The 72089-nt window shown below is 44.4% G+C and overlaps 4 protein-coding genes and 1 long non-coding RNA gene across 5 annotated transcripts in view; 2 read left to right on the top strand and 3 right to left on the bottom strand.

The window, feature by feature from the left end:
• Window positions 1-5066: 5066 nt before the first annotated feature.
• On the bottom strand, window positions 5067-21613 carry b4galt1l (DP-Gal:betaGlcNAc beta 1,4- galactosyltransferase, polypeptide 1, like). Its single transcript, XM_034130702.1, has 6 exons — window positions 20997-21613; window positions 15372-15607; window positions 12667-12854; window positions 8669-8791; window positions 6121-6225; window positions 5067-5684 (listed from the first exon to the last, which is right to left on the bottom strand). The coding sequence occupies exons 1-6, from the start codon at window positions 21301-21303 to the stop codon at window positions 5555-5557; spliced, it is 1089 nt and encodes a 362-aa protein (XP_033986593.1). The 5' UTR covers window positions 21304-21613; the 3' UTR covers window positions 5067-5554.
• A 2782-nt stretch (window positions 21614-24395) lies between these two features.
• On the bottom strand, window positions 24396-41945 carry LOC117482566 (beta-1,4-galactosyltransferase 1-like). Its single transcript, XM_034130701.1, is given in 7 exon segments — window positions 24396-24976; window positions 26877-26981; window positions 27125-27153; window positions 27155-27248; window positions 27622-27809; window positions 32448-32683; window positions 41375-41945. Coding segments are annotated over 7 exon segments (1131 nt in total). The 5' UTR covers window positions 41724-41945; the 3' UTR covers window positions 24396-24846.
• On the top strand, window positions 34932-38703 carry LOC117482568. Its single transcript, XR_004555897.1, has 5 exons — window positions 34932-35211; window positions 36674-36721; window positions 37044-37199; window positions 37393-37485; window positions 38354-38703. It is a non-coding gene; the product is annotated as an uncharacterized LOC117482568 (long non-coding RNA).
• An 11599-nt stretch (window positions 41946-53544) lies between the features above and the next one.
• Window positions 53545-65330, top strand: rest (RE1-silencing transcription factor). The gene is given in 8 exon segments (XM_034130703.1): window positions 53545-53671; window positions 57055-57316; window positions 58990-59207; window positions 59210-59525; window positions 60465-60625; window positions 60961-61044; window positions 63045-64407; window positions 64438-65330. Coding segments are annotated over 7 exon segments (3105 nt in total). The 5' UTR covers window positions 53545-53671; window positions 57055-57200; the 3' UTR covers window positions 65285-65330.
• Window positions 65331-70500: 5170 nt separating this feature from the next.
• noa1 (nitric oxide associated 1) overlaps window positions 70501-72089 on the bottom strand; it is a 10884-nt gene continuing 9295 nt past the window's right edge. The window contains 2 exon segments of the mRNA XM_034130704.1: window positions 70501-70865; window positions 70867-70952. Of these exon segments, the coding sequence (XP_033986595.1) occupies window positions 70752-70865; window positions 70867-70952 (200 nt within the window). The 3' untranslated portion in view covers window positions 70501-70751.

Consider the following 72089-nt stretch of genomic DNA (forward strand, 5'->3'; position numbering starts at 1 on the left):
TTTCACAAATTACAGACCTTCAAATTGCCATTTTAAGTCAACATTTCTCTGCACACTTACTCAAGAACATTAAAAAAAAACGATATGAGTACAGAGACATTACCCTATCTGAACTGATTGAGGAATGAAAGTCCACATCAATATAAGCAGTTCAACAACATTACTGTATGTACGACCAGCTACTTCATCAAATCCCAGATGGGCTGATAGGGGGAAGCCTGTGTAGTCGTGCATCTTTGTCTACAGGCTAAATGGTCTGCAGACCTTCTGGTAGCCACCCACTTCCTCACATATTTCGTGGGGTCCCAAGAGGTAAGAGGAGGTCCAACCATTTGAATGAACATTAGAGCAGAGACATTTTGAGTTTTCAGTTGTGAGCGCATTGATGTTACAACTGCATTCATTTCTGAGAAACCCCTCTCACACTCTGCACTGCTCACAGCAATGGTTTCCACTGCATTCTTAAGCTTTAGAAGGGACATGTGCATCGGCACACTGGCATTCTCCTTAAAGTCCCTATAACTTTGCTTAACACCATAGAATCCGATTTTCAAAAGAGTGCATAGCTCTCTTATTTCACACTCACCATACATTAATGGTAGAGGGCTTGGCCATGTCTTTGTATCAAGAACATTGACCTTTTGAAAGAGGGATTCCTCTTCACTTGTGACCATCCTTGTTTCCATGCTTTTGCATAGTGCTGCATAAAACTTTGTGGGATCTATTATCTTCTGCCTTGGGTCATTGCGTAGTGTTATGCCATTAAAAACACCTTGCTGCTCTGCCTCACATGCGGTTTTGTAGAACAGACCACTGTCTGGGTTCCTGCTCATGGTTTTAAAAACCTCTAGCTGTCTTTTGATCAGATTTACTGATTGAGACAGTCTAATGTGTCTCGACTGTAGAGCCTCAGACAGGTCTTTCAGCTCCTCAAGTGCATCCATCATCAGTCCCAGGTTTTTAACAAAAGCAACTGACGTCAGCTTTGCTGCTAGCCCCTCATACATGCATCTATCATTTGAGGAACGGTTCACATCTACACTTGCAGATGTGAGGTGATGATAGAGTGCAGCATACATGGTCCAAACAGCATTTACTGTCCTAAAAGATGAAGCCACCCACCTTATCCCGAGGACGCGACCAATCTTCCTCAAGCATACACCTACTTCAGAGACTGCAGCATCAAGCTCTCTTAAGTTCTTTGGTGACTGATGATAGAGACAGTATAGCTTGTCAAGAAAAGCTGTGAAGTGGTTGGTTTCGGTGCAGTGCTTGACTGCATCTGACACAGACAACTCCAACCTATGGTTTAGACAATGCCAGCCTATGAGGCCTGGGTACTTACTTCTCAGTTTTGTGTAGACACCATTCTTTCTGCCTACCATTACGGAGGCTCCATCTGAGCAGAATCCCACCAGACATTCTTTCAGAAAAGCATCATCAAGACCATATTTCTGTAGACAGTTCAGTAGTTGACTAATGATTCCATCTGCAGTTGTACTCTCTAGCTCGAGAAGATCTAGGAAGAAGGTCACTGGCTCTGAGCTATCAACTGACGTTCTTAGGTACACAATAAGACAAGACTTCTTGCTTAATGATGTGCTTTCATCCACAAGAACAGTTAGCTTTGGTCGGGTCACTTTGATACTTGCCAATAGGGCTTCCCTCATTTCTTTTGAGATAAAATGTACAATGTCTGTACATGTAACATTTGAGTGGAGTACGCGGCCAACATTTACACCATTTATCATTTGTAGTTCTATTAGTCCAGGATGATCAGAGTATGGCCGGTTATTTTTTGCAATGTAGTATGCCGTTCTAAAGACATTATGGGTGGAAGCCAAAATGTATTTTTGAGTTTTTAGAAAGCTTGATTTTAAAGCTTCTTCATTTTGTCTTTTTACTATGTCCTGTGCTAATTTGTGACTCTGTGAGACACTATGTTCATTTATTTTCTTTCTCAAAGATTTCATTTGCTTCTCATTGCTGTTGCCATATGGGCCTACCCTACAGTTCTGCCATTCAGTAGAGAATGAGTACCTCTGTTTCCCTGTTCTCATTGCCCCAAGGGATCCCGCTTCCCTGCATGATTTGCATCCTATTTTTTTTATTTCCAATTATTAGAAATGGATATCTCTGTGTGAAATATTCAAATTGACTTTGATTCCAGCAGTCAGGCAAGTTGTCAGCCTTTCCTACACTGCTTCCCTGCTCTGCTCCTCTGTCCTCCTCAAACTGCCCTGCTCTGCTCTCTTCAGGCTGCCCTGCCCCTCTGTCCTCCTCAGGCTGCTCTGCTCTGCTCTCCTCAGGCTGCCCTGCTCCTCTGTCCTCCTCAAACTGCCCTGCTCCTCTGTCCTCCTCAGGCTGCTCTGCTCTCCTCTCCTCAGCCTGCTCTACTCCTCTCCTCTCCTCTCGTTCCTCCACTCCCTTCCCTTCTTTACGCTGCTCTGATCCTCTCTCTTTTCCAAGCTTCCCTGCTCGCCCATCACCTGCCTTGTTCTGCTCAACTCTGCATTTAAATGTAGGATAATTAACAAAGGAACTTATGGTGAATAAATAAAAGATACAAATGGCTTTGACACGCTAAGCAGCAGTGATGTCTTGCATACCTTTTAAAGAAGTCTGTAAGTTTCCTCTTTTTTGCTTCACTCATTTCTCATTTCTGCATCATGCCTCACTTTAACCTCTGAAACTTTCAAAGAGAAAGGAAATAAATATATGCATATCTCAGCTTTATGCACACACATACATAGCATCAGGCTGGGGCCAGTTATTTCATGAGAGGGGCACAATAAAAGCAGGTTAAATTGACAAAGACAGTATAAAGTAATTTTGTAAAATAAACATATAATACAGTAATTGGTATTTGTTTTGGTCAATTTAAGTTACAGTCCTGTGTTTCAGTAGTTTTTTTCATTTTTAGTATTTGTTTTAGTAACTTTAAGTGACAATTTAATTAAAAAACATAAACAGTATTTGCTTTTATAAGGTAATGAACAGTTTAATCTCCACTGTACATCCGGGTCTCTGATTTGATTTAGTTCCAATAAATCGTAATATTGTAATTTATTTTTGGAGGGGTCAGTGTTACGGGGGCACTGGCCCCTGTTTGCCCCCCCCCTAGAACCGCCCCTGCATAGCATGGTTTAGGAAACGGGCGCTCTGCACGGAGGAACCGCAGCAGAGTCCCGCGGGAGGTGCTGCAGTGTAGCTCACGATCGGAGCAGAGACACACGTTCACTGACACTAAGCCGACAAACTATAGCTGGTCGCAGAGATCTGCTATTCTAAAATAAAGTCCACAATATCGACCACTGGCTGGTGTCTTTCTCTTAGTTTAAGAAACGCTTGATTTGATCAAAAGTTAGTCAAACAAAAAAACGTTATTTAACTTAATGGTAGTCGAACGTAAAAGTAGAATATCAGAGCAATTCATGTTAAGAAACCTGTCAGCGTATTACCTATTTTTCTCCACACCTTTCCCGGATTCATAACATAAACATATAGAAAGAAAAGTTTTAACATGTATATCTTTTTTGTGTAAACATATGATATAGGCATGCTGCATACATTGTTAAAAATATGCGAGGGTGATGACGTCAGAGCTTTTCCTATGTGCCGGGGCTTAGCCGGAAAGCCCCGGCCCAATTTAACCCCTGGTTATAACAAAATAAGAGAATAAAGTAAACAGGTATAAAATACTATATGACAGTACAAAAAAGTTGTTATTAATAAACAAGAATACAGTTTGAAAGGGGAGTGATTTGTAAAATATCCATAAAGAAAAAGAAATCTGCTTACAGTTCTGTTTCATAGGGTGTTGAGAGATGTATCCATAGATCTCCTGATGTTGCTCTCAGAGTGCACCAGATTGATGCTTTTAACTTCAACAAGGAGCATGCCCCCCGGACCCCCCTAGAGGAGGTGAGGTCCACCCCTAGAGGAGGTGAGGACCCCCCTAGAGGAGGTGAGGACCCCCCTAGAGGAGGTTAGGTCCCCCCCTAGAGGAGGTTAGGTCCCCCCTCCACTTAAATCATGTCCACATGGATAGGAAACTAAATACATTTGCACACATCTTGTGTCCATATCTTTCTGTTTTGGTGGTCATGCCACACCGTGCACGTGCATGCGCGAGTCATGGTGAGATATCTGGATTCAGAGGTTGCTTTTTCTTTGCACACATGAAAGAAAGGCGAAAAGAATGGGCTGTGATTTTAGTATTTTTAAGCAGAGGTCAATCATTTGTACGGCCCTCGGAGGATGTTGAAAAAATTGAAATGGCCCTTGACAGGAGACTAAACCCCTGCACTATACGATCATTTTCTGATAACGATGAAATAGCTCCGCCTCCCTCTCCCCCACCCCACGTTCCTGTGTAAATGGGGTCTCAGTGTGAGTGTGTGTGTGTGTGTGTGTGTGTGTTTGTCTCTGTGTGTGTTTGTCAGCGAATGCCTGAAATCTAACAATGGAAACAAATATTTAAAAAATGAACAAAGTAAAAATATTAAATGAAAGAAAATATAAACAATATATAATAAGTAGAAACGAAGGAGACGGACGAGTTTCTGACGGGTTTTATTTCCCTCTCTTTAAGGCACAATAAAGGGTTATCATTTATAAACAACATCAATATTTTTGGTCTGAAGATAAACAAACCTGTCCACCCACACACACACACACACACACACACACACACACACACACACACACACACACACACACACACACACACACACACACACACACACACACACACACACACACACACACACACACACACACACAACACACACAACACACACACACACACACACACACCACACACACACACACACACACACACACTACACACACACACACACACACACACACACACACACACACACACACACACACACAACACACACAACCACACACACACACACACACATCTTATGTGCTCCAGAATGAGATGCAGCCTTCAGGGACCGTGGGATATTGCTGTTATTGTATAAATAAAGAAATGACTGTAATCTGTTGTGCATTTTTACTGCTTTCATTTCAGAACATATTTTAACTTTTATAACCCCCCCCCCCCCCAGGTTCTGGTCTGCAGCTCAGACTCAGGTTCGGTTCAATTTGGCTCAAATATTCACAGAATCACCTGATTTATAAACACACCTTAATTATTCACCTGATTATCACACTCACACACTCACACACTCATACACTCACACACTCACACACTCACACAGTCTCTAAGGGTTAAAGCTCTGCTCTTTTTGTCTCTGATGTGTTTAATGTCCACAGAGACTTTAATATAAACAGGAAGTGATGTCACACATATTTAGGAACCGGAATCAGACCCAGCATCCGGATCTAAACCCGCCCTTTTAATTACCCATAACCCACCAGTAAAGCCCACACCCCCCTCCTGATTGTCTCCGATAGATTGAAAAAATTAAAGTCTGGTTCAGGACGCAGTGTCCAATCAGAGCCCGGCTCTCAGGGCCGCCCCACGTCCAATCAGAGCCCGGCTCTCAGGGCTTCCCCACGTCCAATCAGAGCCCGGCTCTCAGGGCTTCCCCACGTCCACGCTGATCCAGGTGTAGAGGTCCCGCTTCTCCGTCTTCAGCAGCGAATAGGAGAGGGACGAGATCCCGTCTGAGGACATGGTGTCTCTGGTGTGGGCGATCCGGTTGAACCTGGAACACATTATATAAAGAAGGTCTTAAAGATAACTCAACACGTTACAACTGAAGGCCCACGAGTCCTGATGATGCTACCCTGAACCACAGGAAGGACCCCCGAAGGACCCTTGAACCCCAGAAGGACCCCTGAATCCCAGGAAGACCCCTGAACCACAGGAAGACCCCTGAACCACAGGAAGGACCCCTGAATCACAGGAAGACCCCTGAACCACAGGAGGACCCCTGAACCACAGGAAGGACCCCTGAACCACAGGAAGACCCCTGAACCACAGGAAGACCCCTGAACCACAGGAAGGACCCCTGAACCCCAGAAGGACCCCTGAACCCCAGAAGGACACCTGAACCCCAGGAAGACCCCTGAAACACAGGAAGGACCCCTGAATCACAGGAAGACCCCTGAACCACAGGAAGGACCCCCCCCCCCCCTTACCTCTGAGGGTTGGGCTCATTCTTCTTGTCTCTCTGGTGCCGGATCATTCGACACTTCCCAACGTCTCCACTGGGTCTGGAGATGGACATCCCTCTGGAGGACAGCCTGCAGACAGGAGCACATTACAGACCTGAGACCAGGGTCCAGCAGACCTGAGACCAGCACCACTGAGACCAGGGTCCAGCAGACCTGAGACCAGAGATCATCAGACCTGAGACCAGAGTCTAGTTGCAGACCAGAGTCTAGTTGCACTGAGACCAGAGTCTAGTTGCAGACCAGAGTCTAGTTGCACTGAGACCAGAGTCTAGTTGCACTGAGACCAGAGTCTAGTTGCAGACCAGAGTCTAGTTGCAGACCAGAGTCTAGTTGCACTGAGACCAGAGTTGCAGACCAGAGTCTAGTTGCAGACCAGAGTCTAGTTGCACTGACACCAGAGTCTAGTTGCAGACCAGAGTCTAGTTGCAGTGAGACCAGAGTCTAGTTGCACTGAGACCAGAGTCTAGTTGCAGACCAGAGTCTAGTTGCAGACCAGAGTATAGTTGCAGACCAGAGTCTAGTTGCACTGAGACCAGAGTCTAGTTGCACTGAGACCAGAGTCTAGTTGCAGACCAGTGTCTAGTTGCACTGAGACCAGAGTCTAGTTGCACTGAGACCAGAGTCTAGTTGCAGACCAGTGTCTAGTTGCACTGAGACCAGAGTCTAGTTGCACTGAGACCAGAGTCTAGTTGCAGACCAGAGTCTAGTTGCACCGAGACCAAAGTCTAGTTGCAGACCAGAGTCTAGTTGCAGACCAGAGTATAGTTGCAGACCAGAGTCTAGTTGCACTGAGACCAGAGTCTAGTCACACTGAGACCAGAGTCTAGTTGCACTGAGACCAGAGTCTAGTTGCAGACCAGAGTCTAGTTGCACTGAGACCAGAGTCTAGTTGCAGACCAGAGTCTAGTTGCACCGAGACCAAAGTCTAGTTGCAGACCAGAGTCTAGTTGCAGACCAGAGTATAGTTGCAGACCAGAGTCTAGTTGCACTGAGACCAGAGTCTAGTCACACTGAGACCAGAGTCTAGTTGCACTGAGACCAGAGTCTAGTTGCAGACCAGTGTCTAGTTGCACTGAGACCAGAGTCTAGTCACACTGAGACCAGAGTATAGTTGCACTGAGACCAGAGTCTAGTTGCAGACCAGAGTCTAGTTGCACTGAGACCAGAGTCTAGTTGCACTGAGACCAGAGTCTAGTTGCAGACCAGAGTCTAGTTGCAGACCAGAGCCTAGTTGCAGACCAGAGTCTAGTCACACTGAGACCAGAGTATAGTTGCACTGAGACCAGAGTCTAGTTGCAGACCAGAGTCTAGTTGCACTGAGACCAGAGTCTAGTTGCACTGAGACCAGAGTCTAGTTGCAGACCAGAGTCTAGTTGCAGACCAGAGTCTAGTCACACTGAGACCAGAGTATAGTTGCACTGAGACCAGAGTCTAGTTGCAGACCAGAGTCTAGTCACACTGAGACCAGAGTATAGTTGCACTGAGACCAGAGTCTAGTTGCAGACCAGAGTCTAGTTGCAGACCAGAGTCTAGTTGCAGACCAGAGTCTAGTCACACTGAGACCAGAGTATAGTTGCACTGAGACCAGAGTATAGTTGCAGACCAGAGTCTAGTTGCACTGAGACCAGAGTCTAGTTGCACTGAGACCAGAGTCTAGTTGCAGACCAGTGTCTAGTTGCACTGAGACCAGAGTCTAGTTGCACTGAGACCAGAGTCTAGTTGCAGACCAGAGTCTAGTTGTAGACCAGAGCCTAGTTGCATTGAGACCAGAGTCTAGTTGCAGACCAGTGTCTAGTTGCACTGAGACCAGAGTCTAGTTGCAGACCAGAGTATAGTTGCAGACCAGAGTCTAGTTGCACTGAGACCAGAGTCTAGTTGCACTGAGACCAGAGTCTAGTTGCAGACCAGAGTATAGTTGCAGACCAGAGTCTAGTTGCACTGAGACCAGAGTCTAGTTGCACTGAGACCAGAGTCTAGTTGCAGACCAGAGTCTAGTTGCAGACCAGAGCCTAGTTGCACTGAGACCAGAGTCTAGTTGCAGACCAGTGTCTAGTTGCACTGAGACCAGAGTCTAGTTGCACTGAGACCAGAGTCTAGTTGCAGACCAGGGTCTAGTGGGGGGGTTATTGAGGATGCAACTAGACTCTGGTCTATTTCTGACATTTTAGGATCATAAATATCAGTTTTGAGTCCTAACACGTTAAAATCACCCAAAATCCTTCACACTCACTGGGCGTACACAAGACCACTTTCCGGTTAAACTGACATTTATGACCCTGAAAATGTAAGAACTGGAACAATAAAAAGTTATTGTTCCAATTACCCAAAACACGCAGGTTAGCATCCAGAAGTCTCTATGTGCTGGAGACCCTACTCTACATTGATATCATTAAACTCTGGGGTCTCAACATACAGGTGAGCTGCAGACAGACTCGTGTGTGTGTGTGTGTGTGTGTGTGTGTGTGTGTGTGTGTGTGTGTGTGTGTGTGTGCGTGTGTGTGTGTGTGTTGACCTGTTAAAGATGTCGTCGTCCTCCCCCCCCCAGCCCCAGTAGTTGTTGGGGAAGCCGTTGATCTTCAGGAACTGCTCTTTGCTCATCGAGGACACGCCTCCAAAGTACTGGTTGTAGGGTAACCTGCGGACACACAGGTAATGCCTGTTAATAGCTTGCCACAGGCATAGCTCAGTTCAAATAAAGCACAGCTATTGTGCAATACATTTGTATTGCATGTATATTTTTTATTTGTAAAAATGTCAGTTAAAGCTTAAAAGAATAAAGATATTTTTGTTATCTAAACGTTTGACCTCTTTCTTTTACAATTTTGGAATCGAAACGGGGAATCGATCAGAACCGGAATCGATAAGCAGAACCGGAATCGGAATCAATACATTTCAAACGATACCCATCCCTACCCCTGAGGTAGGTAAACAGGTCTCCCGTTAACTCACGGCAGAGTTTAGTCTCCCGTTAACTCACGGCAGAGTTCAGTCTCCTGTTAACTCACGCCAGAGTTCAGTCTCCCGTTAACTCACGGCAGAGTTTAGTCTCCCGTTAACTCACGCCAGAGTTCAGTCTCCCGTTAACTCACGGCAGAGTTTAGTCTCCCGTTAACTCACGCCAGAGTTTAGTCTCCCGTTAACTCACGCCAGAGTTCAGTCTCCCGTTAACTCACGCCAGAGTTCAGTCTCCCGTTAACTCACGCCAGAGTTCAGTCTCCCGTTAACTCACGCCAGAGTTCAGTCTCCCGTTAACTCACGGCAGAGTTCAGTCTCCCGTTAACTCACGCCAGAGTTTAGTCTCCCGTTAACTCACGGCAGAGTTCAGTCTCCTGTTAACTCACGCCAGAGTTTAGTCTCCTGTTAACTCACGCCAGAGTTTAGTCTCCTGTTAACTCACGCCAGAGTTCAGTCTCCCGTTAACTCACGGCAGAGTTCAGTCTCCTGTTAACTCACGCCAGAGTTTAGTCTCCCGTTAACTCACGGCAGAGTTCAGTCTCCCGTTAACTCACGCCAGAGTTTAGTCTCCCGTTAACTCACGGCAGAGTTCAGTCTCCTGTTAACTCACGCCAGAGTTTAGTCTCCCGTTAACTCACGGCAGAGTTTAGTCTCCCGTTAACTCACGCCAGAGTTTAGTCTCCCGTTAACTCACGCCAGAGTTTAGTCTCCCGTTAACTCACGGCAGAGTTCAGTCTCCTGTTAACTCACGCCAGAGTTCAGTCTCCTGTTAACTCACGCCAGAGTTTAGTCTCCCGTTAACTCACGGCAGAGTTCAGTCTCCCGTTAACTCACGCCAGAGTTCAGTCTCCCGTTAACTCACGCCAGAGTTTAGTCTCCCGTTAACTCACGCCAGAGTTTAGTCTCCCGTTAACTCACGGCAGAGTTCAGTCTCCCGTTAACTCACGGCAGAGTTCAGTCTCCTGTTAACTCACGCCAGAGTTTAGTCTCCTGTTAACTCACGCCAGAGTTCAGTCTCCCGTTAACTCACGCCAGAGTTCAGTCTCCCGTTAACTCACGGCAGAGTTCAGTCTCCCGTTAACTCACGCCAGAGTTTAGTCTCCCGTTAACTCACGGCAGAGTTCAGTCTCCTGTTAACTCACGCCAGAGTTTAGTCTCCTGTTAACTCACGCCAGAGTTTAGTCTCCTGTTAACTCACGCCAGAGTTCAGTCTCCCGTTAACTCACGGCAGAGTTCAGTCTCCTGTTAACTCACGCCAGAGTTTAGTCTCCCGTTAACTCACGGCAGAGTTCAGTCTCCCGTTAACTCACGCCAGAGTTTAGTCTCCCGTTAACTCACGGCAGAGTTCAGTCTCCTGTTAACTCACGCCAGAGTTTAGTCTCCTGTTAACTCACGCCAGAGTTCAGTCTCCTGTTAACTCACGCCAGAGTTTAGTCTCCTGTTAACGTATTTTTCTTGTGATAGTCGGACATGAGTCATGACAACCTGTGCAGCCCATGTATTGATTCCACCTGATAGCTGCTATAATACAAAACAAAACGTCTGCCTGCTCTCCACAATGATAGCGAACGGATGGTCAAAGTAAGGTACAAATAAACAGAATCACACGAAGCCTGGTTAGTGTTGCCTGACAATATATCAGTGTGTTCCAGTCCCTTTGCTCAGCAAGAGGATTCTAAACTGTATGTGTGTGTGTGTGTGTGTGTGTGTGTGTGTGTGTGTGTGTGTACAGGAAACAGGACGTGAGGAGCAGGCAGATGCTGGTGTTTCACTGTCAGCACATTCTCTCTGAAAGGAAGTGAACTTTTTCTTCTTCTCTGTAGCAACAACTAGGACCTCAGCTCGTTGCAAGAACACGCACGCACGCACGCACGCACAGTGTATTGTACATGGAGAACAAAACTCAGTTAAAAGGTATAGTTAATTTAAAAGTTAATAAAAAGATGTTTCCTGTGTGTCTCAGTGTGTCTCAGTGTGTCTCAGTGTGTCTCAGGTGTTTCCAGTGTGTCTCAGGTGTTTCCAGTGTGTCTCAGTGTGTCTCAGTGTGTCTCAGTGTGTCTCAGGTGTTTCCAGTGTGTCTCAGTGTGTCTCAGTGTGTCTCAGGTGTTTCCAGTGTGTCTCAGATGTGTCTCAGTGTGTCTCAGGTGTTTCCAGTGTGTCTCAGATGTGTCTCAGTGTGTCTCAGGTGTTTCCTGTGTGTCTCAGGTGTTTCCAGTGTGTCTCAGTGTGTCTCAGTGTGTCTCAGATGTTTCCTGTGTGTCTCAGTGTGTCTCAGTGTGTCTCAGGTGTTTCCAGTGTGTCTCAGATGTGTCTCAGTGTGTCTCAGGTGTTTCCTGTGTGTCTCAGGTGTTTCCAGTGTGTCTCAGTGTGTCTCAGTGTGTCTCAGATGTTTCCTGTGTGTCTCAGTGTGTCTCAGTGTGTCTCAGGTGTTTCCTGTGTGTCTCAGGTGTTTCCAGTGTGTCTCAGTGTGTCTCAGGTGTCTCAGATGTGTCTCAGGTGTTTCCTGTGTGTCTCAGGTGTTTCCTGTGTGTCTCAGGTGTTTCCAGTGTGTCTCAGTGTGTCTCAGGTGTTTCCTGTGTGTCTCAGGTGTTTCCTGTGTGTCTCAGATGTGTCTCAGGTGTTTCCTGTGTGTCTCAGGTGTTTCCTGTGTGTCTCAGATGTGTCTCAGGTGTTTCCTGTGTGTCTCAGATGTGTCTCAGTGTGTCTCAGGTGTTTCCTGTGTGTCTCAGCTGTGTCTCAGTGTGTCTCAGGTGTTTCCTGTGTGTCTCAGGTGTTTCCAGTGTGTCTCAGGTGTTTCCTGTGTGTCTCAGCTGTGTCTCAGTGTGTCTCAGGTGTTTCCTGTGTGTCTCAGGTGTTTCCTGTGTGTCTCAGATGTGTCTCAGGTGTTTCCTAGGTGTTTCCTGTGTGTCTCAGATGTGTCTCAGGTGTTTCCTGTGTGTCTCAGATGTGTCTCAGGTGTTTCCTGTGTGTCTCAGATGTGTCTCAGGTGTTTCCTAGGTGTTTCCTGTGTGTCTGAGATGTGTCTCAGATGTGTCTCAGTGTGTCTCAGGTGTTTCCTGTGTGTCTCAGATGTGTCTCAGATGTGTCTCAGTGTGTCTCAGGTGTTTCCTGTCTGTCTCAGATGTGTCTCAGGTGTTTCCTGTGTGTCTCAGATGTGTCTCAAATGTGTCTCAGTGTGTCTCAGGTGTTTCCTGTGTGTCTCAGATGTGTCTCAGGTGTTTCCAGTGTGTCTCAGATGTGTCTCAGTGTGTCTCAGGTGTTTCCTGTGTGTCTCAGATGTGTCTCAGTGTGTCTCAGGTGTTTCCTGTGTGTCTCAGCTGTGTCTCAGTGTGTCTCAGGTGTTTCCTGTGTGTCTCAGTGTATCTCAGGTGTTTCCAGTTTGTCTCAGGTGTTTCCTGTGTGTCTCAGTTTGTCTCAGGTGTTTCCTGTGTGTCTCAGATGTGTCTCAGTGTGTATCAGTGTGTCTCAGCTGTGTCTCAGTGTGTCTCAGGTATTTCCTGTGTGTCTCAGCTGTGTCTCAGTGTGTCTCAGTGTGTCTCAGGCGTGTGTTCTCACCTGAATCCAAACTTGTCCATGGAGACGGACAGGTGTCTGGGCTGGCTGAAGCACCTGTAGGTGTTTCTGTCGTCCATGGGGATCAGGTCCACGTCGCTGAACACGAAGCAGTCGTAGTCGTAGTCCTTCAGAGCCTCGGCGTAGCCCACGTTCAGAAGCTTCGCTCGATTAAAGGTGGCGTCTCCGTCCTGACGGGAGAAGACACGCTGTTTCAGGTGTGTTTCAGGTGCATCATGTGACCTCCCTCCATCAGCCCTGCATCATGTGACCTCCCTCCATCAGCCCTGCATCATGTGACCTCCCTCCATCAGCCCTGCATCATGTGACCTCCCTCAGCTGTGTTCCCACTGATTCCTTTAAGAAGAGCCTAAAAACCTTTCTTTAAAAAAAAGCCTTTGATTAAACTTGTGTTTCTTTTATATCTTAAGCCCCTTGTAGCACTGAAAGGTGCTTTACAAATAACATGTATTATTATTATTATTATTATTATTATTATTATTAAAGGCTTCAGCAACCTGTCTGACAGGTGAAGCCCCTCAGGTCACCTGATCCTCTCGATGGTGCTTAGCAACCAGCTCTCAGGTGTGCAGGTGTGTTTACCTGCTGCAGGCGACAGGCCACGCCCCCTTATCCTGCTCTTCTTCTCTGGTTTCTGCATCAGTTACTGACCCTCCCCATAGATCTACATGTTGGTCACGCTCGCTGCCCAGGAGCCAACAGCAAGAGCTGGATTACATTTCAATATAATGTCTAACCCTTAAAAATAAACATTTCTATTGAAACTATTAGCTTATAAATATTATTTACAACCTTTTACTATGGTTTATGTTTGCACAAACAATGCGTTTGAAGTAATTCAATATATATGTTTTGAATGGAATTAGTTTTCAACATTTTTATCATCAATAAATATTCTAGTGGCCCAGAGCTTAGTGTCTTAAGTGTTCTCAAAGCTGGTAAAGGTGCAGCTAGTTTGAATGACTTTGTATACTGCAGGGTAGCTTGTGAATTTACTCCAGGTGGAACTAAAGTCTGATTTAACACTTGGTTATATTTCACATCATTCATCCACATCTGTGAAGTAACTAAAGGTATTAAATACATGTAGTAGAGTAAAAGTACAAGGTAGGAAATAATGGAAATAGTCAAGTAAAGTACAAGTACCTCTAACTTGTACTTAAGTACAGTACTTGAAAACAGGAAACAGTGTGTGACGGACACAGAGAGGTTACACACACACACAGTTGTGTAGAGACTTCAGCACTAATGAAGCTGAAGGGTTTTCTGCAGCTGAAACACAGGAGGAAGCAGAAGAGAGGTTTTACCAGAGGAAACCACAGCAGACCAAGCAGAGCCGACCTCCAGATCCTGACATGCAGGGGGCGAGGAAGAGGAGAGGAAGAAGAAGAACAGAGTCACAAACAAGAGAAGAAGAAATGCAGTTAAAGAGACCTCTGTTAGCTCCATGCAGTACACACACACACACACACACACACACACACACACACACACACACACACACACACACACACACACACACACACACACACACACACACACACACACACACACACACACACACACACACACACACACACACACACACACACACACACACACACACCACACACACACACACACACACACACACACACACACACACACACACACACACACACACACACACACCACACACACACACACACACACACACACACACACACACACACACACACCTCAAAGGTTAGGTTAATCACTGATTAACGTGTCCTGCAGGGAGACGCGCGGCAGCTATCAGCCTTTATACTGGGTGATGAAACATGGCTGCCTGAAGAGCTCCAGTTTGAACAGTCAAGATAAAAACACGGCTCAACACACTCGCTGTGTGCTCAACCTGAATTCCCTGGCACTCACCAGAGTGTGACGACACACCGTGAGCTCACATCTGCATTAAAGATTAGTCTGGGATTATCATGAACATGGCTTCAGGCAGGTCACGCTGTAGTTCCTTTGTTTATGTTGCAGGTCACGTTGAAGGTCACATTGTAGGTCACGTTGTAGGTCACGTTGTAGGTCACGTTGTAGGTCACGTTGAAGGTCACGTTGAAGGTCACGTTGTAGGTCACGTTGTAGGCCACGTTGTAGGTCACGTTGTAGGTCACGTTGCAGGTCACGTTGCAGGTCACGTTGTAGGTCACGTTGCAGGTCACGTTGCAGGTCACGTTGAAGGTCACGTTGTAGGTCACGTTGCAGGTCACATTGTAGAGCCGATTACATTGTAGGTCACGTTGTAGGTCACGTTGCAGGTCACGTTGTAGAGCCGATTACATTGTAGGTCACGTTGCAGGTCACGTTGCAGGTCACGTTGCAGGTCACGTTGCAGGTCACGTTGTAGGTCGCATTGTAGGTCACGTTGTAGGTCCCTTGTAGGTCACGTTGTAGGTATATCAGCAGTATATCAGCAGTATATGAGCAGTATATGAGCAGTATATGAGCAGTATATCAGCAGTATATGAGCAGTATATCAGCAGTATATCAGCAGTATATCAGCAGTATCTGAGCAGTATCTGAGCAGTATCTGAGCAGTATATCAGCAGTATCTGAGCAGTATCTGAGCAGTATATCAGCAGTATCTGAGCAGTATATCAGCAGTATCTGAGCAGTATCTGAGCAGTATCTGAGCAGTATCTGAGCAGTATTAGTACCTGGTTGACGACGTACACCCCGTAGTCCAGCTGCTGTCTCTGCAGGATGGGGTGCAGGTAGTACAGCCAGAACTTCAGGTGTTCCTCTCGGTTGCGGAAAGGGATGATGATGGCCACCTTCTGCTGCGCCACACAGTCTCTGGGTCTGAAGCGCCCCCCCGGCTGCAGGGCGGGGTTCTCCTTCTTTATCAGCTCCTCTTTCACCGGAGAGCTGAACTCCACCCGGAGGGGACCCACTGAGACACAAACAAGATGCTTCCTGTTACTGTGACATCACATAAACCTGATCCTCCATCACCTCCTGATACTGTGACATCACCTCCTGATACTGTGACATCACTTACTGTGACATCACCTCCTGATACTGTGACATCACCTCCTGATACTGTGACATCACTTACTGTGACATCACCTCCTGATACTGTGACATCACCTCCTGATACTGTGACATCACTTACTGTGACATCACCTCCTGATACTGTGACATCACCTCCTGATACTGTGACATCACTTACTGTGACATCACCTCCTGTTACTGTGACATCACTTACTGTGACATCACCTCCTGTTACTGTGACATCACTTACTGTGACATCACCTCCTGTTACTGTGACATCACTTACTGTGACATCACCTCCTGTTACTGTGACATCACTTCCTGTTACTTATGGGATGTGTTCAGGTAGTAAAGTGTTCAGGTAGTAATGTGTTCAGGTGTTAATGTGTTCAGGTAGTAAAGTGCTCAGGTAGTAATGTGTTCAGGTAGTAAAGTGTTCAGGTAGTAATGTGTTCAGGTAGTAATGTGTTCAGGTAGTAAAGTGCTCAGGTAGTAATGTGTTCAGGTAGTAAAGTGCTCAGGTAGTAATGTGTTCAGGTAGTAAAGTGCTCAGGTAGTAATGTGTTCAGGTAGTAAAGTGCTCAGGTAGTAATGTGTTCAGGTAGTTAAAGTGCTCAGGTAAGTAGATGTGTTAGTAAGTGCAGGTAAGGCTAGTATAATGTGTTCAGGTAGTAAAGTGTTTCAGGTGTTAAAGTGTGCAGGTAGTAATGTGTTCAGGTAGTAAAGTGTTCAGGTGTTAATGTGTTCAGGTAGTAAAGTGTTCAGGTAGTAATGTGTTCAGGTAGTAAAGTGTTCAGGTAGTAAAGTGTTCAGGTAGTAAAGTGTTCAGGTAGTAAAGTGTTCAGGGGCCTCATTTATAACGCCTTGCGTAGGATTGACGTAGGAAGGTTGCTTACGTAGTACAAAGCACAAAAATAGGTACATAAATGTTCCGCCATTTTCCGATTCACAAAACATTGCGTACCGGCGAGGGAAGTGCGTACGGCACTCCCTACGCCTGTTTCCCTTTATAAATCACAATGGACTCGTAACGCCCATATTTGCCTATAAATAGTCAAAGAAACGCCCATTCATTCATTCATTTTGACTGACTGCATGAAGAAGATCGCAGGAAATAACGATAGAACAGCTAAAAAAGACATCTCGCACCGTGTCAGATTTTGGTTATTTTGGGGAGGTGGAGATAAATCATATTGTTTGGTGGATGCAGTTTGAACCAGAGTAGCAGCATGGAGGTCGGATCGTCACCAAAATAAATAAAGTGGTCCGAAAAAAGTTAATGACAAAAAAAATACACATAACCTTCCTCAGGCAGTGTGTTTGTACCGGGGACAGGAGACCCCCCCCTTGATGAGAAACTGTAAGAAATGATCGGGGAATCCCTCCGGAGTGGAGTCATGACGACTGGATCTGAATTATTTTTGTTGTATTTGGTGGTTTGTGTTCCAGCTGTCGATCAGCAACTATATATCCATAATCCACCAGTTAAAGGAAATACAATGGGTTGTGTTATATTAGCTGTACAATTTACCACATATGGTGTTCTTAGTTTCCATACCTCCTGTGTTTTACGAGCGACTTATCAAGTCTTGGCAAACGGCATAAAACACGATTAAACGTGATAGTATATAAAACCACGCTCGTATCTACAACCTATAGAAATGCAAAACGGCGTCAGTTTAGACGTAATTCTGTCCCCCTGCTTACCGCATCATTTATGAGAAAACATTTCATAACATTAACACAACATATTCGAGGTGGTTTTAAATAGCATATCCGTATTTATTTATTTCTCCAAGTTATGTTTTTGTGTGCACTGAGGAGTCTCAAACAGGCGTTTGTTTAATCATTTAAAGATTGGCTTTAATCAATGTTTGAAAAGGAATTCTTCATATTTGATAAATGAGAGGTAACATTTTATTTATGGTATTATTTCCACATATTTCTCTCCATTCTTTCTTCTGCCAACGGTGTCGCAGTTTCTCGTCTCTCCCGTTTGTGTGCTTAGTGCGTACGCATGGGTTAGAGTTTGCGTGGAGGACCGCACATTTTCCCGTCAAGTTAGTATTTTATAAATCGCAAACATTGCGTAGAAACTGGCGTACGCCATTTTTTGAGCGTATATCCCTTTATAAATGAGGCCCCTGGTGTTAATGTGTTCAGGTAGTAAAGTGTTCAGGTAGTAAAGTGTTCAGGTAGTAATGTGTTCAGGTGTTAATGTGTTCAGGTAGTAATGTGTTCGGGTAGTAATGTGTTCAGTGTTTATGTGTGCATACCACAACACGTGGTTCACAATGAAAAGCAAACATGACTCCCTGTAGTTCAACAGCTCTGAGGTTAAACTGGTTCTACGGTCTGAAGCTCAGTCAGCAGCTGCAGCTGGAGGGGGGAGGGAGGAGGGGGGAGGGGGGGGGGGGGGGGAGGAGGGCTGACAGGATGATGCAATAACAAACAAGCTCCTTAAGAAAAACAAACATAAACTGAGTCAGTGTGAAAACATCTGCACAGCTGACTGCACCCCCACACACCCCCCCCCCCTGAATATCTGCACGTCTTGTTTTCAAAGGTGCAGCTGCTCTCTGAACATCATCAGTATAACAAACCCTGAAGACCCTCCTCACATTTCTACCTGTGGGAATAACATCTCTTATAACCCGTTCACCTTCACTACCTTTAGATCCTAATATCGCTGGAGGTCTGAACACACCTGGTCCTAACGAGCCACAATGACGAGGGAACCACAATGTCAACAAGGGAACCACAGGTGAATGTCAACAAGGGAACCACAGGTGAATGTCAACAAGGGAACCACAGGTGAATGTCAACAAGGGAACCACAGGTGAATGTCAACAAGGGAACCACAGGTGAATGTCAACAAGGGAACAACAGGTGAATGTCAACAAGGGAACAACAGGTGAATGTCAACAAGGGAACAACAGGTGAATGTCAACAAGGGAACCACAGGTGAATGTCAACAAGGGAACCACAGGTGAATGTCAACAAGGGAACCACAGGTGAATGTCAACAAGGGAACAACAGGTGAATGTCAACAAGGGAACAACAGAGGCCTGTACTACGAAGCCGGATTTTCGCTTAACCGGCTAACTTCAGGGAAAACTCTGGCTTTCCGGTCCTACGACGCTGGTTCTCTTTTTAGCGGGCTAGATCTCCATGGTAACTGATGCTGAACGGCTAGCCTGGTCCGGAGCAGGTTAGGTTCCAGGATAAGAGATCAACTCAGTGAAAGCACCGCCTGCTGACCAATCAGAGCTCAGTGTGCGGAGTTTAAAGCTATCAAGTCATATTACAGGATAAAGGAAATACAGAAAAACTGCCGTTGCAGGAAAGACGACCGGCCAAAATCAACTGACTGTGTGAACGTGAACATTAATAGAATATCCCCTCCCATCTTCAGAGCAATCTGACTATTATAACATTAGCGTTAAGAAAGCTTACTTAAATATCTGCCACAACATAAGTAACCGGATCAGAGTAACATTACGTACAGTCCGCGGCACTGTGAGTGCAGACGTTGATGTGTCCCATTATCATTCATATCATATCACATCATAATGTATCATATATTTCCTTATTTGAGTCAGCTTCTTGAGCCGTATCTGGCTGTGCAACACTCACAGTGTCACATACTGTATGCAGAAGTATTATTTTAAGCAACACATTAAGTTGACGAAACACTCGAGTCAAATGTAATTAAAGTCAGATCGTGTCTTGGACAGGGCAGTGATATCATAAACCTGTTAATGTACGCATTCAAACGCTTTTTCTTTTACCAGCTGTATTCACCTTGCAGGTGCAGCTATGTGGCTTTTATCCTGGATAAAGTGTTTAAGTCATGGATGTTTAAAGTTTAACTTCTTCATATTTGACTAATATTAAAGTTCACTTTTCATTCAGGAAGTATGACGCTGCGCTGTCAGTACGCTTGTCCATGTTTGTGATTGGTCGAATGCTCCAAATACCACCCCTTTCATGTGAACGCGCACCTAACTAGATAGGACACGACTGGCTTGAGAGATCCACTTGATAACCAGCGTCGTAGGACCGCTTAGCGAGAGCGCGTATGTTTTGGATTGGGCCAACCGGCTAACTCAAACATATCCAGGTTATGTTGAACCGGCTTCGTAATACAGGCCTCAGGTGAATGTCAACAAGGGAACAACAGGTGAATGTCAACAAGGGAACAACAGGTGAATGTCAACAAGGGAACAACAGGTGAATGTCAACAAGGGAACCACAGGTGAATGTCAACAAGGGAACAACAGGTGAATGTCAACAAGGGAACAACAGGTGAATGTCAACAAGGGAACCACAGGTGAATGTCAACAAGGGAACAATTAAAAACAACAGGTGAATAATGATAAGGTAATATGAGGTCATTAGTGAGTTATTTTATTCTGAAGCGTCTCTCTGAAGGCAGTAAAATGAATTCCTGTGAAGCCTCACCTGGAGCTCTGTACCTGTGAGAACATGTCTCACACACACACACACACACACACACACACACACACACACACACACACACACACACACACACACACCACACAACACACACACAAACTACACACCACACACACACACACACACACACACACACACACACACACACACACAACACCACACACACACACACACACACACACACACACACACACACACACACACACACCACACACACACACACACACTTTACGGGTTTATCTGCATCTCATGTAAATATTGGAGCTCTCCACTTTAATATAGTATGTGTTATATAGCATCATATGTAACTCGTCTCACTTCCTCACATAATGATATGTTGTGTACATGTTGTCTTGTTGATCCCTGTAGAACAACATGTTCTCTCTGTTTCTACTCATGTTGTGAATGGTAAAGTGTCCTCTGAATAAAACCTGTTATTAATATTAATCTCTGTTTACATCAGCAAAGCTCTTAAAGTATTTGTAATATTTTATAAAATGTAACTGGACTCACTTCCTGACATAATTATATTTTGTGTACATTTTGTATTGTTTTGCATTAGTTTCAACTGTCTTAAAGCTTTTATAACAGTACTATTTGTATTAGTTTTTCTTCGTATTCTTCCTTCTGTATCTCTGTAGGCTCCACATAAACCTGGTTCTGATTCTGGTTCTGGTTCTAAAGAAAGTTATAATGTCAGTACTATTTGTATTAGTTACATTAGTGTTAAAGCTTTTATAAGCTAATAATAATGACTTAACAGTACTATTTGTATGATCCTGTTGTGGTTCTATAGCCGCAGGTCTCACCCAGCAGAGGCGATGTTTCCGGGCACTTCTCCAGCTCCTTCTCCCTGGGATCCAGCTCCTTCTCCCTGGGATCCAGCTCCTTCTCCCCGGGATCCAGCTCCTTCTCCCCGGCCACGGAGGGCAGCTCGGAGCTCCGGATCAGGTTCTTCTCGGTCCGGTTCACCCGGTTCTGCTGCTGGTTCTGGACGAAGGCGGACGGGATGTCCAGAGAACGGACGTAGAAGAAGAGAGTGACGGAGATGTGGAGGAAACACAGCAGAACCACCAGCTTACAGGTCCGGTGGAGCAGCGAGAAGTCCCCGGCCATGGTGACTGATTCCCGGCGTGACACAGAGCAGGCAGGGGGTTAGCTACATTAGCTTCAGTTAGCTTCAGTTAGCAGCTACATTAGCTTCAGGTCCGTTACAGTTTAAACTTTAAACCATTAAGTGTCTCCGTTCCCTGGTTCAGTAGATAAACGGCTGAAGAAAGGAGGACACTTCTTCGACTTTAAGGAGAACACTTGACTCTGTACTTTCCCCCGAATATCAGCTGCTGGTTTCAGGCGGAAAAGTTGAGAAAGTACCGGAGAAACTCGACGGACTCATCGGACTCTCCGTCTCCACCGACAAGAGCCGAACTGTTCCGACAAGACCCGAACTGTTCCGACAAGAGCCGAACTGTTCCGAACTGAGCCCAGAGGAGCCGAGAGGGGCCGAGGGGGCAGAGAAGAGCCGAGAGGAGCCGAGGGCAGCCGGGAGGAGCCGAGAGCAGCCAAGAAGGGCCGAGAGGAGCCGAACTGTTGCGAGAGGAAGAAAAAAAATGTCAAAATTCTCAGATTTTCAGCCAAACATTAAATATATACATTAAAGTCCAAATTTGGAGATTCGAGGGAAAAAAATCTGAATTATGAGATTTTCGGACAAAAAGCAATTTTTAGGTTTTTCAGAAATAAGTCAAATGTTGAAGTTTGAAGAAAAAGGCTGAATTTTCAGAAAACAGTAAACAAAACAACAACTCAGAATTCTGCCCTAAATCTCTTCTGAGTTTAAATTCAAACTCTTACATCGATCAAAATGTATGTGATTATTTTCCAGCCGATTGATTTGATCATTTACTCGATAGATCATTTTACAGCTCTCCAAATTACATGTTTCTGAATATTCGGGCAAGTTTTGGGGGAAATCTCATTATTCTGACTTTTTCCCTAAAACTATACTTTTTTCTTAGAATTTTTTCAAATCTCCAAAAAAAAAAAAATCTCAGAATTTTGAGATTTTGAGGAGAAATCTGAGAAAAATACAGAAATTGAGATTTTCTGAAAATATCAGAATTTGTGACAATATTAAGAAAGACTGCAGAAGAAAACTAAACTCACTCTCCAGCAGAGATAACAGCGTCGATGGGGATGCTGGAATCCATGACTTCAGAAACCAGTTAAAACTGTGGGAGCCACAGAGCTGTGGGCTCAGATCAGTCTCATAACACACACGTGCACACAGAAGGATGCACACAGAAGGATGCACACAGAAGGATCCACACTAATGTGTTGCGTTTCATAAACATGTAAATAAGATCCAAACACAGAACAAAGTGTTACGTATGCATTTCTGATCCACACATCTGTTTCCCGTTTAAAACCTCTGAACCTGCACACAACCCGCTCTCTGTGCATGCTGTGGGTTTCTGAGACTCCCCTGACGCCCGATTCCTACTTGTAATGTTTTCTATCTATAGCCAATCAGATGTCTCCTCCATTCTAAGCCAATCACATGAGCGCGCCCCCACGAGGGGATGATTTATTGCGTTCATGGCGTAGCACGTAGGTAAAGGCACATCTGTATATGATCATTATAGTTGTAAAAAATAAGAGAATAAAGGAAACAGGTATAAAATACTAGATGACAGTTAAAAAAAGTTGTTATTAATAAACAAGAATACAGTTTGAAAGGAGAGTGATTATAAAATATCCATAAAGAAAAAAAGAAATCTGCTTAGAGGTCTGTTTCATATGGATGTTGAGAGATGTAGCCATAGCTCTCTCCATGTTGCTCTCAGAGTGCACCAGATTGATGCTTTGAACTTCAACAAGGAGCATGCCCCCCGGACCCCCAGAGGAGGTGAGGTCCCCCTAGAGGAGGTGAGGTCCCCCTAGAGGAGGTTAGGTCCCCCCTAGAGGAGGTGAGGTCCCCCATAGAGGAGGTGAGGACCACCCTAGAGGAGGTTAGGTCCCCCCTAGAGGAGGTGAGGTCCCCCCTAGAGGAGGTGAGGACCACCCTAGAGGAGGTGAGGACCCCCCTAGAGGAGGTTAGGTCCCCCCTAGCTGATGAGTTAGGTCCCCCCCTATAGAGGAGGTGAGGACCCCCCTAGAGGAGGTTAGGTCCCCCCTAGAGGAGGTGAGGACCCCCCCCTAGAGGAGGTGAGGTCCACCCCCCACTTAAATCATGTCCACATGGATATGAAACTAAATACATTTGCACACAGCTTGTGTCCATATCTTTCTGTTTTGGTGGTCATGCCACACCGTGCACGTGCATGCATGCCACACCGTGCACGTGCATGCATGCCACACCGTGCACGTGCATGCATGCGCGAGTCATGGTGAGAGATCTGGATTCAGAGGTTCTTTTTCTTTGCACACATGAAAGAAAGGTGAAATGAATGGGCTGTGATTTTAGTTTTTTGAAGCAGAGGTCAATCGTTTGTACGGCCCTTGAGAGGAAAAAGGTTCCCCACCCCTGGGTTACACAGACATTTCTAACTCGCTTTCTTTCCTGTATCTTTGTGTTACTCACAGCTGATGCTTGGCCTCCGATGGTTTGGATGATATTGTGCGATGGGTTTGCTCAAAATAAAATAACAAACTTTTCACACAGGTAACAAAGAAAACAGGTCTTTACAAAAGCCAAAACAAATCAAAGAATAACCAACGTAGGTATTCTTTCTTGCTCTCTCTCTTTGTTAAGGCTTGTATAACCTGGTAACTTAAAGGGTGATTGAACGGTTCAAAACTGTGTCTCTACAGCGTCTTTCTGACCCTCTGTCTCTTTAGAGGAGGCATCGTGGGAATTGTAGTCTTTTATACTCTGTTGACTACAGACGTCACGATTAGGTGGCCTTTTTTATAAAAACGAAATACTGGCTCCAACAATCACCTTAAAGAATAAACTGGGAATAGGATGAAAACATGACGTTACCTCAGAGCGGCTGGCCCTCAGGAGGATTCACTAAAGGAAACTCATGGACTATCGTTGGAGCTCCTGAACTCACCAAAGCCCAAACTGATGCGACGCGATGCTCAGTGATCGCAGCTATGAGTTAACAGGAAGTTCCAGCACATATACAGCAATGCGGAAGCTAGCGCCGGAGAACTAGGAGCTATATAACATTATCATATATGAGGGAATAAAGGACTCCGGGTTCATGTCTTCATGTTTTTATTTCTCGCCCTGTGGACTTATTAACGTACAATAAAAGTGTATTTATTCACAACACAGCAAACACGTGTGGACACATTTTGTTTCTGCTGTTTCAATCCTCCGTTATGTAAAAAGAGATCAAATATAAAAAATAGTTTTTGTGCATTCACACGGGAGGCATTCGACTCTGATCGCAGCATCATGTGTGTTTCCTCGCGGGTTTCAAACTACTTCTGCATTTTGATCTGAATTTAGAACCAAAAGGATGCCCAGATCAATCCAAACTAACACCATCAATAAAAAGAGTCGATGCTTTGTGAGGTCTTTCCTGAGAGGAGATCCAATCCATCCGGATCACATTCTCAAAGTCAAAGTCTGGTTCAGGAAGTGTCACAGCAGCATCCAATCAGAGCCCAGTCCTCGGGGCCCGTCCCCCACATTGGTCAGCTGACCTACGGCCCCCCCACGTCCACATGGATCCGGGTGTAGAGGTCCAGCTTCTCCTTCTTCACCAGCGAATAGGAGAGGGAAGAGATCCCGTCTGAGGACATGGTCTCTAGCGTGTGAGCGATCTGGCCAAACCTGGGGGGACACAGATTCTTTATTAAGGGGGACCGTCTCAAAGAGATAACACAGGTAGCAACCGTAGGCTAAGAAACAGAGCTAACAGCTAACAGAGGTTCCACATCACAGTGGGTACAGGCTCCTTCCAGTAAAAGAGCCTCTTGGTTGAAGGTAAAGTAGAACGTTACCATGGTGTGTTCAATGTAATCTAGTAACATGTAGTGATTGTTGAGAAAAAGAGGGAATTATGATGTTTAACTTCCTGACAGAAGCTGGGATCGGACTGTAAAACACTGTTAAAACTGCTGAGGTCATAAAGACACCATCAGGTACGAAGAATCGGGGAATTGTAATTGGTTTTGGTTTTGACTATTAGATTTCTGATATGGTGAAACTATTCATCAATTAGGTTAGGAAGCCAAGCAGGCTCAGTTTATTAAAAACCCATACAGGTAAACTTTCTGAAGCAAGGTCTGGGAGAAGCCAACCTCCAATAAGAGGCTTTATAGAAGACCCCTGCATTACAAACACATCCCATGTACAAGCAATGTGGATCCTGAAGTCACTTGGTGATGTCAACATGAGCAAGAAGGGAAGTCAAGAAGTGTGATGATCAGAAAAGTGACCAGCAGGTTCCAGCTCCAAGCCCAGGGGGAGGGCATACCATCTACTGAGGAAAACCCAATGTAATGCTTAGGGAGGTGATCAGATGCTTCTCTAACGGACAGAACCAATGCATCCAGGACAGAGAGACAGACGAGTGGCTGAGGAAGATACAGGGCTCAGACGAACCAGGACGATTCAAGGCATGTCTCTTCCAGCTACCTCGACTCATGTGGTACCTGACCATGGTGGGAGTCGAGTAAACCAACTAGGTAGGGCTTTACATCAGGTCTGGCCAGTTACTGCTACCCCTATCCTCAGTGAGATCAGGACGTAAGTGGGCAGCAGTAACATCAGGGAGACCTGAGGAAAGCTCTCTGAAGGGACTGAAGCCCTGCATGGGAGACAAGGACTCGGACCCACCCACTTCCAGATTTGGGGGGAGAGAAGCCACGGCAAAGGGGTGACGTGATTCAAGCCGAGGTCCGTCACATGGAGGAGGAAGGGCGAAGGGCTTCTGAAGGAAAGCAAGTAGGACCTGCTGAAGTGGCCCCAAGTTAGTAGTGTACGACACCCTGTCAATGCCAACAAATGTGAGGGTCAGAGGGTGTCGTATTCTGTATAAACTGTAAAGCTCCCTGAGACCAAGCCTGCAAACTGTTATGTGAGAGGTGAGTGAGAGGCCCTTTGGAGAACAGGGAAGATATAGATGGCGTCATGACGAGGTCCTCAGGGCACTGGCTGGGATCTCGAAGCAGGACAGACGAAAAAGCGTCAGACCAATATGAAACAAGACTCAGGATCAGTCTTGGCAGGTGAGGGTGGACCTGGGAAGGAAACTACACTTTCCCCGAATCGTCCAAACATCCCTGAGGCCCGACATGCTCATAGAGTCTGAGGATCTTCCTTATTAAGCTGACGGTCCCGTGGGAAGGAAAGCCACAAAGTACCAGGACCTGGTCCATCAGTGCAGAGACAGAGGTTGGAAGACCTGGCTATTCCCAGTCGAGGTGGTCTGCAGGGGCTTCTTCTGTTTGCAGGATGCTCACAGCTCTAGGAATAGAAAGCTGTTTGTAGGTTGGGGGAGGCTGTGGGAAGAGCCTCACTGCTGACAACAGGAGGACGTTACGTTTCAGGGTCGAAGATGACCCCGTCCTGTCCAAAGGTCACAAGGAAACCACTGCAGGTGTTATCCGTTAGATGTTTCTAACAAAGTGCAATAACTTTAGACATCCCTGAGATTATTAGGGAAGTAACCCTCCCACCCATGTGTTACATACATATTAATAATCTTTATTTAAATATTGAAGGTTACCTCTGAGGGTTGGGCTCGTTCTTCTTGTCTCTGTTGTGCCGGATCATCCGATACTTCCCGATCTCGCCACTAGGCCGGGAGATGCTCATTCCTTTATATGAGAACCTGCAGACAGCAGCACATTATAGCACTGAGGTGTGTGTGTGTGTGTGTGTGTGTGTGTGTGTGTGTGTGTGTGTGTGTGTGTGTGTGTGTGTGTGTGTGTTGTGTGTGTGTGTGTGTGTGTGTGTGTGTGTGTGTGTGCTGACCTCCTAAAGATGTCGTCGTCCTCCCCCCCCCCAGCCCCAGTAGTTGTTGGGGAAGCCGTTGATCTTCAGGAACTGCTCTTTGCTCATCGAGGACACGCCTCCAAAGCACTGAGCGTAGGGTAACCTGCAGACACACAGAATGTCTCAGTTTATCTAATTTTAAAATGTGTCTCAGGTGTTTCCTGTGTGCCTCAGATGTGTCTCAGTGTGTCTTAGTGTGTCTCAGGTGTTTCCTGTGTGTCTCAGATATGTCTCAGTGTGTCTCAGGTGTTTCCTGTGTGTCTCAGTGTGTCTCAGTGTGTCTCAGGTGTTTCCTGTGTGTCTCAGCTGTGTCTCAGTGTGTCTCAGGTGTGTCCCTGTGTGTCTCAGATGTGTCTCAGTGTGTCTCAGCTGTGTCTCAGTGTGTCTCAGGTATTTCCTGTGTGTCTCAGATGTGTCTCAGTGTGTCTCAGTGTGTCTCAGGTGTGTCCCTGTGTGTCTCAGGCGTGTGTTCTCACCTGAATCCGAACTTGTCCACGGAGACGGACAGGTGTCTGGGCTGGCTGAAGCACCTGTAGGTGTTTCTGTCGTCCATGGGGATCAGGTCCACGTCGCTAAACACGAAGCAGTCGTAGTCGTAGTCCTTCAGAGCCTCGGCGTAGCCCACGTTCATAAGCTTCGCTCGATTAAAGGTGCCCTCTCCGTCCTGACGGGCACAGTTACGTTTGAATGTATGTGTGACTCAGAGGTTATCTGATATCAGACTACAGAACGCTTTCAGGGTAACTCAAGAAAAGAAAAGAAAGAGAAAAGCCTGTTTTACCAGAGCAGAAAACAGCAGACCAATCAGGGCCGGCTCTCAAGACACCGGGCAGATCCTGCAGTGTGAGGAGGACACGAGAGGAGAGAAGAAGAAGAAGACCAGAGTCACAACACACAAACAAGAGAAGAAGAAATGAAGTTAAGACCCAGTCCCAGACCCTCTGTTAGCTCAACACAGTCATCATTTATCCCCGTCTCGGTCACATTGTTAGTCACGTTGAAGTCTCTTTGTTTTTGTTATACGTCACGTTGTATGTCACGTTGTATGTCACGTTGTAGGTCACGTTGTACATCACGTTGTACGTCACGTTGTACGTCACGTTGTAAGTCACGTTGTAAGTCACGTTGAAGTCTCTTTGTTTTTGTTATATGTCACGTTGTATGTCACGTTGTAGGTCACGTTGTACGTCACGTTGTACGTCACGTTGTACGTCACGTTGAAGTCTCTTTGTTTTTGTTATATGTCACGTTGTACGTCACGTTGTACGTCACGTTGTAAGTCACGTTGTAAGTCACGTTGAAGTCTCTTTGTTTTTGTTATATGTCATGTTGTATGTCACGTTGTATGTCACGTTGTACGTCACGTTGTACGTCACGTTGTACGTCACGTTGTAAGTCACATTGTAAGTCACGTTGTAAGTCACGTTGTAAGTCACGTTGAAGTCTCTTTGTTTTTGTTATATGTCACGTTGTATGTCACGTTGTAGGTCACGTTGTACGTCACGTTGTACGTCACGTTGTACGTCACGTTGTACGTCACGTTGTACGTCACGTTGAAGTCTCTTTGTTTTTGTTATATGTCACGTTGTAGGTCACGTTGTACGTCACGTTGTACGTCACGTTGTAAGTCACGTTGAAGTCTCTTTGTTTTTGTTATATGTCACGTTGTATGTCACGTTGTACGTCACGTTGTACGTCACGTTGTACGTCACGTTGTAGGTCACGTTGTAGGTCACGTTGTAGGTCACGTTGTAGGTCACGTTGTACGTCACGTTGTAAGTCACGTTGTAAGTCACGTTGTAAGTCACGTTGTACGCCACGTTGTACGTCACGTTGTACGTCACGTTGTACGTCACGTTGTACGTCACGTTGTACGTCACGTTGAAGTCTCTTTGTTTTTGTTATATGTCACGTTGTAGGTCACGTTGTACGTCACGTTGTACGTCACGTTGTACGTCACGTTGTACGTCACGTTGTAAGTCACGTTGAAGTCTCTTTGTTTTTGTTATATGTCACGTTGTACGTCACGTTGTACGTCACGTTGTAAGTCACGTTGTAAGTCACGTTGTAAGTCACGTTGTAAGTCACGTTGAAGTCTCTTTGTTTTTGTTATATGTCACGTTGTATGTCACGTTGTAGGTCACGTTGTACGTCACGTTGTACGTCACGTTGTACGTCACGTTGAAGTCTCTTTGTTTTTGTTATATGTCACGTTGTAGGTCACGTTGTACGTCACGTTGTACGTCACGTTATACCTCACGTTGTAAGTCATGTTGTAAGTCACGTTGAAGTCTCTTTGTTTTTGTTATATGTCACGTTGTATGTCACGTTGTATGTCACGTTGTAGGTCACGTTGTACGTCACGTTGTAGGTCACGTTGTACGTCACGTTGTACGTCACGTTGTAAGTCACGTTGTAAGTCACGTTGTAAGTCACGTTGTACGTCACGTTGTACGTCACGTTGTACGTCACGTTGTACGTCACGTTGTAAGTCACGTTGAAGTCTCTTTGTTTTTGTTATATGTCACGTTGTATGTCACGTTGTACGTCACGTTGTACGTCACGTTGTAAGTCACGTTGTAAGTCACGTTGTACGTCACGTTGTACGTCACGTTGTAAGTTACGTTGAAGTCTCTTTGTTTTTGTTATATGTCGCGTTGTATGTCACGTTGTAGGTCACGTTGTACGTCACGTTGTACGTCACGTTGAAGTCTCTTTGTTTTTGTTATATGTCCATTGTAGGTCACGTTGTATGTCATGTTGTAGGTCACGTTGTAGGTCATGTTGTAAGTCACGTTGTAGGTCACGTTGTTGGTCACGTTGTAGGTCACGTTGTTGGTCACGTTGTAGGTCACGTTGTAAGTCACGTTGTACGTCACGTTGTACGTCACGTTGTACGTCACGTTGAAGTCTCTTTGTTTTTGTTATATGTTACGTTGTAGGTCACGTTGTACGTCACGTTGTACATCACGTTGTAAGTCACGTTGTAAGTCACGTTGTAAGTCACGTTGAAGTCTCTTTGTTTTTGTTATATGTCACGTTGTATGTCACGTTGTAGGTCACGTTGTACGTCACGTTGTACTTCACGTTGAAGTCTCTTTGTTTTTGTTATATGTCCGTTGTAGGTCACGTTGTATGTCACGTTGTAGGTCACGTTGTTGGTCACGTTGTAGGTCATGTTGTTGGTCACATTGTAGGTCATGTTGTAAGTCACGTTGTAGGTCACGTTGTACGTCACGTTGTACGTCACGTTGAAGTCTCTTTGTTTTTGTTATATGTCACGTTGCATGTCACGTTGTAGGTCACGTTGTACGTCACGTTGTAAGTCACGTTGTAAGTCACGTTGTAAGTCACGTTGAAGTCTCTTTGTTTTTGTTATATGTCACGTTGTCGGTCACGTTGTACGTCACGTTGTACGTCACGTTGTACGTCACGTTGTACGTCACGTTGTAAGTCACGTTGTAAGTCACGTTGTACGTCACGTTGTACGTCACGTTGTACATCACGTTGTAAGTCACGTTGAAGTCTCTTTGTTTTTGTTATATGTCACGTTGTATGTCACGTTGTACGTCACGTTTGTAAGTCACGTTGTAAGTCACGTTGTAAGTCACGTTGTACGTCACGTTGTAAGTCACGTTGTAAGTCACGTTGTAAGTCACATTGAAGTCTCTTTGTTTTTGTTATATGTCACGTTGTATGTCACGTTGTACGTCACGTTGTACGTCACGTTGTAAGTCACGTTGTAAGTCACGTTGTACGTCACGTTGTACGTCACGTTGTAAGTTACGTTGTAGTCTCTTTGTTTTTGTTATATGTCACGTTGTATGTCACGTTGGAGGTCACGTTGTACGTCACGTTGTACGTCACGTTGAAGTCTCTTTGTTTTTGTTATATGTCCATTGTAGGTCACGTTGTATGTCATGTTGTAGGTCACGTTGTAGGTCATGTTGTAAGTCACGTTGTAGGTCACGTTGTTGGTCACGTTGTAGGTCACGTTGTTGGTCACGTTGTAAGTCACGTTGTACGTCACGTTGTACATCACGTTGTAAGTCACGTTGTAAGTCACGTTGAAGTCTCTTTGTTTTTGTTATATGTCCGTTGTAGGTCACGTTGTATGTCACGTTGTAGGTCACGTTGTTGGTCACGTTGTAGGTCATGTTGTTGGTCACGTTGTAGGTCATGTTGTAAGTCACGTTGTAGGTCACGTTGTACGTCACGTTGTACGTCACGTTGTACGTCACGTTGAAGTCTCTTTGTTTTTGTTATATGTCACGTTGTATGTCACGTTGTAGGTCACGTTGTACGTCACGTTGTAAGTCACGTTGTAAGTCACGTTGAAGTCTCTTTGTTTTTGTTATATGTCACGTTGTATGTCACGTTGTAGGTCACGTTGTAGGTCACGTTGTAGGTCACGTTGTACGTCACGTTGTACTTCACGTTGAAGTCTCTTTGTTTTTGTTATATGTCACGTTGTCGGTCACGTTGTACGTCACGTTGTACGTCACGTTGTACGTCACGTTGTAAGTCACGTTGTACGTCACGTTGTACGTCACGTTGTACGTCACGTTGTACGTCACGTTGTACATCACGTTGTACATCACGTTGTAAGTCACGTTGAAGTCTCTTTGTTTTTGTTATATGTCCGTTTTAGGTCACATTGTATGTCATGTTGTTGGTCACGTTGTTGGTCATGTTGTAAGTCACGTTGTAGGTCACGTTGTTGGTCACGTTGTAGGTCACGTTGTTGGTCACGTTGTAGGTCACGTTGTACGTCACGTTGTACGTCACGTTGAAGTCTCTTTGTTTTTGTTATATGTCACGTTGTATGTCACGTTGTAGGTCACGTTGTACGTCACGTTGTACGTCACGTTGTACGTCACGTTGTACGTCACGTTGTAAGTCTCTTTGTTTTTGTTATATGTCACGTTGTATGTCACGTTGTATGTCACGTTGTAGGTCACGTTGTAGGTCACGTTGTACATCACGTTGTACTTCACGTTGAAGTCTCTTTGTTTTTGTTTTATGGCATGTTGTAGGTCACGTTGTACGTCACGTTGAAAGTCACGTTGTACGTCACGTTGTAGTCTCTTTGTTTATTTTATACCTCACGTAGTACGTATCTCAGCAGTATATCAGCAGTATATCAGCAGTATATCAGAAGTATATCAGCAGTATATCAGCAGTATCTGAGCAGTATATCAGCAGTATATCAGCAGTATATCAGCAGTATCTGAGCAGTATATCAGCAGTATCTGAGCAGTATCTGAGCAGTATCTGAGCAGTATCTGAGCAGTATTAGTACCTGGTTGACGACGTACACCCCGTAGTCCAGCTGCTGTCTCTGCAGGATGGGGTGCAGGTAGTACAGCCAGAACTTCAGGTGTTCCTCTCGGTTGCGGAAAGGGATGATGATGGCCACCTTCTGCTGCGCCACACAGTCTCTGGGTCTGAAGCGCCCCCCCGGCTGCAGGGCGGGGTTCTCCTTCTTTATCAGCTCCTCTTTCACCGGAGAGCTGAACTCCACCCGGAGGGGACCCACTGAGACAAGAATATAAAAAGATGGTGCGTTCAGGGTGCGTCAGATCTCACAGAGACCTGATGACTCTATAGCAGCAGTCATCAGTGCAGCTTTACCTATGAGAAACCCCCTATGAAGGAACACACACACACACACACACACACACACACACACACACACACACACACACACACACACACACACACACACACACACACACACACACACACACACACACACACACACACACACACAACACACACACACACACACACACACACACACACACACACACACACACACACACACACACACACACACACACACACACACCTATATAACACACTACAACTCTGTAAAGAACATCCATCTGTTTGCTAATTATTTATACATATCATATTCCATCTTCTTGTATACAGACTCTTCTGGCACTATTTCTATTTTATTTGTATTAACTTGCTCATCTAAGAACATTCTCTTCACTATTTGATCTGTTTTATGTATTCATGTTGCTCTGTTGGAGGAGGACTCCATCTCTCCTCTGAAGCTGCTGAGCACACGGTGATAAACAGGGAGAGTCACTCGGGGTCTTTTTCACCGACTCCGGATTATCCAGACCCCCGAGTGAGGCTCAGAGGGAAGCCCCGTTTGAGGTCTCTAAAAAAAAGAGACCTGCAAGCAGAAACTTGAACGAAATAGAAAAACGGGCTAATTTAGAGACAATATAAAACCAACATGAGCTTCATAAACGTCGCTACTTGGAATGTACGTGGTATTCAGTCTAAGAACTTTCGAGAGAGGAAAATCAAATATTTATTGGACACTAACTATGATTTCCTCTTTACGCAGGAACTTAGACTGAATACCACCGGGGATGTTGACGATGTATGTAAAATGTGGCACAAAGGAGAATGTATTATCTCCATCGGAGATAGCAGAGCTGATGGAGTTGGCATTTTCTTCAAGGAAAGGGACATTACTATTATTTGAAGAAGGGACATAATTCCAGGAAGGCTGCTTATGGTGGATTGTTTTTATAAAAATGAAAAATATCGACTTATTAATATTTATACTGCCCCTGACGCAACAAATAAGTTACAAATATTTAGAAAATTTAGAGAAATTTTAACAGTGGGTTATAAAATTATATTAGGTGGAGATTTTAATACAGTAACGGAAGATATAGATAGGTGTAGTACAGCTGTTTTTAAACTGAGGGCGGAAGGAAAACTGCTGAAAGAAATCTGCAGCGATGCAGGCCTTATCGATGTCTGTCGCTCACTTAACCCCGCAGGAATAGATTTTACGAGATACGATAAAACGACAAAAACCCTTATAGACAGGATGTATGTATCTAATCACTTCTCTGTTAGGCTACAACCTATAAAACCATTTAAAAAAAAAGAAAAGGAGGATATATAAAACCAACAATAAAAAAAACAACAGGAAATGGATGTTTTAACAAACCACCTAAACGTATACGAATTGGCATCAGGAGCTAAATTAAACCACAACAAAACTGAAGGTGTTTGGATCGGCACCGACGATGCCAAATGCGACATAAACATTCAAGTGAAAAAAGAAATTAAAATACTAGGAATAACTATTTGGAGCGACAATTGTGCCGAACTCAATTGGGAGAACAAACTAAGTGAAGTCAAAGAACAAGTTAAACAATGGGAGAATAAAAATACAAATTATAAATCAAGAATAAATATAATCAAATCTTTCATTCTTAGCAAGATCCTTTTTCTGGCAAACATTTTCCCCCCACCTACCCAAATAATTATGCAATTAAACAAACAGTGCGTCAATTTGGTGTGGGGTACAACCAGGGAGGTTTCAAAACGGAATTTATTGTTTAAAAGTAGGGAATATGGAGGCCTGGGAGCCGTAGACCTGGGCATTAAACTACAGATTACCTTTGTAAAAAACATCTCCGCTGCAATTCACAGGAAAGCACCTTGGGTTGAAGAGGGAAGAATGGGATGGAACAAGAGAAGAGGCCGCGCTAGAAACGGACCCTATTATAAACTAGTGTACGGGGACTTCACAACGGAACTCAAGCATTTAGCGATTGATTGGATCGGACTCCCGAATAGAGTAATTTTTAAAATAGTAAACGATTTTAAATATGGAGGTAATGTAATGTATAAAAACCTCACACCTGTCGAAGGCAACGAAGTTTTAAAATTAATAAAATGTAAACAATTGTCGGAGAGCACACTCTTAGAAATGAAATATGGATGTTGTTTGCATTAATTGCTTTTTTTATATTGAAACTACTAAGTAAATGCACTTTTTACAATTAAATCAAGAGACTTTAATTGCATTTATGTAAAAGTTCAAAGTTTTGGGATTACATTACCATGTTGTGTTGTATTTAAATGGTAAAGTTATTTAAAACGCACTGATTGTCCCAAAGTGCTTGCCGTACTTTCTCAGCACATGCGCTGTAAGACCGGGGACATGTGTCATTTGAATCCTGTGACTGTGAGATGACAGAACCGCATTTTTTCCCTTTCCTGTGCCATCCTGCGATGTTATGGTAAGTTTCTTAAATATTAACATATATTAAACACAAACGGTCCCTGAAATACAAAAGTTGATGTGTATTTTTGATTTCCCTGCTACCAACTGTATACGTTGATGATAGATTTGAAAAGCGGTGCAGCCTAGCTAACAGCTAGCTAACAGCTAGCTTAACGGTCACTTTTTAATTATGTTCCCTTGCACTTAAAAGTGTTAGAATATGTCACAAAAGAGGTGACATTTCAAGCTTTGTCTGTATAAGTCAATCGTTATGTATTTAATGATTTTAGCTTGATGTGGTTATAATAGTAATGTTAGCTCTTACCAAAAGTAAGTGGACACGTTTTTTCCCTCCTTTTTTTTTAATTTTTTTTAAAAATGTGCTTGATTTAAAGATTTGAGAGCCTGGTTGCAAACATCTCCAGTGCCAAAAAGGTCATAGTCGGTTAAGGTCTTCTAAGTCTATTAAAAATAACTTCATCAAGTGTAACGCCCTGAGGGAGGTTTTTTTGTTCAATTGTAAAGTTTATTTGGAAGAAATAAAATCCCATCTGTGCACTGTACTGTTGCGTCAGCCGGAGCCGTGCCTGGTCGTTACGTTAATTATGTCGGCCAGGAATATCAAAGTGTGAATTATTTAAAGCATGTACAGGAACACACTCAACAAGCACATCTTCCATTAAGACAGCTCTTAAATAGACACGTAATTCACCCGAAAACGTGTTTCTTTATAATAATCAGAGAGAGAGAGCAAGATTAAATAGTGGCAGGTACTTCAGCCGCAGATGCCACTATTTGCTGAGACAACTGCGGCTGCTGAAGGGGTGTTACTCTGGGTGCCGAGCCAAGCGAATGTGTGTGGCAGTTGCCACTTACCTGCCGTGGCAACTGCTTGTGTTTAAACAGTTATTTATCGTGGGAAAGTATTTCCATGTTCTGCTACTCTGTAATTCTACTCAATTACATTTCAGTGGGAAATATTGTACTTTTACAACACTACATTTATTTGACACTTGTAGTTACCTTTTTAGATAATGTTTATATTCATATACATGTACTACTAATTTACTCAGTTCTTTCCAAAATATGCTCTATATTAACAAATCACAACATTAAAAAATCTTGTATATATGTAGATTTTTTATTATAAGAACATTCATTTTTATTCTATGATGCAACCCTTTTACAAAAGGCTTTCTGCACAAAGTACTTTTTCTTTTGATACTTTATTATATTTGGCTAATAACACTTTGGAACTTTACCTTAAGTATTATTTTGAACTTGGGACTATAGCAAGTAATGGAGTATTTATACTTTTACTTTAGTACAGGATCTGAGTACTTTTTCCACCACTGCTTAAGATCCAGTAATGGGTTGCTATATCCTGCACCTCACACCCTGAATTATGTTAATGGCTGCAATAATAGTTGTTATTTACAATACATTTGGATCATTAACACATTTCTCTTTATCTCTAGGTTTTGAATGTGGAGATGCAAACAGTGTACTGAGACTCAATCTACAAGGTACCAATTACTGAAGCACTATAAATTAAAACACGGCCATTTTGGTTAGAGACACCCATATCCATGCACATACTATGAATGCCCATGCTCTTTCAAAACATGGAATGCTCTTAAAACACATTTAAGTAGATGTCATGTTGAATCTTTACCTGTATTAAGTGCAGAGCTATTTTAATAGATGCACATGTATAAGAAAAGAACCTCAGCTGAAATTCTTTGTTTGGTTTACACCAGTAGATGTCCTGTCCTTTCTGCTATGACACTTGATGGATATTATTAGCTTTAAACAAAACATTTGAACCTGTATCACAATGTGTTGCAGGTAAACGCAGAATTCACCCGCATCACCACCGTTCCGCTGCTGCCTACCTTCATGTCTCAACTGGATCGCCATTCGTCTCAGTTGATGAAGGTTTTCAAAAAGAAGGGGGGAACAGCAGGATGCAATTTGGGCCTGATCATGGCAGCCATGGACAAGGTATGTAGTTGTAATAAATTGTGTAGTTTGGGCACTGCAACACCATATTCTCTTTATCTCTCTCTCTTGTTGTCCCTCTCATATAAATATATTTTAACCTCTCTGACCCCCTTTCTTTGACTTGCCAAAAATCAGCACACAAGCATAATCAGTATTCTTGTGTGAAGATTTTGAAAATGTGTTTGTCCCTCAGGATCCCACAGTTGAAACACGACGGGACTGTGTCCTTAAAGCGCTCTGCGTCTACTTGAATGAAAGTTCCGAGAGCTTCATAAAGGAATATTTGGTAAGTTGAAACATAGCCAAACACAGATATATATATATATATATATATATATATATATATATACACCTGAACATCAGCAGGAGAGGACTCTTTAAAGTAGAGACACTACATACTGATATACACCTGATCAGCAGCAGGAGAGGACTCTTTAAAGTAGAGACACTACATACTGATATACACCTGATCAGCAGCAGGAGAGGACTCTTTAAAGTAGAGACACTACATACTGATATACACCTGAACATCAGCAGGAGAGGACTCTTTAAAGTAGAGACACTACATACTGATATACACCTGAACATCAGCAGGAGAGGACTCTTTAAAGTAGAGACACTACATACTGATATACACCTGAACATCAGCAGGAGAGGACTCTTTAAAGTAGAGACACTACATACTGATATACACCTGAACATCAGCAGGAGAGGACTCTTTAAAGTAGAGGACACTACATACTGATATACACCTGAACATCAGCAGGAGAGGACTCTTTAAAGTAGAGACACTACATACTGATATACACCTGAACATCAGCAGGAGAGGACTCTTTAAAGTAGAGACACTACATACTGATATACACCTGAACATCAGCAGGAGAGGACTCTTTAAAGTAGAGACACTCCATACTAATTTGAACCTGAACATTTGCATAATATGTCCTCTTTAAATAAAAATAATTGAATTTGTTTTTTATTCAAAGTATTTGCTGCTACTTTGGTTATATTGTTCATGTACATTTACAACTACATGTATTTATTTACAATGGATCCAATAAAAGGATTTGCTCATTTGTTTCATATTATAAAATGATGTGTGTCAGGGTTCTCATACTGATAATCATGAATACTATGTTCTAATCCCACTTTAGGATGTTGAACTTGCAACAACCCAAATGGAGCCAATGGTATTGGGACTCTATCTCGTGAAACACGAAGGAGCAGAACCCGGGCGTCATCATCGAGGGTGTTGGAGTGCTGCGAGAGCTGAAATACTTGGCAAATGGATGGGCAGTATTGCTTGGACTGATTTACAGCCTCAATCTGAGCTACCCCAAGGACCTGAAACATACATTTGAATTCATTCAAAAAGTATTGATGGGGTTGGATGGCAACAGACTGTCAACCAAGGTGCAGGTTCTGAAAAACAGATTACAAGAGTAATCCCAAGGACAAAATACTGTGACAGAGATAACGTCCAGTTCATTTCCATCTCGGTACATGCTCTCACACACCACACCACACCACACACACACACACACACACACACACACACACACACACACACACACACACACACACACACACACACACAGAGAGAGACCCCCACAAACACAGAGACACACACAGACACACACCACACACACAGAGACACAGACACTCACAATTGTATTTCTGCTTTTGAAAGTTCAAGACATATGTTCATGTGTATAACAGAGGCAAAGATCTACTGTAACACATTATGTGCTTGAGCAATATTATGTGATGCGTTTCATCTAAGTGTTTGGAAAGACATAAAAACACCATACTTCATAGTAAAGTTGCATTTTATAAAATGTTCAGATAATAAGTCATTATTGTAGCTTTTCAGCCCACATGTTAACTTCTTGAGTCACTCGTGTTTCTCATCACTGTCAAGTTCAGCAGCTGTCATGGGTTTTTTACGCAAAGAGCTTTAAAATTCTAATATGTGCACCTACCACAAATGGGCTGTTGAGTTAAGTGTTTTTTTTGTTGTTGAATTGTTGTGGCAATTCAGATGGTTGTTTGCAAAATGCAATGTTATAAGTGTAAAATGAACATTTAAAATAAAGTGAGCGGAATACAAATTACTGAGTTGGAGTCATTTGAATTACTTATATTGATAGAGCAATTTGGATTAAATGATGTTAAGTGCAAATAACACAATCCTACAACATAAATGGAACTAATTTGTGTTAAGTAATTACAACCTAACTGTTAGGTAAATCAGTGCAAACTTTAAGTAAATACAACATAATTGTGTTAAGTAAAAACAACAATTTAAGTAAATTCAACATAACTGTGTTAAGCAAATACAACATAACTGTATGATGTAGTATTTAATTAAGATGCTTTGGTAAGATTTACTTAAATGCAAGAAGTAAATATTAGTTTACTAGTCTGTTTCCTATTTACTTAGCCTTGTTACGTGCAGCCGGTTGACATAACTAGATTAAGTAAATCTAACATATCATTTCTTTGAGTGCATGAGAGACGTGAGGTGGCTGATATCTGTCAACAGACTTGCGGTCAGAGCTGTGGTCTCATGGAGCTGTTATGTCAAAACTAAAACATGCCCCATGATTAACTGTGAGGAAGACGAGACCTTACAGCACCTCCTCATGGACTGCTACAGAGCCGAGGAGGTGTGGTCGCTCCTGCGGGGCATCGGTTTAGTTTTCAATGTAAGATATGCCTCAATTATGTTTTGTATTCTAGATGAGGGGATGGGCATAAAGCAGAGGGAACTTTTTCAGATGATAATTTGTATCGCATGTATGAAAATGTGGAAAACAAGGTGTAAAATGATACTGAACCAGACAGTAATCGGCAGTAACACCATAGGGAAACAGATACTTACTGAACTAAGGAGAAAAAAGATCCTGGACAAATCCCAGACTCTGCCATGGGGCATCTTGAGTCTGTGACCTAACTGAGCCTCATAAGTAAAACGTGCTCTCCTTATGTTATTTATATATTTATACTTAGTGTGATGTGTGTATTATTGATGTAACTTGTATATAATGTACTGCCCTAATAATTTAAAATAAAGTTTTCTAAATAAACAGGGACTCTTTAAAGTATGAAGCCATGAAGCTCCTCTGTGTGATTCATCAGAAACACCTGAGCAGGTAACCCCCCCTCCGACCAATGAGACGGATGGCTCAGAGGGGAACCAGTTGGTCTGGATGACGTCGGGCGGACTCACCGAACCGGTTCTCAAACTGGTTCCTGTTTCAGGGCGTCTCTCTGTCTCTGAGCCAGATGTGTCTCTCAGTTTCAAACACTGCATTCCCTGCTCACTTAATAACATCCTGCTTTATATTCTGTCTAAAGCCCTTCAATAGTGTTTTATTGTCAGAGTGTATATATGTTTCATCTTCACGGTCTACTGTATATTTTTCTACTTTTTAATGATGATTTAATTCTATTTTGAGATGTTTACATTCTAGTTTTGTTTATTTCTACTCTTTAAATTCGACTTATGTGCAATGCCTTGTTCACAGGCTGCTGAGACGCAGACATCTCCCAAAGAGGGAGAACACATCCTCATACAGTCAGTCTCATCTTATTATCTGAAACGCTCCGAGCATCTGACTGAATTACAATGGGATCATTTAAAAAGTGCAAAAGATATCAAAAAGCTGAATTGAAGTGTAAAGCTGAAATGTCCTGTAGTCCGTTTCAAACCGGACGGACAGGAGGACGATTCATCGAAGACGATAAGATCAATATTTTAATTAAGTATAAAAGTCTGAGGTGTGTCTGAAACACCACGCCCATGATAGGCAAATCATGTGCTCGCCTCTGATCCTCCTGACACATCAACCCTCATCTTTAAACATTAATAATATCACAGAGAACGAGTCAGGACCAGGACCAGGACCAGGACCAGGACCAGGACCAGGACCAGGACCAGGACCAGGACCAGGACCAGGACCAGGACCAGGATCAGGATCAGAAACAGGTTTATCTCCAGGTATACGTACGAGGGATTTGACTTGGTGTCGTGGTGCAAACATAAAAAAACTAAGATTAAAAAACACAGATAGAAAACTGGAAAAATATAAAAAATGGAATAAAAAGGAATAAAATATGGAATAAAATTGGCAGTAATAAAACAAAAAGAAAAGAAATAGAGCGGGTCTTACCCAGCAGGGGGGCTGTTCCAGGGCACTGCTGCAGCTCCTTCCCCCCGGGACCCACTGCCTCCCCCCCGGGGTTCTGTCCTTTATCCCCGGGCTCTCCTGCCTCCTCTCCGCGGGGGGGGTCGGCGGGTCGGTCCTGGTTCCTCTTGGCCGTGTTTTCCTGCTGGTTCTGGATGGAGGGGTCGTCCTGCTGGTTCTGGATGGAGGGGTCGTCCTGCTGGTTCTGGCCCCACGGGGGGTACAGAGAGCGGTGGCTGTAGAAGAGGATGACGGAGACCTGGAGGAAACACACCAGCCAGACCAGCTCACAGGAGCGGCGGCGGAGCACGGAGGAGAGGGAGCCGAGCACCATGCTCTCTATCCGGGGAGAGATACTCTGAGAGGCGCTGAGGGAGAGGCACTGAGAGAGAGAACCTGTCAGGTGAGAGGGAGGCTGCCACTGAGGGAGGCTGCCACTGAGGGAGGCTGTCACTGTTTAAGGGAGAGTGAGAGAGCCGGTGTACCTGTCAGGTGAGAGGGAGGCTGTCACTAAGAGAGAGAGACGTGAACCTGTCAGGTGAGAGGGAGGCTGTCACTAAGAGAGAGAGACGTGAACCTGTCAGGTGAGAGGGAGGCTGTCACTAAGGGAGAGTGATACATTTAGGGCTGTGATCAAAAACTGATTTTTCTCAATTTAAATGTCTTTCTTCAGAATTCAGAAACGTTATTCATTTGGATGATCATTTCTCATGAGATTATATTTGTGACCAAAGTGAAAAAAAAACAATAGACTTCTGAATCCCAGAAGATTGGAGAAAAAAAAGTCTGAATTAAAAAATAAATCTGTATATTTCTTTTTCTGGAAAAATCAGTTGTTGTTGTTGTTTTGAAAATATGTTGTTGTTGTTGTTGTTTTGAAAATATGTTGTTGTTATTGTTGAAAATACGAACTACGTTTTGTTTTTTTCATCACATCCCAAAAAATATGTTCCGATTTTCAATGATAACACAAGACAACAACCCATGTGAGCAAATGTAAAGAAAAAAATATATATTTCTCACAATTTTTCTTTCTTTCTTCAGAATTCAGAAAAATTATTAGCCTACTTACAAATTTTTTCTGAAAAAAAAAATCTGAATTTTTTTCAGCAACTCTTTTTGATAAACTTTTGGTCACTTCCCAATTTGTTTTATCTCATGAGAATTATGTTTTGGGCTGTGATCAAAACGGAAACAATAGATGTCTGAACCGCAGAGTTTGGGAAAAGAAGTTTCTGTGTTTGTTGAAATCAGAACTCAACTCTTTTTATTTTGATCACATCCCAAAACATGTTTAGGGTGTGATCAAAATAAAAAGAGTTGAGTTCTGAATCGCTGAATTCAATTAAAAGAAAGTATTTCCTTTCTGATTGTTTCTCTTTATTTTCAGATTGTTTTATTCACTTAAAGGTAAGAATAGCCGCGTTCACACCGGAGTACTTTCACCGTACTTTTCGCGTTTTAGTTCCGTGAGTCGCGTTCACACCAAAAATCGTACTTAATCTCGGGTACTTTTACCCCCATTTTTAGAGCCAACTCAGAGAGCGTACTTTTCTGTGGGTGAAAAGAGCTCCAAAAGTTCCCCAGTGCTGATTGGCTGGGCGAATTGCAAACCACGCCCGTACAACTCTGAAAATGTTGTGTAGAGCCGCCATTGTTTTTCCTCGCTACAAAAACACAACGCTCCGTGCGTTGTGTTTGTTTTTGAAAGCAGTTATGGCAAGCATCAAGAAATGATGAGGAGGTGTCGGCGCTTCTGGAGATCTACGCCGAGGACGCGACCCAGGGAATGCACTGAAGCCAGTTCAGTAGCTTTCACTCGACCTGGGAATGTGCACAGCCCCACGGCACACCGGCTAAAAATAAAGAAACTCGGGCAGGACTACAAACGGCGGATTCAGTGGCCAACGATGACGACCACGACGAAGGTAAAATCAACTACATGCACTGGGGTTTTAATCTGCACAATAATGGTCTCAGATGTACTTTTATTTGCTCAGTAGATCAAGCTAGCCATGCTAGCCATAATAGGCTAACACCGGCCCCGAGCACACAGTACACACACACTGTAACTTTGTCTTGAAAGAACGTTACGTATCGAACTGATGTTCACAATCATGTTTATTTCATAATATTCATCATATTTTATGTTTAACTTGCCTTAACAACATTAAACAAAGTTCAAGCATACATGAAGCACTCTTCAAAAAGGAACAATCCTCCGTGTTTGAACCTCTTGAATCGCTGCATAGCCGATTTATTTGGACTGGATTATCCCAGAGGGTCTAAACATTCTTTATAACACAGTTTCAGATTTGTGAAACCTTAATTCTATTTGTGAAAATAAAAAAAAGGGAGATTTCAGTGCTTTTTTTACATGTAGACCACATTAGACCAGGTCCTGATCTAAAACCACTATACCTAGACTCATCAAATCTGGACTGGATTATCCCAGAGAGTCAAAAGATTCTTTATAACACAGTTTCAGATTTGTGAAACCTTAATTCTATTTGTGAAAATACAAAAAACACATTCCTAGTATGTTGTAAAACTACATGGCGACTAAACTTGTATATTGTATATTGCTTATTTTCCCCTCTTAGGAAAGCGGACACGGGATGCGAATTTCTTTGACACCGCCCAGGCGTTGGAGGACCGGCGTGCCGTGGTGAATGAGTCGCTGCGTGGAGATCAGATGGTGCTGTTCACCAAGGCCCAGGAAACGGAGGACAAGATGCTCACCTCGATGGAGCGCCAGGCAGAAGTGTTCAAGCAGCAGATGGAGCGCCAGCAGCACCAGGATGAAGTGTGGGCGCTGCGCCATGAGGAAGCGTCGGCGCAGCGGCAGGATGAGCGACAAACTGCATTTAATAACAGTTTATTTGGTATAGTTTTTGTAAATGTAAATACTGACACACGACACACAACGTTGCACTAAGGTGTGTATGCTGCTGAGAATATCCCTACACCTGGGACAGTTTATTTTATATTGTTATTACTGTTATGACTTTATTTTATATATAATGTTTACTGACATGTACAACTGACACTTTATTTACATTTAAAATTGTTCTATTTAATGTTATGTCTTGAGAGTGCAATAAAGAAAACCGACATGGCGATTAAGCTTATTTCTCCTGACACTTTATCTTTAGTGACCTGTGTAGCATCCTATACATCACATGTAAGTGATTATTCTGATACCATCATGTTTCATCGGTTATAAACTGGCAAAGCTTTATTTGTCATTTATTTATCATCAATGTTGCAACCTTGTGGGGGAATGGCAGGGGCACATACACAAATATGATAATTTATATCATTTTAAATATTATTTGACCTAAACTTTTAATTCCCCCCCATTTCACACAACACAACATGGAGTCCACTATGGGCCAAAACTAACATGTATGTTTGCATAGTGTTTATGGCAGACGGATGCAGTGGGTCTCAGGAAGATATATAATAAAGGTGGGTTTGCTGCTGAGACTCCCTACAGCTGGGAGTTTATTTTATATTGTTATTACTGTTATTATATAGTACAACTGACACTTTATTTTATATTGACAATGTTTACTGACATGTACAACTGACACTTTAGTTACATTTAAAATATTTCTATTTAATGTTATGTCTTGAGAGTGCAATAAAGAAAACCGACATGGCGATTAAACAGATCCTGTATCAGTTTTTCTTCTTCTCTTGGTTTGTAGCGGGTTGCAAACAACTTTAAGGTGCTTACCGCCACCTACTGTACTTGTAATCTTCCCTCAGGGAAAAGTACTCCGGTGTGAACGCGATCTGTACTAAGTACCCTGGGGTTAAAAGCGCCAGGGCTCTTAGTGCCGGAACTAAGTACAGGAAAGTACTTGGTGTGAACGCGGCTAATGGAGAAATGAGAAACCTTCAGACTCGCTGTTTGAGGGCTTGATAACCCACTCCCCCCCACACTCGGTGGTTTGGAACAGACCTTAAAGGTGGGGTAAGAACGGAGAAACCAGAGGCCAGGGGGGTATACTACGAATCTAGTTCAACATATCCTGGATATATTTTTGAGTTATCCGGTTGGCCTAATCCAAAAAAAACCCGGGGCCGTTCTCATTTCATCAAATCCCCCTCCTCGACTCCTCGACTCCTCGGTCCTCCGGTAGTGACCCGGAAATGAATTTCAGCGCGCCATGTTGAAGGACATCTCATTTCTCGAAATGCACATCGAGGACCGAGCATCGAGCGTCGAGGAGGCTCTCTGGAGGAGCTCTAACCGAGGATACACTGATGGGTCCTCCACGGTCCTTCACGGCTCCTTCGTGGATGCATTTCCGGGAACAGAGATGTTTCAAAGAGTCGTGACGCACGGCTGGACTGATCTCAGCCAATCACAGCTCTGCATGCATCCCCTGGATAGTAGGCTTGTTTGAGACGAGCTGCGGCTCGCCTCGAAAGTAGACGAGAATAGCCGATCGCAGCCGGGGGAGGTCTAAAAAAGCTCGCCTGAAGTCGGACAGCTCGGAGTCGGCTTCTTCTTCTTCTTCTTCTTCTTCTCTCGGTTTTTTGGCCGATTTCAAACAACTTTAAGGTGCATACTGCCACCTCCGGAGTCAGCTTGACTCGGTTTGCATTTATAAATGCACACGGCATCTATTGCACGTCTGTCCGTCCTGGGAGAGGGATCCCTCCTCTGTTGCTCTCCCTGAGGTTTCTCCCATTTCCCTTTAAACTGTGGGTTTTTCTCTGGAAGTTTTTCCTTGTATGATGTGAAACGTAAGGACAGAGGGTGTCGTATTGTCATACTGATATTCTGTACAAACTGTGAAGTCCACTGAGACAAATGTAACATTTGTGATATTGGGCTATATAAATAAACATTGATTGATTGATTGATAAAGAATGGACAAATGTGTTTAATCGTTAATGTCAGATATGTACTAAGTAAATACATTTGTTCCTGTTCAAGATTAGATTCAACTTTATTGTTATTGCACAGATTACAGGTACTGAGACAACGAAATGCAGTTTAGCTTCTAACCAGGAGTGCATAAAGCAGTAAAGTGAAAAGTAATGTACACAATCTACAGAATAAAATATAGAATGAATTGAATGATGAATAAACAGTGAGGGGTATGAATACACTATATACACAGTAGCCTAGCCTAGTATGAACAGTGTGTTGTATGAATATGCTAAGATATATAAAGTATGACAACGGTAAGCAGTGCAAGTATAGTATACAAATATATAGATATTAATTTCATGATGATAAACATTGTGGAACAATGATGAAAAATGTGAATGGAAGTGGCGACGTAAAACTGACACAAAACAACAACACACTTTTGCCGAGCCAATGGAGAGTTTCATCTCCAGCACGGGGTAAAAACCACCAATGAGCGCTCAGCTCGAGATACCAGCGAGTCGTTTCCCATCAAGCATTTCGCTTCCGCAGCCCGTGGAGAGAAACTGCGCCGCCTCGCCGTGCCTCGCTCTCAAGTCTGCGGGCGTCTTTGTCCCGCGAGATTTCAACGTCTCATGTAGGCGAGCCTCCAGAGCAAGTCGGACACAATGACTAACCATCATGCAACGCACTAGCAAGACGTTGATCGCAATTGCGCAGGTCTGCGCAGGTCTCGCTTGTCTCAAACAAGCCTTATTATTTTATGAACTGCTTTCATCGTGACGCGATGTTTACAGTGAGAACAGCTGTGAGGTCCGTGCAGAAAGCAGAGCAGTGTGTATAATATCACTCAGTATAACAGGCCTACTCTCTTTATTTGCTTTAGTTTAGTAGATATCTACAAACAAAGAGTCTATATTTTTCTAAAACCATTTAGTGCTTCACATAATAAAATACACAACGGCTGTAGCCTGATTATATGCTTTAGGAGCTGTAGGTGCGTGTGTGGTGTAGGTGTGTGTGGTACAGTGGGTGTTTCTCAATCGCGAGTAAAGCTGCTTCAGAGCCACTATTTCAAGCATACTACGTCATCGAGTGCCGCCGAAGTACTGTTCCAATCTCCAGCATACTTGGAAATCTACTGAGCCCGGGTTGCGTTCGAATACTCCAAAAAAACAGCTCCTAAGTTCTAACCCTATCGTCTATTCCTTGACCTCGGAGTGAAACGTCATGGGGTTAAGGGATAGTGGATAGGAGAATTCAAAAGGATTTAGGAGAAGAGACTGCGGTACTTTAGAGAATCCGACTGCACTTTCACTATCCGACGTGTTTATGATGCGCCAGCAGAGGTCATAAATGTGCGCCTGCTGCTGTGGGGAAACTATGGAAACTACAGTTTTCTATACAGCGGACTACAACATGGATGTTTAATAAGAACGAGGGACTACTGTAAACTCATCTAGAGACTCTGCACCGTGCTCTGATGCTGTTGTTTTATGCTTTATGAACGGGGACAACAGAGAAACATATTCTTCATGACCAAAGTTGAAATTGAAATAAAAAAGGAAAGTGAAACTTATGCTCGTCACCCTCTCCCTCCGGTCCACATTAATACAAATGATCCCAATACATATGATTGTATGAAAAGATCTTAAAATCAATACAAATGTATTTATTATAAACGTTAGTCCTTAACATCTATCACTGTGTATATCACCATTCAAACATCTTTTAAAAGTTGAACAAACCCCACACAGCTCAGTAAAGACTGTGAAATGTTGACTTTATTTGATCATTTCAGTAAAAACTAACGTTCATATTTCTCTTTTTGATTATAATACTGATGAACGTTCAAAACAAAGCACTTTGGCAACTTACCACATACGTTTTAAAATGCTTAATAAGCACCGTAACTTTCATGATATCATTTCTCGTTCATAATCGGTTGTTCCGTGAACGGCCGACTGTTGTGTGACGGCAAATGCTGCGGCCGCAAGGCATTGTGGGGCAGCATTTTCTCCTCTCCTTTCGGTTAGGGAGGTCCAGTGGTTCCTAGGCTAAAGGAGGTTATAAAGGAAGTTTGAAACCTCCTTTCCTTTTAATTTAGAGAATTCGAACGGCACTTATCATGGCTGCCACTGAGGGACTTCCGGGTCATTTCACTCCGTTAGGAAGGTTCCTAAGCTAAATGGACTATTCGAATGCAACCCCGGTGTACTCCGTTTGGAGAAATATCGAGGCTGCACATGAGTAGACTCCGCGGTCTTAAAATCCCCACAATGCTTTGCGCACGGACCAATTTCCCCACATTTGTGGCGGAAGATGTAAGGCGGGGCCTCTCATATGACGCACACCTGCACACTTGCTAGCGTGTTCCACTCTTCGTTTTCCGAATGCCAGGAAGTATTCTTGACTCGCTTCTGAAGCAAGATGCTCGGCAGACATGTGCTACCAAGCAAGCGTACTCGCGATTGAGAAACACCCAAAGTGTGCGTAGATGCAGCGGACAGACAGGTCTCAGTTGGTTTGGTGTCCTCTGCCTACTTTTAATACTTGTAAATAAAACTTTTGGCCCGTAATTTATTTTCCTCATTGTAGCGACCAGAGAGGGGAGAGGGGGGGGGATATATCCAGTCTCTGATAGTGTTACGTTATTATGAGAGTGCTCTGTTTGATTCTGAAATTGTATATATTTATATAAATATATATGTGTGTGTGTGTGTGTGTGTGTGTGTGTGTGTGTGTGTGTGTGTGTGTGTGTGTGTGTGTGTGTGTGTGTGTGTGTGTGTGTGTGTGTGTGTGTGTGTGTGTGTGTGTGTGTGTGTGTGTGCGTGCATCTGTAGCCTGGTATTAGGCTTGTTTGAGACGAGCTGCGGCTCGCCTCGAAAGTAGACGAGAATAGCCGATTGCAGCCGGGGGAGGTCTCAAAAAGCTCGCCTGAAGTCGGACAGCTCGGAGTCGGCTTCTTCTTCTTCTCTCGGTTTTTGGCGGATTGCAAACAACTTTAAGGTGCATACCGCCACCTACTGTACAAGAGTGTGTATCACCATATCAACCTATCACCACTTGTGGAATTATACCATGTATTTACGTTGTTTTAAATTCTTCCAATCAATCCTGTTTCATTCAAATATTTAAGAATGGCCTTCCTGGTAGCTCTTACCCCCTCACCTTCTGTCCCCAGTGTCCCCATCAGGCTCCACTCCCTTCCTGCCTCTCTGACCCTGTCTCTTAGGTTTTCCCTCTCTGTTTTGTACATGTTGCAGTGTAATACGATGTGTTCCACATTTTCTTTCACTCCACACCCCCTGCATTCTTCAACTTCGCTTTTTACCATTATAAACATTGTGCCGTTTAATCCTGTATGATCCAATCTGAGTCTAGTGATGATGATCTCCTCCCGTCTGTTCCTTTCTGTATAGATCTTTGTTATGACTGATTTCTGTAACTTGTGGTATCTCCTCCCTTTCTGATCTTCCTCCCACCTTTTCTGCCATATTTCCATACCTTCTTAATTATTGCTTTTCCTTCTCCTTTTCCAAGTGAAACTGGTATTGCTATTTCCTTCTGTAACGCATCTTTTGCTAATTTATCAGCATGCTCATTCCCTTGAACCCCCTCATGTGCAGGCACCCAGCATAACACATCTATTCCCCTCCTCTGAAGTCTCAGTAAGCAGTGGTTAAGTTCAATAATGAAATATTCTCTAACAGTTATTGTCGACTGTATGCTTTCCAAAGCAGATAGTGAGTCTGTGCATATCACCACCCTATCTGACTTCTTCAACCCATTGTAGCCCAATAACTGCTGCGAGTATTTCTGCTGTATAAACTGATAAGTTAAGTGACACTCGTTTTGAGATTGATATTTTGAATTCTGGTATATACACGCCTATCCCCACGCATTCTTGCTTCTTAGATCCATCTGTATACATTTTGAGGTAATTGTAATACTTTTTGTTCAGGTACATATTCGTTTTAATTCCCACTTCATTTATTTGCCACTGTTTTTTCCTTTCTATGAAACTCACATCTATGTTAGCTTCTGGGAAAAGCCATGGGGGAACACTGCTAAATGGGCTTGCTTTGGCAAACTTTATGGTCTCCACTCCATATGCCCTCGTTCTCTCCTTACTCGTCCAGCCAAACCCACGCCCCTGGAACTTTGTATATTCCCAGCAATCCTGTAGTTTTCTGTTTGTGATATTTTCCTCTCCACTTCCTTGTAGCCTGACCCAGTAGGCCTATGACAGAGCAAGTTTCTCTCTTCATGCACAAATGTGTTTAATCGTTAATGTCAGATATGTACTAAGTAAATACATTTGTTCCTGCTCAAGATTAGATTCAACTTTATTGTTATTGCACAGATTATAGGTACTGAGACAACGAAATGCAGTTTAGCTTCTAACCAGGAGTGCAAAAAGCAGTAAAGTGAAAAGTAATGTCCACAATCTACAGAATAAAATATAGAATGAATTGAATGATGAATACACAGTGAGGGGTATGAATACACTATATACACAGTAGCCTAGCCTAGTATTAACAGTGTGTTGTATGAATATGCTAAGATATATAAAGTATGAAAACGGTAAGCAGTGCAAGTATAGTATAAAATATATAGATATTAATGTCATGATGATAAACATTGTGGAACAATGATGAAAAATGTGAATGGAAGTGGCGACGTAAAACTGACACAAAACAACAACACACTTTTGCCGAGCCAATGGAGAGTTTCATCTCCAGCACGGGGTAAAAACCACCAATGAGCGCTCAGCTCGAGATACCAGCGAGTCGTTTCCCATCAAGCATTTCGCTTCCGCAGCCCGTGGAGAGAAACTGCGCCGCCTCGCCGTGCCTCGCTCTCAAGTCTGCGGGCGTCTTTGTCCCGCGAGATTTCAACGTCTCATGTAGGCGAGCCTCCAGAGCAAGTCGGACACAATGACTAACCATCATGCAACGCACTAGCAAGACGTTGATCGCAATTGCGCAGGTCTGCGCAGGTCTCGCTTGTCTCAAACAAGCCTATTGTCTCATTATACCGCACTGTGAATGAATCAAAGTAAATATATAAGTCGTCATGAACACATCTGTCCATCAGACAGAGGGCTGCTGTGCCTCCTGTCATCATTAATGGACGTCTCTTTAAAATGACCGCTCAGAGGAGAGGAGTTCTCATTTCTCTAACCGCCTGCTGCTTCCCCTCCTCTCTCCTCGGTTCCCCTCCTCTCTCCTCGGTTCCCCTCCTCTCTCCTCGGCTCCCCTCCTCTCTCCTCGGTTCCCCTCCTCGGCTCCTCCGCTCGCATCTCCTGTGGGCGGGACTAAGTCTCGAGGATAGGAGTCGAGGAGGGGAGTCGAGGAGGGGAATTTGATGAAATGAGAACGGCCCCCGCTCTCGCTAAACTGTCCTACGACGCTGGTTATCAACTCGATCGCAAGCCAGCCGTGTCCTATCTAGTTAGGTGCGCGTTCACATGAAAGGGGTGGTATCTGGAGCATTCGACCAATCACAAACATGGACAAGCGTACTGACAGCGCAGCGTCATACTTCCTGAATGAAAAGTGAACTTTAATATGAGTCAAATATGAAGAAGTTAAACTTTAAACATCCATGACTTAAACACTTTATCCAGGATCAAAGCCACATAGCTGCACCTGCAAGGTGAATACAGCTGGTAACAGAAAAAGTGTTTGAATGCGTACATTAACAGGTTTATGAAATCACTGCCCCGTCCAAGACACGATCTGACTTTAATTACATTTGACTCGAGTGTTTCGTCAACTTAATGGCCGTTTCTCAATCGCGAGGATGCTGGCTTGGTAGCACAGCCGAGCTGAGCATCTTGCTTCAGAAGCGAGGCAAGAATACTTCCTGGCATTCGGAAAACAAAGAGTGGAACAGGCTAGCAAGTGTGCAGGTGTGCGTCATATGAGAGGCCCCGCCTTACATCTTCCGCCACAGATTTGGGGAAATTGGTCCATGTGCAAAGCATTGTGGGGATTTTAAGGACGTGAAGTCTACCCATGTGTAGCCTCGAAATTTCCCCCAAACCAAGGATGCGGCCTCGGTGGAATTCCAAGTATGCTGGAGATTGGAACAGTCCTTCGGCGGCACTCGATGACGTAGCATCCTTGAAATATTGGCTTGGAAGCCAATATCCTCGCGAAAGAAACGGCCAAAGTGTTGCTTAAAATAATACTTCTGCATACAGTATGTGACACTGTGAGTGTTGCACGGCCAGATACGGCTCAAGAAGCTGACTCAGATAAGGAAATATATGATAAATTATGATGTGATATGATGTGATATGAATGATAATGGGACACATCGACGTCTGCACTCACAGTGCCGCGGACTGTAGGCTACGTAATGTTACTTTGATCCGGTTACTTATGTTGTGGCAGATATTTAATTAAGCTTTCTTAACATAATAGTATAATAATAGTATAATAGTTATAGGCTAATAGTCAGATTGCTCTGAAGATGGGAGGTGATATTCTATTCATTTTCACATTCACACAGTCGGTGATTTTGGCCGGCCGTCTTTCCTGCAACGGCAGTTTAAACTGTATTTCCTCCGCACACTGAGCTCTGATTGGTCAGCAGGCGGTGCTTTCACTGAGTTGATGATCTCTTATCCTGGAACCTATCCTGCTTCGGAGCAGACTACGTTCCAGGATAAGTTACCGTGGAGATCTAGCCCGCTAAAAAGTGAACCAGCTTCGTAGGACCGGAAACCCCTGAAGTTAGCTTGCTAAACGAAAATCTTGCTTCGTAGTATAGGCCCCAGGCCTCAGCTCGAGTGCGCAAGAATTTGAAAGTACAGACTTCCTCACAGAGCCCCTCCCCAACACACACGAACACACACATGACCAATGAGTGCACAAGATGAGTTTGTGCACAGATGGAAGGCTGTCAGGCAGGTAGGCCATCCAGTTATCTGCCGCGGGCCGAGGCAGATGATTGGTCGTGCTTTTTACAGAGCCACGGCTTCCACAGATGTTTGTTTTCATGTATTTATTGTCAAAGCTTTTCATGTATTCATTGCTATCGGGATGTTAAGAGCATTCCATGGATAATAACAAAAAGTGTTTCTGAAATAAATGACCTACCCCACCTTTAACTCTAAATTAGTTTTAAAACTTTTGATCACGTGATCCCAACTCGTGTGGCCCTCATCCTCTTCCCTATTGGCCCGCTCGCTCCCGGGACGACGTCATGACGTCAGCCGCCCTGCGTCAGTGTGCAGGAATTTGCGGAAACTTCTTCACTTGTCTTTCTGCTGTTCGTCGAGGAAAAAGAGCCCGAAACTGGACAGAAAGAGGACGGAAAGAGGACAGAAGAGGACAGAAAGAGGACAGAAAGAGGAGGACATTCTCCCGGAGCTGAAGGTGAGTCTCAGGGCTTTGTTCCGGGCTGTTTTAGAGCGAAACAGACCCGGAAAGTAGTTGAGAGTTTGAGGGAAAATGGAGTCTGAGAGGAAGGCGCTGTCCGGGGCTGATCAGGACCACGGAGAGAACAACACCTTCAAACGCTTCAAACACGCTTTCAATCCCCTTCAATCTCCTTAAGTCACTCCGGAAACACTGTGTACTCACTTTATGATCTGTATGACCACTTTAAATCACGATATCATCACTTTATACCACTTTAAATCACGATATCATCACTTTATACGCACTTTTTTAACACTTTTAATAACCGACCAGGACCAAGGAGAACACCGCTAACAGAAACCCGTCATTACCACGGTCACTTTAACCACTTTTAATCACTTTATAATCACTTTAGACTCAGTTTAAATATCCTTATTACCACTTTAAACTCTTTATAACCACTTTTAATCACTCTGAACCACTTTAAATATCTTTACAATCACTTTAGACTCAGTTGAAATATCCTTATTACCACTTTAAACTCTTTATAACCACTTTAAATCACTTTAAAAACTGTGGGTGTGGGTGTGTCGCTGTCTCTCGGCCTGGTGCTGCTCTAAAATGGCCGCCACGCTTCACAGTTTCCACATCTGTTTCTCTAACATCTTCTACTTAAAGGTGGGGTAGGTAAGTTTGAGAAACCGGCTCGAGATACACTTTTTGTTATATTCCATGGAATGCTCTTAACATCCCGATAGCAATGAATATTTTAAGTGCTTTGACAAAAAATCCATAAAAAATGTCATCTGTGGAAGCCGTAATACTGTAAAAAGTACAACCAATCATTTGAGCCGGCCCGGCTCAAATAACTGGATGGCCTACCTGCCTGTCAGCCTTCCATCTGTGCACACATTTATCTCGTGCCCTCATTGGTCATGTGCGCGTTCGTGTGTGTTGGAGGAGGGGCAGATCTTTTCCGGTTGTGTATTTTCAAATTCTAGCGCACTCGAGCTGGTTTCTCCAAAATTACCTACCCCACCTTTAAGGTCTATATTTAAAGGGGACCTATCATGCAAAATGCACTTTTGTACGTCTTTTATACATGAATATGTGTCCCCGGTGTTCCAGGGAACCCACCAAGTGTCAGAAAACACAACCCTCTCTATTTTCCTCCATACCCAAATCTCTAAAAAAGGGGCTGCAACGGATCTGATAAAAACTGATCCAGATTTGAACTTGTGGCGCTACGGCTATTGGGCCAACTCCACCAATCAGGAGGAGACAGCCACGGCCATTGCCGTTCGAAAGCGCTGGAGACGCTGTAGTACATATGCCAGGCCAGTAGATGGTGCTGTTCTCACTGAATCTGCCCTTGCAAAAACAGAGCTACAAATTGAGCAAAATGAGGCAGAGGGGGGGGGGTTCAAATGTGAAAAGTGACGCGGGGCTCCGTTGGCGGGGCCCAGCGCCCCTCCAAGACAATGGTAGGGGAAACACTGTAACTAACTAATAGATGGCGTGTTATAGTAGATTATCAGTGAGGTAATTAATGATCAATAATACAAATCTGTATTATTCTTACTCGGTAGGATTATAATCAGAGTTGTAAAAACATGTTTTAAACCTGGTGTTTTATCTTCCCTTTTTAATCTCTCATCAAACCAAGTACTCAGATTATTCACTGGAGTAGAAGTACTGATACTAGGGCTGTGCGATTATGGCAAAAATCATAATCACGATTATTTGGGTCAATAATTGATATCACGATTATTAAATACGGTTATTCATTGACTTTGAAAAAATCCATTTATTGAACTTTAAAACAAATACAAATAATAATTTGAACAGTATCTTTTTAACTGTTGATTACCCTGAACGTATAATGCAACTGAAAAACCAATACAAAAATAAATAAAATAAATGATACATTTAAATAAATAATATCAAAATAATAAATACCAATAAACAAGATCAACAAATATTTTGGAGCGCACTTCCACAAGCTACTAAACATATATAAATATGATAAATACAAATAAATGAGACCAAAATTAATTAGATCAAATATGTTGCAGTGCACTGTCACAACCTAGCAAAGCAAAATAATTGTTTTTTTCGATTATGTTGTTTTCGTAATTGTGGCAGGCCAAAATCGTAATTGCGATTAAAATACGATTAATTGCACAGCCCTAACTGATACTACGGTGTACAAATACTCTGTTACAAGTGAGAGTAATGCGAGAAGGGTACTTAGGTACAAGCTTTGAAAGGTCTCCTATCCTGCAAAAGACACAAAGTGATGTCTTCTCTACATCACCATGTGTCCCCGGTGTGTCAGGAGACTCACTAAGTGTCAGGAAATAAACCCCTCTCTTCCTCCGTACCCACATCTCTAAAATGGGGGAACAACGGAGCTGAGAGAGAGAAAGAGTTTGAGCTCCATACTGTTTCAGAGAGAATCCTTGATGTGGTTTGGAACATGATATGAAGTTTCATCACGGCAGCGTTTAGCTGAGTTTCTGCTGGGAGAGTTCTCCTGATGAGATCTCTCTCTCTAAAGCTACAGACCCAGAGACATGTCCTTAGTAACAGCTGGAAGAGAGGGGGGGGGGCTATAAGGATCTGTTTGGGGTTAGGAGCAGAACACTTCAGAGACATGTCCTTAGTAACAGCTGGAAGAGAGGGGGGGGGGGGCTACAAGGATCTGTTTGGGGTTTGGAGCAGAACACTTCAGAGACATGTCCTTAGTAACAGCTGGAAGAGAGGGGGGGGGGGCTACAAGGATCTGTTTGGGGTTTGGAGCAGGGCACTTCAGAGACATGTCCTTAGTAACAGCTGGAAGAGAGGGGGGGGGGGCTACAAGGATCTGTTTGGGGTTTGGAGCAGGGCACTTCAGAGACATGTCCTTAGTAACAGCTGGAAGAGAGGGGGGGGGGGCTACAAGGATCTGTTTGGGGTTTGGAGCAGGGCACTTCAGAGACATGTCCTTAGTAACAGCTGGAAGAGAGGGGGGGGGGGGCTACAAGGATCTGTTTGGGGTTTGGAGCAGAACACTTCAGAGACATGTCCTTAGTAACAGCTGGAAGAGAGGGGGGGGGGGGGGCTATAAGGATCTGTTTGGGGTTTGGAGCAGAACACTTCAGAGACATGTCCTTAGTAACAGCTGGAAGAGAGGGGGGGGGGGCTACAAGGATCTGTTTGGGGTTTGGAGCAGAACACTTCAGAGACATGTCCTTAGTAACAGCTGGAAGAGAGGGGGGGGGGGGGCTACAAGGATCTGTTTGGGGTTTGGAGCAGGACACTTCAGAGACATGTTTTTATATCTGAGAGCTTTGATATGCCTAAAGACAGTATAACAGGAGACCTTTAATTCAGTTTCTTCCTCTCTGTGTCCCCAGCTTCTCTCCTGAGGAAGTCAACATGGCCGCTCAGACACTGTTCCCGGTGTTTCCTGCTGACGGGGGTCACAGCGAGCTGCCCCCCCCCCCAGCTGGTGTTTCCTGCTGACGGGGGTCACAGCGAGCTGCCCCCCCCCCAGCTGGTGATGCTGGCCAACGTGGTGGCGGCGGGGGAGGGGGGGGCCGAGGAGGAGAAGGAGATGATGGAGCTGAAGACGGTGGGCTGCAGCTACTCCGACAGCGAGGAGGAGAGCATCATCAGGTGGGAGCTGCTGGTTGTTAGTAGTAGTAGTTGTTGTTGTTGTTGTTGTTGTTGTTGTTAGTAGTAGTAGTAGTTGTTTTTTTGTTGTTAGTAGTAGTAGTTGTTAGTTGTTGTTGTTGTTGTTGTTAGTTGTTGTTGTTGTTGTTGTTAGTAGTAGTTGTTGTTAGTAGTAGTAGTTGTTAGTTGTTGTTGTTGTTGTTAGTAGTAGTAGTTGGTTGTTGTTGTTAGTAGTTGTTTTGTTTTTGTTGTTAGTAGTAGTAGTAGTAGTAGTTGTTGGTTGTTGTTAGTAGTAGTTGTTGTTGTTGTTACTAGTAGTAGTAGTAGTTGTTGTTGTTGTTGTTAGTAGTAGTTGTCAGTAGTAGTTGTCAGTAGTAGTTGTCAGTAGTAGTAGTCGTTGTCAGTAGTTGTCAGTAGTAGTAGTCAGTAGTAGTTGTCAGTAGTAATAGTAGTAGTAGTCAGTAGTAGTTGTCAGTAGTAATAGTAGTAGTTGTCAGTAGTAGTAGTTGTCAGTAGTAGTTGTCAGTAGTAATAGTAGTAGTTGTCAGTAGTAGTTGTTAGTAGTAGTAGTAGTAGTTGTCGTTGTCAGTAGTAGTTGTCAGTAGTAGTTGTCAGTAGTAATAGTAGTAGTTGTCAGTAGTAGTAGTTGTCAGTAGTAGTTGTCAGTAGTAGTTGTCAGTAGTAATAGTAGTAGTTGTCAGTAGTAGTTGTCAGTAGTAATAGTAGTAGTTGTCAGTAGTAGTAGTTGTCAGTAGTAGTAGTAGTAGTTGTCAGTAGTAGTAGTTGTCAGTAGTAGTTGTTAGTAGTTGTCAGTAGTAATAGTAGTAGTTGTCAGTAGTAGTAGTTGTCAGTAGTAGTAGTAGTAGTAGTAGTTGTCAGTAGTAGTAGTAGTAGTTGTTAGTAGTAGTAGTAGTAGTTGTCAGTAGTAGTTGTCAGTAGTAATAGTAGTAGTTGTCAGTAGTAGTAGTTGTTGTTGTTGTTGTTAGTAGTAGTTGTCGTTGTCAGTAGTAGTTGTCAGTAGTAGTAGTTGTCAGTAGTAGTAGTTGTCAGTAGTAATAGTAGTAGTTGTCAGTAGTAATAGTAGTAGTTGTCAGTAGTAGTAGTTGTCAGTAGTAGTAGTAGTAGTTGTTAGTAGTTGTCAGTAGTAGTTGTCAGTAGTAGTAGTAGTAGTAGTAGTAGTAGTAGTTGTCAGTAGTAGTAGTTGTCAGTAGTAGTAGTAGTAGTAGTAGTTGTCAGTAGTAGTTGTCAGTAGTAGTAGTAGTTGTCAGTAGTAGTTGTCAGTAGTAGTAGTAGTAGTTGTCAGTAGTAGTTGTTGTTAGTAGTAGTTGTCAGTAGTAGTCAGTAGTAGTTGTCAGTAGTAATAGTAGTAGTTGTCAGTAGTAGTAGTTGTCAGTAGTAGTAGTAGTAGTTGTCAGTAGTAGTTGTTGTCAGTAGTAGTTGTCAGTAGTAGTAGTAGTTGTCAGTAGTAGTTGTCAGTAGTAGTTGTTGTTAGTAGTAGTTGTCAGTTGGTAGTAGTAGTAGTAGTAGTAGTAGTAGGTAGCAAGGAACAGACCAGCTACTGAGAACTGGTCCTGTCCGAGTCTTTTTTTTCAAGGTTAGGGTTAACCCAATAGTGCAAGAACACTAACCAGTAAACACTAACTGTTGTCTCCACATTCTGCTCTCTTGATGCTCAGCTACAGCTATGATAACCAGAACCACAGGGAGGTGTGTATCGTTGAATATCCTGAGTCTCCCAGGATCAGCTCCGCGGTGGCAGGAGACGACTCGGAGGAGAACGGGGACAAAGCTGAGGAGAAAGCTGAGGAGAAAGCTGAGGATCTGTCCCGCCCCCCCGTCGTACCCAAAACCCCCCCACCAGATCCCCGCCCTCTCCCAGAGCCCCGCCCCCCCCCCCGGATGGCACCAAAAAGAAGAAGCCCTTCCACTGCAAGCCCTGCCGCTTCCAGGCCTCGAGCGAGCGGGAGTTCGTGGAGCACCTGGGCTCCCACGGGGCGAGCAAGATGAGGGTGGTGGACCGGGTGGAGGGCCGCAGCAGGGGGGAGAGCGGGACCGGGGGGGATGGAGAGACCACCGAGGGAGAGGGGGAGAGCGGGGGGGAGGGGGACATCAAAGGGCTGATCCGCTGTGAGCGCTGCGGATACAACACCAACAGATACGACCATTACATCGCTCACCTGAAGCACCACAGCAAGGAGGGCGAAGACCACAGGTGAGACACACATTACCACCACACTATATTAACTGAAGCTGACCAGGTGAGACACACATTACCACCACATTATATTAACTGAAGCTGACCAGGTGAGACACACCTGATCAGCTTCAGTTACACCCAGATACCACTGAGAGGGTTCAGGGGCAGGAAGAGAACTCAATAGGCGCGTTCACACCGGAGTACTTTTCCCACAATAGTTCATCAGAACTCAGATATATTTGCGTTCACACCAAAAAGCCCCCTGAACTAAATTAGTTCATCAGAACCATTTTTACCCCCTTTTCAGTCCCTGCTAGAGAGCAGGGACTGAAAAGGGGGTAAAAATGGTTCCTATGTCTGATTGGCTGGGCGGATTGCAAACCACGCCCCGTAAAACTCCCAAAAGGTTTTGTGAAGCTGCCATTTTATTATCCTCACATTAGAATTATTAGCATTAGCCCAGTGCACAAACGCAGCGAGACTAACTTATGGCAACACAAAAGAAAACATGGGAGCAGTGGAGATGAGGAGGTGTCGGCGTTCTGGCGATTTACTCGGAAGGCTTCAGTAGAAGCTGCTGGGAGTCCCAGCAGCTTCTACTGAAGCCTTCCCCAACTCCGGGGACTTCCGGCCGGGGACTCCGGGTGGCAGTATACGCCGTGAAGTGGTTTGCGGCCTGCCAGTAAACCCAAAGCAGAAGAAGAAGAAGTGACGTCAGCGGCTTCATTTGCCTAATCCTCCCCCAGGAACTCATTGCGGTGTGAACGCGATCTGCTTTAGTTCATCAGAACTAAAAGAGTTCTCATGAACTGAGTTCTCATGAACTATTGTGGGAAAAGAACTTGGTGTGAACGCCCCAAAAGAGGACGTGCAGACGCTGTGTCTTTATACTAAGTGTGTGTGCTGTGTCCCTACAGGGTGTTTATACTAAGTGTGTGTGTTGTGTGTCTGCAGGGTGTTCAAGTGCACGCTGTGTCCCTACACCACGGTCAGTCAGTACCACTGGAGGAAACACCTGAGGAATCACTTCCCCAGCAAACTGCACACCTGCAGCCAGTGCTCATACTTCTCTGACCGCAAGAGCAACTACATCCAGCACATCAGGACACACACAGGTACACACACACACACACACACACACACACACACACACACACACACACATACACACACACACATACACACACGCACACATACATACACACATACATACATACATACATACATACATACATACATACATACATACATACACACACACACACAGGTACTCACACATACTGCATACTACATGGCTTTGTGCGTATCTTGCGGTGTGAGCTGAGCTGTGTGGTTTCTGTATTTCTCTGAACAGATTTTGGTCTGGAGGTTTTAAAGTGCTTTCAGATAAAGATGTGTTGTTTCCTTCGTAGCAGAGTCTTGATAACTATGTTGTGTGTGTGTCGTACAGGTGTGCGTCCCTTCCTGTGTCTGTACTGCGATTACTCCAGTTCTCAGAAGACCCACCTGACCCGCCACATGAGGACTCACTCCGGTAAGAGGTCCACACTCTAGTGTAGTAGTAGCATTAGTAGTAGCTGTTAGCATTAGTAGTAGCAGTTAGCATTGGTAGTAGCTGTTAGCATTAGTAGTAGCAGTTAGTAGTAGTAGTAGTATTAGTAGTAGTAGTAGTAGTAGTAGTAGTTGTTGTTAGCAGTTGTAGCATTAGTTAGCAGTAGTTGTTGTTAGCAATAGTAGTAATTTTATTAGTAGTAGCAGTTAGTGTTAGTTAGCATTAGTTAGCAGTATTAGCATTAGTAGTAGCAGTTAGTGTTAGTTAGCATTAGTTAGCAGTATTAGCATTAGTCAGCAGGAGAATCATGTGATTGCTGATGAGGTCATGTGTTCTCTCTCACTGTTAACATGTCTGTGTTGCTCTCACTGAAGCGCTCGCTGTTGGATTAACATGGTAACGTGACACGCAGTACAAGTACATGCTGTGTGTACCTGTGTTGTGTTGTGTACCTGTGTTGTGTACCTGTGTTGTGTACCTGTGTGTGTTGTGTACCTGTGTGTGTTGTGTACCTGTGTTGTGTACCTGTGTGTGTTGTGTACCTGTGTGTGTTGTGTACCTGTGTGTGTTGTGTACCTGTGTGTGTTGTGTACCTGTGTGTGTTGTGTACCTGTGTGTGTTGTGTACCTGTGTGTGTTGTGTACCTGTGTGTGTTGTGTACCTGTGTGAGTGTCCCCACTGAAGCAAGCCTGACAGAATGAACATAGAACAATAGAATAGAGGAAACCACTGTGCAGTAATCAGTGTTGGTGCTTTGGTATGTAACGCGTTACAAAAGTAACGAGTAGTTACAGTTAGTAGTATATTACTTTTGCTGTCACAAGTGAATGTAACGCAGGTTACTAATGAAATGTGGGTAATATCCTACCGTTTACAATTCTCAGTAACGCAGTAGTACAACACATTTTTTAACACGAAATTTAATGTTGTTTTGTTTTTTTAAGAATTCACCAACATCGCCCCATTCCGACACCAGAGAAAATGGCTTGCCGGTAGATTATAGGAATAGTAAACCTGGTGTTTACGTAATCAGGTCAGGCTGATCTTGATGAGCATGAAGCGGTGTTCTTTTCCCCATTAATGGACCAAGTCGCCTGCACATTATCCCGCTTACTACACGGCCAGATACTAAACAAACTAAGGAATCGACTCCCAATATTAATTGAAATGATTTTATTGACTTAAAATGATCATATTTCTTCCGCTAAGAAAAAAAAAAAACTCCGTTCCACGGCGCACCAGCGGCTGGAACTGCGACAACAACTTTACGGCAGCACTGTCCAACTCTGTTCACAGTTTCTGATCCACTAACAAGTCCTTAAACTCTGCAGAGCCCACACCGTGTTCCTGTTAGTGTTTACTTCCTCTCTGCCTTCTTCTGTTCATTTATCTGACGTCTTTTACCCTCTTTTCCTTTCTCTTTCTTGATCCTCCTTAGCAACGGAATTGACCAATCAGAATCGAGTATTCAACTAAGCCGTGTAATAAAAGTTGTTAGTAGCCTTAAGGGCCTACACAGTTGCTGCACTAAACTACATTTTAGCATTTAAAATACCTAGCCATTATTTTGCGGTTATTTTGGTGAAAGTAACTCAAAAGTAATATAAAAGTAGTTTAACTCATTACATTTCAGAGACAGTAATATTGTAATCTAACTTATTACTTAAAAAGACAGTAATAAGTAATATGTACTGTATTACATTTTGAAAGTAACTTGCCCAACACTGGCAGTAATGCAGATGGAGTAATATATATATATATACATGTCAGATAAATACAATAATCTAATGCTGCAGAGACAGTGAGTGCACGAGTCTGTAAACATGCAGACAGAATCAGAAGTGAAATAGTGCTGTAGTGATCAGATGAGAGGTTCTGAAGGCATGACTGCATGAAGATGCTGCTGCATGAACCCCTCTGCTGTCTCACCTGTACCCTCACATCACTTCCTGTTTGACCTCCTCTTTACTTCCTGTGTGCAGGTGAGCGTCCTTTCAAGTGTGAGACTTGTAACTACCTGGCGGCGAACCAGCACGAAGTGACCCGCCACGCCCGGCAGGTCCACAACGGACCTAAGCCTCTGTCCTGCCCGTACTGCGAGTACAAGACCGCCGACCGCAGCAACTACAAGAAGCACGTGGAGCTGCATCTCAACCCGCGGCAGTTCGTCTGCCCGCTCTGCAAGTACGCCGCCTCCAAGAAGTGCAACCTGCAGTACCACCTGAAGTCCAGGCACGCCGGCTGCGGAGTGGTGCTGGACGTCTCCAAGGTCAAGCTGCGCAACAAGAAACACGGTAACGAGGAACACGCTGAATCCAGAACGGGCAAGATGGACCATTCATCCGGTGTGGACGACGAGGACGACGTGGACGACGTGGACGAGGACGTGGAGTCGAGCCCCATCAATCTGTCAATCAAGCCCAGCGTCAACCAACCGCTGCAGAGCGAGGTGCCGGACAAGGCTCCGAAGAAATCCACCAACCCTCCTGAGAAAGAGAAGGTTCTGAAGGGGAAGGTGGAACCAGAGAAGAAGGTCACAAGGCAGAAGAAGAACCTTCTAGAGGCAGAGACTCCCATCCCAGAGAAGGTCAGGAGACGTGTCAAGAAACTGCCGGTGGAGAAAACCACCACCAAGGACCAAGCTCCAGGAACTGAAGAGCCACAGAGACCAGAGGAGGAAGAGGAGCGGATCCCTGAGAGGAAGAAGAACAATGGGAAAGAGAACAAAGGCCTCAGTAAGCCGAGGAAGTCTGCGTCAAAGAAGTCTGAGGAACCAGAACCAGTTAAAGAACCTGAGCAGAGCCCAGTCTCTCCTGAGGAACCAGAACCTGAGCAGAGCGCAGTCTCTCCTGAGGAACCTCATAAGGTCAGGAAGAGGAAGGCAGTGGAAGCTCTGGACCTCTCCAAGAAGTCCTCGTCTGAGACTCCATCCAAGACCCGGAGAGGGAAGAGACCCGCTTCAGAAGAAACCAAGAAGACCAGCGAGACGACCCGGGCCCCAAGAGGGTCCAACGGGACGAGTCCTGGGAACACCAGGAAGACCAAGAAGACCAAGAAGTCCTCAGACCTTCAACAAACCGTGAAGGCAGAGAAGGACCAGAAGACTTCATCCTCCAAGACAGGAACCAGACCCTCCAAGACAGAAACCACACCCTCCAAGACAGAAACCACACCCTCCAAGACAGAAACCACATCCTCCGAGCCCTGCCTGACAGAAACCACATCCTCCAAGACAGAAACCACATCCTCCGAGCCCTGCCTGACAGGAACCACATCCTCCAAGACAGAAACCACATCCCCCGAGCCCTGCCTGACAGAAACCACATCCTCCAAGACAGAAACCACATCCTCCGAGCCCTGCCTGACAGAAACCACATCCTCCAAGACAGAAACCACATCCCCCGAGCCCTGCCTGACAGGAACCACATCCCCCGAGCCCTGCCTGACAGGAACCACATCCTCCAAGACAGAAACCACATCCCCCGAGCCCTGCCTGACAGAAACCACATCCTCCAAGACAGAAACCACATCCTCCAAGACAGAAACCACATCCCCCGAGCCCTGCCTGACAGGAACCACATCCTCCAAGACAGAAACCACATCCTCCAAGACAGAAACCAAATCCTCCGAGGCAGAAATCAAATCCTCCGAGCCCCGCTTGACAGGAACCAGACCCTCCAAGACAGGAACCAGATCTTCTGAGACAGGAACCAGCCCTGCGAAGAAGAAGAGGAAGGTCTCAGCGGTTGAAACCCCTCCACCAGTTCCTGAACAGCCTCTGAAAGAAACCTCAGAGGAGATGGAGGTTTCCCCCCCCTGCAGCTCCGGTGAAGACACGCCTTCTCTGGCTGAAAACCGCCCTGCGCCCACGTTCGTTAAACCCCCCCCGCCCTCTCTGGTGCTTCCAGGCCCGCGCAGCAAACCCTCGGACGCAGAGGAGGACGAGGGGGTCCACAGCAGCCAGGAGGGGGGCAGCGACATCAGCGACAGCGCCTCCGAGGGCAGCGACGACTCCGGACTCAACGGAGCCCGGTCAGGAAAGATGGCCAACGACCCGGAGACGCCCACCGACGAGATCCCCACCCCCACGGAGCTCAAGAGCCACCTGTGCATCTTCTGCGACCGCACCTTCCCCCTGGAGGTGGTCTACCGGCGCCACCTGAACCGGCACCTGGTCAACGTGTACTACATGCATGACGGCACCGCCAGGGCCCAGACCTGAGGACCTCCGTCTCCTTAAGACTGTCATCTGGACCATTAACAGTGAGCTCTGTGAGCTGGACTCTGACCTGGGACTACTTTCCTGTCTTGACCTGGGACTGCTTTCCTGTCTTGACCTGGGACTACTTTCCTGTCTTGACCTGGGACTACTTTCCTGTCTTGACCTGGGACTACTTTCCTGTCAAGCTCCTGTTGTTACAGGGTTGTGAACATTAACGGACAGGTGGAGTCCCTGAACTCACCGATCCGTGGTGAACCCCCCCCCAGTCACAAAGTGCCAAAACACCTTATTTTCCAGGCCTTATTCTTTAAGAGTTCCTTTGTTTAAATGTGAATTGATGAAGAGGATCTCCCCCTGCTGGGCGTCCCTGAGCGCCGCCTGGCAGGCTCATGTTTCCCTGCTTCCCTCAGACAGACCGCAGTTAGGGCTGAGAGAGTTACAGGTGATGTTAGGACACTCAGAAAGATTATTTTTGTATTGCTGAGAAACGCTTTTTGTTTTTGAGGGTTATCCCCCTGACGATTAACTGAGATGTTACAAGGTGTGTGAGGGCTGCTTTAGGTCAGAGAAGGATACAGAGCAGAGGAAGGAGGGTCACACCCAGAGATGAAACTCTGAGGTTAAATTGATTAATTTAGGAGAGAAGACTCAGATTTTAAAATAAAGAATCTGGAAAAATATATTAATTTTTTCGTCCGATTTCAGTTTACTTGTTTTTCTCCAGAAATGATTAACTTGTTTTCCTCTGAATCTTGTTGTTATTTACCTTCTCCGTCATGTTGTCCTTCAGATCTCACCTTGTGTCTTCATGTGTATCTGGAACCAGCTCTGAACTCTGTGTGTTTGAGTTATAAACCTTAAGATGAGATAACTGAAGGATCAAATCATAGTTTTATTTAAAACGCAGTGCCTTTGACAATCAGCTGCTCCATGTCCATCAGACAGGCGGAGGGATCTGCTGTTGTGATGAGGATCAGCTGCTCCATGTCCATCAGACAGGCGGAGGGATCTGCTGGCGTGATGAGGACCAGCTGCTCCATGTCCATCAGACAGGCGGAGTGATCTGCTGTCGTGATGAGGACCAGCTGCTCCATGTCCATCAGACAGGCGGATTGATCTGCTGTCGTGATGAGGACCAGCTGCTCCATGTCCATCAGACAGGCGGATTGATCTGCTGTCGTGATGAGGACCAGCTGCTCCATGTCCATCAGACAGGCAGAGGGATCTGCTGTCGTGATGAGGACCAGCTGCTCCATGTCCATCAGACAGGCGGAGGGATCTGCTGTCGTGATGAGGTGTCAATAATACAGTGCAATATAAACCAAAGCTCTCTGCTCTCACCTTCATCATCGTCAGCTGTCTCACCTTCATCATCGTCAGCTGTCTCACCTTCATCATCAGCTTCTCATTATGGACCACCTGGCTCTTCCTGTGTTACACATTTCTGCTGTCATCTATCTCTGTGTATAATACTGCATACTGTGTGTATAATGCTGCATACTGTGTGTATAATGCTGCATACTGTGTGTACTGTGTGTATAATACTGCATACTGTGTGTACTGTGTGTATAATACTGCATAATACTGCATACTGTGTGTATTATACTGCATACTGAGTGTACTGTGTGTATAACACTGCATACTGAGTGTACTGTGTGTATAATACTGCATACTGTGTGTATAACACTGCATACTGAGTGTACTGTGTGTGTATAACACTGCATACTGAGTGTACTGTGTGTATTATACTGCATACTGAGTGTATAATACTGCATACTGTGTGTACTGTGTGTATAATACTGCATACTGTGTGTATAATACTGCATACTGTGTGTATTATACTGCATACTGAGTGTACTGTGTGTATAACACTGCATACTGAGTGTATAACACTGCATACTGAGTGTACTGTGTGTATTATACTGCATACTGAGTGTATTATACTGCATACTGAGTGTACTGTGTGTATTATACTGCATACTGTGTGTATTATACTGCATACTGAGTGTATAATACTGCATACTGAGTGTATCTGTGATTACAGTAAACATCTGAGGATAAACCTGCTGTCTTTTTTTATTCGTCAATGACTTCAGTAAACAGCCTTACTCCTGCAACACAGTGACATCACTCTGTAACACAGTGACATCACTCTGTAGTGACATCACTCTGTAACACAGTGACATCACTCTGTAACACAGTGACATCACTCTAGTGACATCACTCTGTAGTGACATCACTCTGTAGTGACATCACTCTGTAACACAGTGACATCACTCTGTAACACAGTGACATCACTCTGTAGTGACATCACTCTGTAACACAGTGACATCACTCTACCTCGTAGGGTTGCAAAATTCCGGGAATTTTCAAAGATGGAAAGTTGGCTCTTGATAGGGAACTTAAATATAGTTGGGGAAAGTATATTTAAGCATAATCTTGACTAAAACAAACATACCATTCAAGTACACTTGAATATCCATGCCATAGCACACTGCTTACTGCATGGCTATTGAGACCACACCCCCTACAGGCACTGTGCATGCCTCCATCACATGCACACATGATTTCGAGAAGACTGAATCACACTTTTGAGCCCAAAGCACAAGACGAATGAAGCCACATCTTTTCATTTCACATTTTGAATGGGACTTTGTGGGGATATTTGGATGGGGGGTGCATTTTTGTTCATATTTTAATGAGTGGGGTTGGGGGGTATCAGTAATATTGAACTCAACATTCCTGTTTTTGTTCTTCAATGAAACAAATAATTGTTCAATAAAATAATTAAAACTTGTTCTGTTCTACTTTAAAAAAAAAAGACATTTAAATTAAAAATAATCTGTTGAAATGTCATGTTTTTTTGTTTAATTTTGCATCGAATATTTCCAAAATTCACCAGCTTAACTTCCCATGGAAACTTTACGGAAACTTTCCGCCCCTTTGCAACCCTAGTACCTAGTGACATCACTCTGTACCTAGTGACATCACTCTGTAACACAGTGACATCACTCTGTACCTAGTGACATCACTCTGTAACACAGTTACACTGTAAATTAGATGTGAGCTGTGCTCTTAGTGCTGATGAGCTTATCTCCATGTTTGACTCGACATGTACCCTAACACTGGAATCTGTTGCTCCTTTTACGCTTAGACGCACCAAAGTTCTATCAGAGCCGTGGCTCAATGACTGTACTCGTGCTCTCAGACGCGCTTGCAGGCGTGCAGAGAGAAAATGGAAAAAAGATAAACTCCATGTCTCCCTAGAAATCCTTCGTGCTTGCCTTTCTGACTACCAGACGGCAGTCAAAGCCAAAACAGAGCACATTTCTCTGTTCATCTCCAAAAACAGCCATAAACCTCAGGTTCTTTTTAATGTCCTCAACTCTATCATTAATCCCTGTGATGTTTCTTCTATTGTCCCATCGACTACTCTCTGTGATAAGTTTCTTACATTTTTTATTGAAAAAGTATCTGCTCTTAGGCTAGCCCACACTAGTGCTACCCCAGATCCTGCTCCTTTTCTGTGCCCTGCTGTCCTCGACCACTTTGAGCCTGTATCCCTCTCTTCTCTCTCGGATGTAGTCAAGCACCTGCGGCCGACAAACTGCACCTCAGACAGCATTCCCTCTCGCCTTCTCAGAGATGTTTTGGAATCAGTTGGTGCAAGTATTTTATTACTTTTAAACACCTCTTAGCTCAGGATGTGTCCCAGCTGCCTTCAAACATGCTGTGGTTAAGCCACTACTTCAAAAGAAAAATCTCGACCCCTCCATTCTCGCAAATTTTAGGCCCATCTCCCAGCTACCTTTTTTATCTAAAGCCCTGGAGCGAGTAGTCTACGCCCAGCTGCAGTCTTTTTTAACCATGCATGGAATCCATGAAAAGTTTCAGTCTGGCTTCAAACCCATGCACAGCACTGAAACAGCCCTTTGAAGAGTTTTTAATGATCTGCTCCTAGCCGCCGACTCAGGTAGCCCAGCTGTCTTGATGCTGTTAGACCTGACAGCTGCCTTTGACACTGTGGACCATAGCATCCTGCTGTCACGGCTTGAACAGTCCGCTGGCATCACAGGCTCTGCCCTTGCATGGTTCAGGTCCTACCTGACAGACCGTAGCTTCTCAGTGCAGCTAGGTGCCTTCTCCTCTGCCAAAGCCCCTCTTACCTGTGGGGTTCCCCAAGGCTCTATCCTGGGCCCCATCGTCTTTTTACTGTACATACTACCCCTAGGGTCAATTCTCACAAAACACAATATCCCCTTCCACTGCTACGCCGACGATGTACAGATATATCTGCCTCTCAATCAAAATGTCAACTCACTACAGCAGTTGATGGACTGCTTGACAGAGATCAAATCCTGGCTGAGCAAAAACTTTCTCAACCTCAACGAGAGCAAGACTGAGGTCATCTTTTTTGGACCCCAGCCTCCAGCCTCTCCGGTTGATATTCTGGGCTCTCTCAAAAAAAACATCCTCCCCTCTGTCATGAACCTTGGAGTGACCTTCAATAGCACATTTAAATTCGACAAGCAGGTCAGCAGCGTAGTCAAGACCTGCTTTTTTAAATACCACTATTGGCCAAAACCAAGTCGTATTTATCTTTTAATTACTTAGAAAGGGTTATTAACGCCTTTGTTACCACGAGACTGGACTATTGCAACACTCTGTATGTGGGTATGGACCAGGCCTCAATTAAACGCCTGCAGCTAGTTCAAAACGCAGCTGCACGTTTGCTGACTGACCACAAAAAGCGTGACCACATCACCCCTATTCTGGCCTCACTACACTGGCTTCCAGTTCGGTTCAGAATTGATTTTAAACTCCTTTTATTTGTTTTTAAAGCTTGTCATTTGTTGTCTTCTGTTTGCGATTGTAGTAAAGTGTTTTTATTGCTTGTACAGCACTTTGGCTCGACCAAAAATCGTTTTAAAAATGTGCTATATAAATAAAACTTGATTTGATTTTACAGTGACATCACTCTGGAACACAATGACATCACTCTGGAACACAGTGACATCACTCTGGAACACAGTGACATCACTCTGGAACACAGTGACATCACTCTGGAACACAGTGACATCACTCTGGAACACAGTGACATCACTCTGGAACACTGGTGGTTATAATAAAGATAAATAGCACTGTGTGGTCCTGAGTGTCTTCAGCCCCCCCCCCACATTCATCTGTACCTTTTGATCAAATAAAGATTTTCCAGATGAACTTGTGTTATTATTTATTCATAAACAATCCTTTACATTAACAGACGTGTAGAAAAACATGTTTACATCATAAACATGTTTTTGTACACGTTTACATCATATGAAATATTCCATCAGCAGCTTCTGAGTCTCAGAGGGGAGGGGCTCAACAGGAAGTCCTTCAGAGTCTCAGAGGGGAGGGGCTCAACAGGAAGTCCTACTGGATCCTGACCAGGTTAACGAGGTCATGTGACGTCTGTCTGTCCATCTCAGTTCTTCTTCCCCTCCTCTCTCTGCAGCACCACGTGCTTCAGGGTCCTGTAGGCCACGGACTTCCTGATCCTGTCTCCCTTCAGCTTCACCAGGTGAGGCAGGAGGGGGGGGGGTCCTCAGAGAGAAGGAGGCGTCCTCTGGGCCGTGGAGACGCAGAAGCAGCTGATCACCTGGAGGGGCCGTCACTGAGACCCACCCTGAGGACAGAGGACAGGGTTAGAGGACATACACACCTTAAAGGTCTCCTTGTAGCCCCCCCCCCCCTCTCTTCCAGCTGTTACTAAGGACATGTCTCTGAAGTGTCCTGCTCCAAACCCCAAACAGATCCTTGTAGCCCCCCCCCCCCCCCTCTCTTCCAGCTGTTACTAAGGACATGTCTCTGAAGTGTCCTGCTTCAAACCCCAAACAGATCCTTGTAGCCCCCCCCCCCCCCTCTCTTCCAGCTGTTACTAAGGACATGTCTCTGAAGTGTCCTGCTCCAAACCCCAAACAGATCCTTGTAGCCCCCCCCCCTCTCTTCCAGCTGTTACTAAGGACATGTCTCTGAAGTGTCCTGCTCCAAACCCCAAACAGATCCTTGTAGCCCCCCCCCCCCCCCTCTCTTCCAGCTGTTACTAAGGACATGTCTCTGAAGTGTCCTGCTCCAAACCCCAAACAGATCCTTGTAGCCCCCCCCCCTCTCTTCCAGCTGTTACTAAGGACATGTCTCTGAAGTGTCCTGCTCCAAACCCCAAACAGATCCTTGTAGCCCCCTCCCCCCCCCCTCTCTTCCAGCTGTTACTAAGGACATGTCTCTGAAGTGTCCTGCCCCAAACCCCAAACAGATCCTTGTAGCCCCCCCCCCCCCCCTCTCTTCCAGCTGTTACTAAGGACATGTCTCTGAAGTGTCCTGCTCCAAACCCCAAACAGATCCTTGTAGCCCCCCCCCCCCCCCTCTCTTCCAGCTGTTACTAAGGACATGTCTCTGAAGTGTCCTGCTCCAAACCCCAAACATATCCTTGTAGCCCCCCCCCCCCCTCTCTTCCAGCTGTTACTAAAGAGCTGACTCTGGGTCAGTAGCTTTAGAGAGAGAGAGTAGATCTCATCAGGAGAACTCTCCCAGCAGAAACTCAGCTAAATGCTGCCGTGATGAAACTCCATATCATGTTCCAAACCACATGAAGGATTCTCTCTGAAACAGTATGGAGCTCAAACTCTTTCTCTCTCTCAGGTTTACCACAAGGTGAGTTCCTTTTGATTTCCTGCTTCTTCACACACACTCTCTCCAGTACAGGTTAGCTCTGAGTGTTAGCATGCTAATGTGAACACAGACCATATTACTTCCAGAACACGTC

Source organism: Trematomus bernacchii, unplaced genomic scaffold (genome assembly GCF_902827165.1).
Source record: "Trematomus bernacchii unplaced genomic scaffold, fTreBer1.1, whole genome shotgun sequence".
In the NCBI taxonomy this organism is placed as follows: domain Eukaryota; kingdom Metazoa; phylum Chordata; class Actinopteri; order Perciformes; family Nototheniidae; genus Trematomus; species Trematomus bernacchii.

Coding starts and splice junctions, on each gene's coding strand:
- b4galt1l (XM_034130702.1), bottom strand. CDS start 21,303: ATGGCCGGGGACTTCTCGCTGCTCCACCGGACCTGTAAGCTGGTGGTT. Junction 12,855..15,371: donor GGGTGTACGTCGTCAACCAG/GTACTAATACTG, acceptor TTCTCCCGTCAG/GACGGAGACGCCACCTTTAA. Junction 5,685..6,120: donor AATGAGCCCAACCCTCAGAG/GTAAGGGGGGGG, acceptor AATGTGTTCCAG/GTTCAACCGGATCGCCCACA.